This window comes from Meleagris gallopavo, chromosome 2 (genome assembly GCF_905368555.1).
Source record: "Meleagris gallopavo chromosome 2, MGAL_WU_HG_1.1, whole genome shotgun sequence".
NCBI classification, from domain to species: Eukaryota; Metazoa; Chordata; class Aves; order Galliformes; family Phasianidae; genus Meleagris; species Meleagris gallopavo.
The window spans coordinates 41,608,615-41,680,703 of NC_139405.1; the positions used below are offsets into that span (position 1 = coordinate 41,608,615).

The window sequence follows — 72,089 nt, forward strand, 5'->3', positions numbered from 1 at the left end:
TTTGCAGACAGCCATCACAGTAACACTAAGTTACTCAAAAGCACAATTTATCCACAACAGAATATGCCCAATGCATAAAAGAAAGGCAGAAAAGCAAGAAAACTACATTTAGACTTTCTGGTCTTTTCACACTGTTTTTTCTACCTTCAACTTTCTCTCTTCAAACTCTTTGAAAACCAGCTGTCCTTTGCCTCATCATATGGAGCACTGCATAGTTTTGATAGAAATAAGGAATTTAATAAGGAAATTGAAAAATTAAGGGGCAATAAATTTAATCATTACTTTGAAAAGCAGTATGAGACATCTGACATTCTGATACTTCAATTTTTCCCTTGTGGTGAACCTTGATTGCACATCCAGAGAAGTTAAGACAAATGAACACAGAGCAAGATTCTATGGATATTTGAGAATGCAGTGTTACTGATAGGCTGTAAAATTGTTGTAATTCAGATTCCTTATTTCCATTCTAGAGCTGTGAGTCAACCAAACAGAGAAACTTTCTGATCTCCATGAGGTTTTCATGGTCAGGATCAGTCGCTCATCTGGAACGTAACATATGCTCGTCCCCATGGAGTTCCTGTGTTGATATCAAATTTTCTGATTCCTTATGTGAAGCTCAGAGGAACCCAACCCACACACATCTGCTTAAGGTGGCAGGAAAAGGAGAGGGCAAGTGAAGTTTTCAAATGATTTTCTTCTGCTAACCCCTTAGAAATTTCACTGACTTTTAATCCATATGCAAACATAGTAAATGTCAGGTCAGTGAGAGCTGCTTACCATACATGCCCTTTGCAATTTTTAATTCGGGGACCTTTTATTGACATTTTACACATACCTGAATGAAGTCAACATTATTATAACTCCTGCTGGGGAAAATGCTGTGATCAGCAGAGAACATGGTGGGGGGAGATGGAAAGGAGCAGGGTTGTGCAAATCTTAAGCACATTGCCACATATCTTCACATTCATAATAAGCACCAGATGCCTATGGCCTAAGTGGAATGCCTCCCACTGGCTCCATAGGAGATGTGAGAAATATCCCAAGGAGACAACAAAGCCACGTTTCTTTTCCTTCTCCACAATGGGAGAAATGTACTGTTAAAGCCAAACTCATCTTCTGCTAAAGACCTTTTTAACCAATATTGCAGATGCAATGGGCAACATTACTACTGATGAAACAATCCATTCAGCTGAAATGAATTTCAGTTCAGCATCTGTGCCTTCTTCTCAACTGAGAAAATTATACCATTAGTATCAGCAGTGCTGTTTTTTCATACCAGTTTTATGTGGAACCTACGACTGTTTATTTATTTTTTTCCATCCCAGTTTTCAAGACAAAGGGAATAAGAATAGCAAAAACTTGACAGCTTCTACTGCAAGAAGAGCTGTTTTGCTGTAATACAGCACATTACCAGAGAACTACGTAATAGATCTTGAAAGGTTCAGCTTACAAAGCATTTTAAGCCAATTTTTGCAAGCACAGTTATGTAAACCACTGAGCAGGGATTTGGATACGCAATGCTGAGAGTTGTTTAACTTCAGCAGTACTAGCAAAGAAGTAGCAGAGATGAATGTAGGCATAGACAAGGGAAATGTATATGAATGGGATGCTCCTTGGCCATGCTGAGCAACTGGACACATGAGTGCAAAAACTAATGTTCAAACACAAGCAGGATTATTTACATATTTGTAGGATGAAGTCAGAAACTGTGTAGCTTTTTTACCTATGAATCTTTTAAGCAGGACATTAAACACTCTGCTCTTGTTTAGATTATATGGCCACTCATCCTAAGTAAAACACTTACTTACCTGTCTTGAGCTAAAATCTCTTTGATGTTCAATTGCACTGTAAATATTTAGCACTTGCACTCTTCTACTTTGCACTGTGACTACAGCATGTAATGAGAAGTGCTCACGGAGCCTTTGAGATGGAAAGTAATATATCAATACACTCTCATGAAATATAAATTGAAAATACAGCATCATTTTTGGATATAAATACTCTGAGAGCAAGGATGCTCATTCATCACTCATTGCAGTACAGTCTAAGGCAGTGGAACCCTGTCCCAGATGTGGGCTCTTTAGTAATAACATAAACCAAACAGTAAACAAAATGTAATAGAATAATTTTTATGTTATTAGCATCACTCCAAGAGACACAGTATGAAATCAGGTTGCAGCATAAAGATATAAACCTCAGACAATTAGGCTAACCTCCAAAATCAGAACACTGCATTACAGGGAACCAAAATTCACTTGCAGCTCTATAAAACTTCCCCTAATCTCTGTCACGAAGCCTTCTGTATGTCAGGTAAGGTTTCAGTGGGATGTATGAGCCTGTGTTCTGCTACCAAGACCATTACATCACTGATATTTTCATGTCTATTTTACATCATCATATCCATTGCACTTTAGTGATTAGATCTCTGTAGTCAGCCTGACTCCTGAATCAATACCAACGACGATGTGACTGTCCGTGTTGAACCACTATAACCTATTTCCCTATATCCACAGAGCTCAGTTGCATTCTGCAGAGTAATTTTGGGCTTACCAAGACTGAGCGTGAGAGAAAAACACTTGTCCTGCTCTTTTGAGGAAAGTGGTGAGGAGGGTGATTCTTTTCAGCCCAGTGAACACATTGATCTCCTGAAAGCGATTTCTGCACAAGCACACAATTCCCTGGGCAGAGAAAGCACGAAGGAACATGTGGGTGAATGGCTGGGACTGCCCCTTGCCTCCCCTCTCCTGATAATGCATTGTCCCTGTGTAACTCATTAAACCTCTTAATCTGCTCGTAACACATTTTTTTTTTTCTTTTTCCCTGGATCATTAAGTGTGGCTCTGCTACTAGGATTAGACACCTGTATCCTACCCCAGGTAGTGTATTGCCATGGGGTGAGGGACAGAAAGGCTTGGCAGGCCTCTGCTGAGACTTCTCTCCCCTTCCCTCTTCAGTACTGCTTCAGAGGTATGGAACAAAGCAGGAAGCAAAATTAAACTGTTGTGGCAAAGGATTATGTATAGCATTTACCATCCCCTGAAATGAGAATACCAAAGAGAGGATATGAGTGGGAAGGCTGACATTAAAGCCAACACTCGGCTTAATCAAAGCAAGCCGCAAAACAACAAGGCAATGGCTCAAGACAAAGAACCCACAACAAATAAGCCAGCAAAAAAAAAGAAAAAGAAAAAGAAAAAAAAAGGCGGTCAATTTTTCTGCATGTGCAGGATATGTTGGCAGCCTCTGCATGGCTTAGGCAGGATGACAGAGGATTCAAACAGGAGAACACCAGCAACAGCTGTTCTGGTTGCTGCTTCAGTATTGCCCGTCTGCCATCAATTTGCCACTAATTTCCTTCAGATGTAGTGAGTGTGCCTCACTGCTTTTCAAAAGATGGTTTCTGGATGCATGCTGCATGCCACTGGGCTATCAGTCATCCCATCAGACGCATGGCTGTGCCAAGCTGGAGACTGGCAGTGATGGACATTAATGGAGGCATCACCAGCATTATTAATGTGTGCTCACTTTTCTGCTTCCCTCACCCCTGCCTGCTCTGCTTGCAAATCTGTGCAGTTGCTTGCAGTGAAATGACCCAGTGCAAAATCATACAGGAAAGAGAAAGCGTAGTTTTATCTGAGTCCTATGTATAAATTATCTTGCATAATATGGTGCTGTATTGCCATGCATTGTATCCTCTTTATATGCATCAGGAAAAGACAATATTCAATTCCCTGTGTATGGAAATATATTTTATATTGCTGAGTTACAGTACTTGGAAATTGCCCAATATTATGTTGTGCTCTGGTGGCTTTCAGGATCGCAACGGTTTCAGTCTCTGCTTTTTTTTCCTGTCCTAGCTCCTACTTTGTTTAAACTCCCTGGGGCAAGTTAATGCAGGAGTGCTGCCAGTCAGCTCAACACAGTGACCCCAGGGTGGGTGTGCCCTGTGCCTCCAGCTCTGCTGTGACATAGCTCAGTGGCTCTGGCACCTTCACCCAGCTGCAGAGCATCCTGACTCAGAAAACTCCTCTGTATGAAACAGAAACACGTGTAGCATCTTTCATATAAAAGAGTGGTGTACTGATTTGATTCGTTTTCATTATTAACCATGGTGTTTTACATTCACGTAGTGAATTAGAGCTCATCCTGAAAAAGACTACACTATATTTAGGAATAGCCTATGCAGTCAGTTTTGCTAATGCTGGTACAGTGAGCACACGCTGGTTTTTAGCACAAGTCTTTCAGTACCAGCTCTTGTCTGTGGTGGATGAGGAGCTTTTACATTCTCATAGTAGCAACAGCTACCAGCAACAGGGTTTGTTTTGCAGCTGCCTTCAATGAGTGTGCATGTTGCCAGCAGTACCGATTCCCAGAAACAAAGTCTCCTTTTTTTTTTAGTTTTCAAATATTAATGTCCTGCTGTAAGTGCCAACATACTTCACCTATTGTAACAGAGCTGGGGCCTCTGCGGGGGGAGCAGGGAGGAGAGGAGAAGGGAGGCTTGCCAAAGGGACAGTAACCATCTTTCTGCTGGAAGTCTGCTGGTTTGGGAACAAAGGACAGTGTGCTTGGAGACATATAAACACAGCCTTTAGGTTCTTATGAGAATACCTCATCCTGGCAACTTGCCCTTTCTCTCCCATGTTTATTTCCTGGTCTATCATTCAGTGCGTGAAATACTGGTACTGGGGCAGAGACTTGAAAACAGAATTGCCCTCTGCTGTAGAAAGTAGCAAAGCTTTGCCTAGTGCTTCTAAACTGATGTCAGAGCTTAAAAGCCCCATTTTGTGTAAGGAGAGTCTCAGCTTAGGCAAATGCTATGATCATTACATTGGCAGAGGAACAAGCTCTGATTCTTAGGTTCATGCTAAAATCACACTTTTTTTTTTTTTTTTTTTTTTTTGTCCTGAAGGATCAGGTAATTTTCCTCTGGTTAATTTAGGGGCCACAAAAGCTGCAACTGAATGAAGGTATCTGAGTGTGCTTCTGGAGCATGTCTCAGCCACTGAGGAATCTGGGTGAGATGCTGCTTTGCACCTGCCCTGCTCCTCGTCTGCATTTGGTTTCAAGGAAACCAAGCTTCAGAGAAGGGCCACCAGAAGACAACAGCAAGTTGATGAGCAGGATCCTGACTAAGCAAACAGCATGCTTATCTCCCCAAATAGATACTACCTGAGTGCCCCCATTGGCTGAGAAAGCTGGAAAAGAAGTCCTCCCCAGTGAGGGAGAGGACTGGGAGAAAAACAAGCTGAAGGCAGCTGAGGGTTGCTGTGGAGAAATACCAGCCTTCCCAGGTTTCAGGCCATGGTAAGGTGGTGAACTAGTCCCTTAAAACAGGCTTTTCACATATGGTTGCCAACAGAAATGGTGACTAATGCAACTTTTTTGTTCAAGCTTAACAATGACTGTCTTTTTTTAATAGATTTAAAACAATATTTCAGCTTGAAATCTAAAAAAAAAATTAGACCTTTAAGATAATAAAAATAGCAACAAAGTGATTTTTGCATTCAAAATCAACAGTGCAGCAAAAACAATGCAAATTTGCTGAAGAATGTTCTTGTTCTGAAAGTGAATTATTCAAAGGGAAAAGTCGAGTAGGCACCCTGTCTCCTTCCCAAAAAACCTTGCTCTGACATGGTTACTTACTGTTTGCTCTCCATTTTCTGATTCCTGCCTGAAAACCCTTCAGTTTGACTGGCAGAAGTGCTGAACACTTAAAGCTGCAATTGCAGGGGAAACACGCCTTCGCTCTAACCTCTTTTTGCCTCATATCCCCCGAGTGTAAAAAGGGGCTAAACTGCCTTTCACTTTTAAGGGTTATTGTGAGAGGGTATTCTAGATGCCTGTGAAACAATTCCCTCTGCTTATAAGACCTTAGCAAGGCTCATGAAGAAACAAACAGTGCAGTAAGACACAGTACTGCACCCTGAACCATGTCAAGCCAGCACCGTGTGGCACAGCTTCTTCCGAAGTGGGAACCATCTGTCCTCTCCTCTGCAGGCACTGTGGCAGGGTGAGTGCAACTGGCTGCGTGGGACTGGGCTGTGGGGGGCTCCCGCAAAACGTGGCCTTCGAATAGGGTGAGCTGTTGCTGCATACATGATTTTAATTAGGGCATTTCCTAATATGAATTCCTAATGTGTGGCTTTGCAGCCTTAAAAAAATGTATTTTAATAGATGGAGTTTGTATGTGCTAAAGAATGCAGAGTAAGTGAAAATCCCTGCCTTAACAAGCTATTACAGCACACCGCCTCTTCTGAAGAAGGAATATTCAAAAAATAAATGGGCAAATCTGAGGCAGCCTCCCTGTCTCCTCACTGTGACCTCTTCCAATTTGTTAATACTTCCCATTTTTCTTCTTTTGACCAACTAAACCAAAAAGCTGGGACAAGCCATCTTACAAAGCCTGTTCTTACAAGGTTTTTAGGCTCTGGTCACTTGGATACATTTCAGATAAGCAGACAAACTTGTGCATGATTGTCCAAATCAAACCTCTTATGATGTTTGCTCCCTGCTATTAAATTTCTATACTGTTAGCAGAATTTCTTTAGAGTTTATGGGATGCCGATGCTGTATTTTTCTTGGGCATGAGTGACCTGCTCTGGAGGAGGCGGATCATAATGTTAATTGAGGGCTCCAAGTGTATATTATCATTATCAATCTCTATCTCCCCTAATTCGAAAGGGCTTAATTATACTGTTGATAGCTTTTGATCTTTATAAAATAACTTACAGAATTACGAAGATTCCTCTCAAGAACTAGAGCATACCTCCACCTCTGGAGCCAAGAACCTGTTCAGTGAAAAAAAAAAAAGAAAAAAAAAGCATTTTTACAGAGCCTAATTGTATTTAAGGGATTCCAAAAGTTGCATCTGTTAATTTAAGTGTTATGAAACACAGCTGACATAAAACAGGGTATTTCCATTGACTCCAACTAAAGAAAAAAGAAAAGAAAGGATGCATGAGTCACTCTGGCTGAGTTACATGAATGAATATAGTTAAGTGGAACCCAAATCATATGACAGGTTTGAGATGCATACACTCTAACGCATCAAGGTTTATATACTGGTTTAATACAAGGTTTATATACTGCAGCTGGGAGATGACACAGTGCCATTCTCCCCACTTTATGGGTGAGGAGTTTAGACATAGAATAAGACCAGGTAGGGCACAGAAGAGAGGCCCCAGATGGGTTGCCACTACTTGTGATGGATTTCCTACCTTTCTGCTTGCACCATAGCACCAAGGCAAGCAAGTGGCTCCATGGGATGGGAGCCTCCTTTCTGCCTTCCTCAATCTCCGGCCTCTTGTTTTACTATGGCATGAGTGAGGGAATGGTGATAACATATTCTATATTTGACATGCTCATTGTATCTCCTCCTCACACTTCATATTTCCTTGGCAAGCTGCTTGAATCCAAACTCTCACATTCTGGATACTGAGCGTATCAGTAGTCAGTAGAAGGTTCTGAGGACTGGGAACCACCCCTCACACCATGGTGGCTGCCATCAAGTAAAGTTCTGCTCAGCACTCGAAGGGCAGGAGTTGGGGAGGGTCAAAAAGATCTGCATTCATATTGCTACGTTCCTTGAGGTTGCAAGTTTGTGGGTTTTTTTTTATCAACTGTGAGACATCAAAAAAATTAACATTTCAAATATGTGTGCTGGCACGCACAGTTATGTCCATAATTCATGAGGGTTTTTAAAGCATTCAAGAGGATCCAACAGTGCTGAAGTCACGGGACAAATCCCTAATCACTCTGAGTTTATCCTCTTATACTTGGATCCAATCTGCTCAGTGTTAAAGCACCCAAGACGTGGCAGCAGAAGAGAGAGCCCAAGGTCACTGTGCCATGAAGTCTGGTCTTTTTCATTCTCTGATTGACTTTTAAGATGAAACCTCCAAGGGTAATAAAAACAGAACTTCAATGAACAAAATTCTATTAAATTTCACTAAGTTGGTCACCTCTATGGACAAAATTTTCCTAGGTCTCTGTGTGAATGGTGCCTGGTGGACTCCCTCTGACGTGACATCTGGGCTCTAGGTGTGCTGAAACATACCAGCTTAGCAGTGCTGAAGGACTCTATTCTCAGTCATATGGCACAAGCCTAACACATTAGTTCCTCTGAGTTATTTTTGGAAGAGAAATGCCTATATAACAAAACCTGTGCTAGATGAAAGCTAATTTAATCAAGTGCATTTATATAATTACTTTCATATGAACAACAATTGCTGAGATGACTTACAGAGTAGGGGAGAAAATGAATAGTGTAAGATGACATAACACTAGAGCTCAGAAATTTGCAGTCAAGGGGGAAATATGCCAGATGTTCTGCAGTACTTAAAGCTAATGGGATGCCACATTAATCACTCTTTAAGGCATCCTTTCATGCTTATGTATTGGAAACTGTTATCTTCCCTTTAAGTTGCACGTCCCTGATTTCATCACATTAGTTCTCAACTTGAGGTCATCACATCACCATTGTGCCTTTGTGTATGTCAAACAGTCTGAGATTTTTATGTGCAATGGGTCCAGGGGTGTTCCTTACAGATTTATTGTTAACTCCTGCCAGAGGTGCAGAATGGATTGTGCCTTCTAAACTGGAACAATCCAAAGCTCTGCCAGGTATAGAAATTAACTTCCAAGAGTAGTGTGCTTAATGATTCCTATTACATTCCCTAATCACCTGAAATTGTTATAGCTGGTGCCCAGAGAGACAAAGAAGTGGTCCAACTAGGAGCTCGCAGAATCACCATAATTGCTCTCTGCATCAAAATAAATAGACTTGCCATACTGACATGGGAAAGAGAAACAAAAGGAGTGGAAACAGAAATCTTACTGTTATCTGTTCTATGCCTTGTCTTATATCACATCATTCACCCTGGCAAAGCAAGGAACAGAGAATGAGCCAGAGTCAGCAAAGTGTTTAGATTACCAGTTTGAAGAATTGTACATGCTAAGGAACATGCTAAATAACAGCCAGCTCTGTTAATCCTTATCTTTTGAGAAGGAGCATTCATGAAAGATGTTAATCAGGAGTTACTAGTCCTCAAAAATCATTCCTGATTCTGCATCATTTGGGCCTGGATTGATGATGAGGTTAGGTTGTCTGCAAGTCTACTAATAGATTTTCTAGGACAATTTCCTGAGAATTTTTTTTTTTAATATCTCTTTCTTTTAATCAGCAATCAAGCCAAAACTTTCAGGAAAAATGAAAGCAAGGTCTAAGATCCAAATGCCAAAGGAGGCAAAGATATATACCTAGAGAAAAAGGCTGTGCATGGAAGGTTCTTAGAATTGGAAAGAGAGGCAGATGAGATCTATCTGGGAGAGAATAATCCGGGAAAGTTCTGAGAACTGCTGAAGTATTTAACTCTACAGACCAATCTGGCAAAAAATGGTTGTAAATCTAATGCTTGCTAAGCTGTATCTATTAAAGTGATGTCATAGTGAGCGCAGTGAACAAATTGTAGCACATTAGTATTACAATCTGAATTGTCTCCCACACTGACCAATTATTTGTATAAGTTTTAGAAGCCTGGCAGATATTCTGGAAGGGGAAGAATCTGTCCTAAGGAGATTTTAAAATTCAAAAGCATTTCCTGGGTCTTTCCATTACCACTTGAAGAGTCAGCTATTCATCCTGATAGCAATTAGATTAGACCTAGCAGAAAAAGCAATTGGAGAACTAAATTGAAATCTTCACATGGATGTATCCAGTGCACAGAGTACACGAGCAGAGTGGCCTGTACCAGCTAACACAGTCAAAAGAGAAAGATAACAGGAAGCTTTTGCCAGCTATTTTATGTGAGGGATTTTGAGAGCCTGATTGTTGTAATGAATGAGGGCAGAGTATTCCCCTGAATGCTTGCACTAGACATGACACTGACCCACTTGTATGGAAAATTCATCTGGCAAGGATATTAGCATGCATCCTCTGCTGCTTCCGATGCTTGCCAGAAATAGTTATTTGTCAATCGGGGAGAATAAAGGAGTGAAGTGTATGATGGAGGAGGGAGCAGAGTGGTACTAGGGGCCCAGGAGTGCAGGAAGATGTTAAAGCAAAGGAGGAACATCTGGGCAGAGATCTGGCCTCTGCTGAAGTCAGTGGCAAAGTGTTTAACTGACTCTTACCAGAATTTCAGCCCTGACGAAGGAGTGTTTCCAAAGAAGGATGAAAAGTACATCTGTGTGGAAGAAATGGCTGGACTGTCTGAAGATCTTGAGTAGTCGTAGCCAAGGATCCTTTATCTTGCAAATGGTTGTAGAAATAGACTGAACATAAGCAGAGAGACCTTTGCATTTTTTGAAGTGCTCTGTCTGGGTGTGGAGATCTACAGAAAGAATAGCTACACCCATTAAAACTCTACAAGATGTGGACATGTCTCTTCATGGCACATAAATGTAAGCTATGGAAAATTCAAGAGCAGTAATTAAGGAAGAAAAAATTAATCACAAAGGGTGGAGACAGAGGGATGAAGATACTTTAGAAGGGTCTTAAGTTAGGTTTTGCCTGCTCTAAGTACTGATAAAATAGCAATAGGCAGATGAAAGGCAGACTTCTGAGAGTACTGTAGGAACACCATTAATATCAGAGGAGTAGATGTGTAAATGAGAGTAGAATTTGGTGCAAGTGCCTGAGAACATTGTAATCAAGCAATATTTTCTCTAGAGGTTATAAGATATGCTATTTCTGAAGCATACTTTAACTCCAGACTTCTGATGAAACAGCACAGGAAGGGCTGACATCAATCCCTTTCAGGTGCTGAAGGCAGGAATCTCCCTTGGGTGTGCGCACAACAATTATGTTTCTGTCCCACAGTGAAGGTCAGGTGAAATGTAGAAACTAAGTGAGAGATACTGCCTCTCAGAAACATAAGGAGCTGTTGGTCAGGACAAGAGACAGTTGCTTTCTGTGCGGTGTACTCCCTGTGCTCAACCAGCCCATGACCCACAGGTCACTGTGCTAGCGCAAGAAGTAAATCATACCTTCAGATATTGATAACTTGCTGTGCTGTTCTCAGGTTAGTCAATGATTACTCAGGTCTTGGACTCAATTTCATTACCAGTTTCAGAAATTTACCTTCCGTGTACTGCAACTCTTCAGGAAAAATAGAGTGGAATTTGACTGCTTTAATTCCAGAAAGGCTAACTCTTCATTGCTGTGACAGTACAAAAGGCATTAAAACTAGCTATTAATTATACTTCCATGTAACTTAGGTGGCCATGGCTTAAGTAGTAATCTATTTCAAAGTCTGTACTTTCTAGATGGCAAATTCGTTGGGCTCAAGAATTTCCATCATTTAGAAGCTGACAAAAGGCGAAGAAATCTAGAAATAACTGCAGAAGATGAAATTACATCGTGGTTTAAGTTACATAATAGTCAACTATCTGCGATCACTATAAAAATAACACCATTAGGACCTACAGGCTTTGAATACATCCATTGACCTCTTTGGAAGGAAGAGATGAAGTAAGTTTACAGAACAATCAATCAGCTGTGAAACACCTAATTTTTTCCATTCTAAATTCATGCCATGTTAAGTATTTTATTTCAACATTCATCAGGACTTAACTTATATTCCTGCAGCTAAAAGGGCAAAATCGTTTAAAGAGTTTATTTTGAACTCCACTGACTACTGATTGCACACCACATTTATAAAACCAGAGAGTGCATAAATCTGTCTTTCAGCACCTGAGTCTTTTAAGATGCTGAAAAAGTTCTACTGCTTCAATAAAATTTATCCCAGAGGAAGTGGTATAAAGTCTGATGTGATAAAACACATTTGTTTCAGTATGCACATTCATTAGTCCGTGCAGAAGCAGAAGCACCCCTCATGGGTCAATATTGAGGACATGTTTACGGGCTGTCTCAAACATCATCTTGTACCAGTTAGTGATTTTTACAAGCAAGAGGACTACCTAGAGGATCATGAAGACAAGTGAGTGGTGGGTAGCTTTGTTGAATATGTAACTGGCTGATCGACATAAACGAATTAAGAGCAGGGAAGAAAGAGCAAGAAAGCAAGTCCAAGCAGAAAACAATTATGGGATGGCAAAGGTTGTGCTGGCAGTATGCAAGAGCTGTACAAGAAATGTTGCTGCAGATGATAGAGGGATTGTTCCTGAGATATTCCACTCAAGGCAAGGAAAGACTCATGCCCTGCACAGTAGCGCATCTTTCATGCTGATAACAGGTCCACAGAAAAAGCTGGCAGCCTTGGAAAGACACTTTGAGAAGAAGCGCCCTATGGCATATCTTGAGAAGAAAATCAGAAATCACACTTCTCTATTCTGGGACTAATAAGTAATTATCTCCTAGGTGGTATGAGGTATGTGTAGACAGGCAATGGGAATGTATTTCTTACACAGCTTTTGCTATTTACAACTGCATAACAAGATAGAAAAAAATCTGCCTTAAGAAAATAGGAAGATATGAGCTTGGAACTCAGATAACCTCATATATTTTTGCCTGAGAATATCTGAGTTTTTTGCTGAGCTGAAGCAGGACCACACACAGACTTTTCTGGGGAATGGCCATCCATTAAGTACTGGCTGTGCTAGTCTAATTTGATGAGAGACAAGAGAAATCAGGTATTTCTTATCCCAAACACAGACGGGGGTGTGCTCAGGGCCTAAGGGACTAGCAATAAAACCTTTGGAAATGAGATGAATTATACATTCTGTGGGTTAATTTATCTTCCATTGCATCACAGTCTCTTCCAATTAAAATCTCAATGAAATTGACCCCTGTAAATAAAAATAGGATTCCATGACATCCGAGCTATAAGCAAGGTCACTGTGATAGTTACTTTTTTTTCAGCTTCTCTTCATCTGCAGAGAAGTATTGAGGCTGCGGAAATCCACTGCAGCTGCTCATGGCCATTGTTCCAAGGCTTCTTGGCACTTTCCTGGATGCAGCATTGGCCTTTGGAGGCCCTCTGGGATAGTTTTTGTGCTGTGCTCTGCTGATTACAGTATTGAGCCAACTCTATAAACCTTATTCTAAAATAAAACAGGAACATGCAACAGTTGTGAGAAGGGAAGCAAAGGGGGTTGGACTAAGAAATCCCTGGTACACTTTTCATTGTCTGTGATTTTCATCTGTTCCTCGGCAAGTTGCAAAATAAAATATGTATGAAAGTAAAGAAGAATAATCCACCTGGTTTGCCTAGTAGAAAAGGTGTGGAGGATACCAGTCCCATCCTGGCCCCATGGAGGATTACCCAAGCTGTCCTCTCCCACCTTCCCTCCAAGTGGACCACAGTTTGTCCTTCTTTCTTTCTGCTCCTTCCCATTTCTAGTCTGCCTGCTCCACCATCTTTGGGACAGTCACTTAACATGACACTGCATGAAGTATGTCTTCACAAACACAACCTTTCTTTAGGAAACTACCTGCAGGCCAACCATATCTCCATGAAGCCTCACACTCACAAATGCAACCTTACAGTGGGTCTCTGGACCCGTTAGTACCATTCCCTGCTAGAGCAGCTCCAAAAGGCTACTCTGGCCAGGGTATAGTGGTCAGGATTTTGCTCCAGGCATGGTTATTGGGCTGACATATATTTCTGGGTTTTTTAAGTTTTTTGAGATTCTAAGTTCTATTGGGGACTGCAGGAAAGACCTGCCCATGGGAATGGCCCTAAACAATATTCCACCACCCTATCACAAATGCCTGCAGTGATTCAGCTCTTGTTTCAAGCAACTTAGTTCTTGCTATACTAAGGTAACTTCTCCTTCTGTAGTTATCCTTCATGCATCTGTCAAGGACTCATTTGTTGTGAAACTTTAAAAGGTAAGCGGCTCTCTGTTTCAGCATTTTTGTTTTGGTTTGGTTTTTATATTTTTTAATGTAGTATTTGCCAATAAAAACACATATTAAAATTCTCTGTATGTCCCAATGTCATTGCAAATGATTGTTTGTTTAGGCTGCAGTTTCTTTCCAATTAGTGACAGCTGAGCAACAGTGACAGAAAAAAAGAAAATAGTATCTGTAAATAACTTTTCTAAAGCTGCTATTATTATCATAAAAGAAACCAACAGTCAGGAAATACAGTAAGTAGTATCTAATGCACTTTTCTTGTAAAATACAAAATGCCCGGTATTTCAGAACATCATTGCATATACTCAGCAATCTATTAGATGAGCAATGCCATAACTATATACTGGTAAGTGCTGTCTTGACTTTTAGAACTAGATATAAGATTTTACTCTGACAAAAAGTTTCAGGGGAAAAAAAATGTTTTTAAAAGACACCCTTTGGAAGGTTCTGAAGGCCAGTACAAAGAGAAATAAAGGATATAACCCAAAGTTTGTGGGTCTGACTTTAGCTACAAGAGATTTTTAGGGGAAAACTTTGTTATTTATGTCTGTAGCTGGTGCAAATTGCATGCAAGATGCATTTCAAATGACAAATATCAGGTATCAAAAATGTGAGACAAATCCTTTGTCTTCTGTACAGTGAAACCTATTTGTGAAGTTTATGCAGTTTCTGTTTTCTACTGTATGTTAGCCACACATACCCCAAACTCACTTGGTTATTGAAATAATTGCCTACATCAAGATCAGTATAGAAAAAACATACATGTGTCTTTCTCTCATTCTCTCTCTTGTCAAAAATAATCTCTTCTCCTATTTCCCAATGAAAGCAATAAAAAATTTTCCTTGCATGCTTCCCCTGTGGTCACTTGTGGCTGGGCATAAATTAAGTGATTATGCTGCTACATAAGTCTCTTGAGGGAGGGATTAAGTCAGACTTGAAATGCAGGGAAGGTCAAGGAAAGGAATATGTAGCACCTGTACCTTAACTAGAAGTGCATGCTGACCTCCTAGTTGCCTCATGTAACGTGTCAAACACCAGCTGCACTTTGCAGGCAAAAACTCTTCTTCTCCAGCACTACTTAGCAAATGCTTACAATGGGATTTTTCTTCCAGTTACTTTTTGCCTCATTGTGCAACACAGTACTTACTCCTATAGCCTCACAGTCAGCTGTTTTCGAATTCTGTAATTCAAGGTAAGTGGTTGCTGGAGAGGAAAATCATCACAAATAGGTGTTCTGTTTCAACATGCATATGTGGGCAGTGGTTTTCAAGAGGAAGGGTGTGAATAATTAAAGCAAACCCACAAATTAATCAAAATTCAGGTATTAGGATTCAGCTTTCTGTGAAAGTTCTCCTTTACACAGGAACAAAGCAAGATCTCTGCAATCAATCCCCCTCTGAGTCTCAGACACAGTGTGAACATTTGAGTCAGTTGTGACCTTTCCAGCTCCTAGTGGAAACCTATTGTTACCAGCCTATTTATAAACCTATTACTGCTTCTACATCTCAATGTAGCTAGAAATCATGCAATTGTAGGCTGGCTTAGGTTGGAGGGGATCTTAAAGGTCATCTAACTCCAAGCCTCCATCAATGGGCAGCGTTTCCATCCACCAGCTGAAGTTTCTCAGGGCCCCACCCAACCTGGTCTTGAATGCCTACAGTGATGGACCAACCACAGCTTCTCTGGGCAGCCTGTGCCTCACCACCCTCTGAGTAAAAAAAAAAAAAATTCATCCTAACATCTAGCCTAAATCTCAGCTCTTTTAGCTTAAAGCCATTCCCTCTTTTCCCATCATTATCAAACTGTGTAAAAAGTCAGTAGAAAGCCAGATTCTCTACAGCCTCCCTAGATCACACATGCAATCTTGTGCTGGTCCTTTCTCTTCACCATTGTCAAGATAGGAAGATGTTAAAGGATCACTCTTAGTAGCTAGAACATGATGTTTTGTTATTGATAATTCCATTCCCAGTATAGTAGTGACTGCTGTGTGACAAACTACTTTAATATCCCCAAGCCTCATTCTGCAGTGCTTTCCATATTGTACAGAAACTTCTTTTGAGGTTGGTGAAAAGTACCCAGATTACTACCTTTTATACTCGTTACTCTCATAAATTGCATGACTAGGTGTTGAATATGGGATACTCAGGATCTACTGTATGGACATAGTATTTTCTTGATTGTGTTCAGATTGCAAGGTGACACAGTATATACAGATTGTCAGTGACTCAACTTTCTCACACTTTCGAATAAAAATAAAAGAATATACATCCAGGGTGGATCTTACCCTGTTTCTGGACTTTCTCTTCTCCTTCTAACACCATAATCCTGTTGCATTATACCAAATCAGTATACAATTAGCTGGATGAATGGTGCCAGCCTTCTTAATCTCACCTTTCAAAGAGTTACTTTTAGAGAGAGAACACAGCTGGCTTTAAACAACAGCTATGAATTTAAACTAAAAAGGAATGCAAAAGGATCACCTTGTCATCTGACAACTTGAATTGATTCTTATCTGGCTAGCAAAGAGTGCACTGTCTCTGAGACTGCACATGTGTGTTTTAAAGCAGGTAATTCTGCTTTTTAAGGAGAGAGGGGGAGGAAATGCTATTTTCACTCATGGGGTTATCACCTGTCACTTTACAGATGGTCTCAGATCATCTCTGTAAGACCTCTGTGTCAAAACACTTTACTCTTTTCTCTACTGTAAAGGTTTCACTTCTGCATTCAGCAGAGTTAGAGACAGATCTAATCTTTTACATCATTAAAATGCCTGCAGAGCTAAATTTTAATACCCTACAGGACATTACTGCATGTATATTTTATAAGACGATATCCATAAACTTCAGCTCATAAAACTAACTTCATAAAAACATATTTTGAAGAACTATTTTCTTAGACACTAAATCAGGCAAATGTGATTTGATATGGTGTGTGAAACAGATCTCTTTTTTTTTTTTTTGGAAAAGGCTTGAGCCACTTAGCTCCAGGTTGGAATCCAAACAGTCCAAAGTACAAAGCACTTGGGTTTAGTCCAAGTCAAAATTCCTCCAAATTTCTCAGAAGCATGAGTCACTCGCCTCCCCCTTTGCCTTGGTGTGGGCAGTTCAGACTCCCATAGATAGGCCCCTCCACAGAGCACCTTACATGTTCCTCATGTCTCATGCTTGTGGCCACAAGCAGCTGAGTCGTACTTCTTGTTCTGCCTGAAATTTGCACGTAATGCCTGCCTTTCTCACCACAGTCTTGACAGCTCTTCAGCCTTGTCAGGCTGATTGTCCACAAAAAAAAACTTCCCCACCACTCAAGTCCCATTTCTATCTGCAGATTGCTGCAGAGAGGTTCTGTTCCAGGCTACTGTTGAACACACTAGGATTTTCTCTTTGATCCAACCTGTGGAGAAAAATGGGACTTGGAAACTAAAAGGTCCAAATCCCAGTTTCTCTGATTGTGTAACTGAACATCATACTTTCTACAAAAGGAACTTTTGTTACTCTCTCCAGTGCCCAGATGTGTAAATATTTCAGTTACTCAGCATGGTAACAAAATCAGGCAGTGTTAGCTGAAATAAAATGATGCCAATCTATACCTGAGCAGGAAGAAAAGGAAAGCTGCCTTCTGATTCTCTGAGTGATTGATAAGATGTAGTAAAACCTCTCCTTAGTTCACACAATGCTCTGTAGGGGCTTCACCACGCTGCAAGTACACAAAAGCTGATTTTCAGAGTAGACTTGAGTTGTCTCGGTGAAGGAATAAGGCACTACATGCTCATTAGCAACATTTGAATTGCCCTAACTCCTAGCTTGTGCTTAGCAGACACCATAGCTAGTCATTCCACTCAGGATGCAAGAATGAACCCAATAAAATAGGAATTACCAAAACTCTGGTGCAACATTGCAACATGCAACACATCATTATGGATGAGCTCCACAGTAGTACATGAGTACCTAAATGACACTTCTCCTACATAACAACGATTTCCTTCCACCTCTTTCACTCACACTTTTGATTATCCTGCTTGATACTTATCTGATTCTTCATCTTTTCTCCCCTTATCAATTACAAGTCACTTCTGCTTATATTTCCAGCCATTGGCTCATGATCCCCTTCACTCAGCAAGGCTTTTAAAGAGGTGGGAACTAGACTTTCCCCTCTGGCATCAACAAGGGCAGAGTCCAGCAACAAGCCACTCCTGCACTGTCAGCAGTTTACAGAGTATCAGCGGAGCAATTAACATAATGCCAGAAATGATAATATACCCAGCCCTTGCCTGTTCCACCCATGTTTTGCTCCCAATGAAGTGTCATAGAATTCATTGCTAAGTAGTTTGCTGAACCTTCAATTGATCCTTACTGCTAGCTGAGGATACACAGTTGTCTTCATGTCATCTTGGATTCACAGTAGGAGTTAATTATATGAATCAAGATAACAGACTGGGATTAGTGGCTTAATACAGCTGACATCTAAGCCTTCCTGACGTGATACCTCTGTTGCCATTCCAGGTTATAACTGGAACTTCCTTTTTAGATTCCATTACCTAGTTCTCTTTTCACAGTATGTTGCAGACAGCTTTCCTTATGGGCTCTTTCTTCGTATGCAAAAATCTCTGAAGAAGAAAATAAAGAAGAGCAGCAGTCCAGATGTGGATGTCACACAATGACAGGAAGGCAATCCACAGCAGCAGTAATGGCCATTTGGACACATACAAAATGTCTTTGATGTTGTCCAAGGAGTCCAAGCTTCTTTCTGCTTCCTCTGTCCCCACACTCTTTTTGCCCTGAGGAGCATTTCCGAGTGTTCTTAGTGCTTTTCAGGATTGACTACTCAGGGATTGCAAGGTGATGTGCACACACTAAATAACTGCATCTTCCTCCCCAGTCCCAAATGCTATCAAAGAGGCATGGAATCAACGCCATTGCTTTAACCTATGAAAAACTCAAGAAGACCAAACAGTCCATCCAAATGAATGAGGGTACTTCAACTCCAAGTGACTGATAGAAATCTGAATCTAGCTAAGAAAAATATGTGACGATGCCATTTAATAGAAAAGTAAAATACGCCCAACGAGAACATTTTAAAAGTGTCCCACAAATATCCTTTCCAGCAATAAGTATGAAATTCTGAAGTGACAACTCAGGAGGAAATGAACATTCACAAAGCTGAGATGGAAAACTTATGTCTGTTTATTACAGGCAAGAGTTCAGACACTTTTTGCTTTTTACTTAGCATCAATGAGAAGATCACAGAATAAATAAAAATAATTATCATGCCACTGGAGAGTTTGCAAGTTAGATTGTAAATAAATGCACCCAAAGCACTGATATGGGAAATCCATATGTAATTTCCATAGACAGTGCCTTCGTAATGGATGCAACTTTTAAGTTCCAGCACCTCCTAATGCACATGACATTAATTGTCACTACTGGAAGGGTTTTCCCTGTGCCTCAACAGGACATTTTTCTACTGATGTAAGAACACCTCTTGGAAATGTAGAAGGATTCTGAACACGTAGGCCCCATAGGGAAAGACATATTTGCATTCCATTATTTCAAATGGAGTTGTGAATATAACTGTATTATCAGATGACTGGTTAGACAAAAAATGAAGTTATTCATTTTACTTCTTAGAAAACTTAAGATTAGGTAAAACTCTGAACAAAGAACCATTTCGATTGGAAAGCAAGAACATGTTGAAACTAGGCAAAATAAGTATATGAACTTCATTTTGAAAAGTTCCTCTCTATCCCCAAATACACCAAACCAAAGCAAAACAAAAACTACCATCATCGTTTAATATGTTTTATCATCTAGCTTTGGTCACGTTGAATGTGACTATTTTTCTGTCTGAAAAATTAAATTTCTTTTTTTCTGGTTCTTGGCTAATTTTTCTAAGTTTTGCTTGTTTATGTTTGCTTATTCATTTGTGTTTTTTTTTTTTCCCATTTGTTTGTCTAGACTCATTTTGAATAAGCTTTTAAAGTATTAGACTCTCCTAATCCCTTCTGAGAAAACAGATATTTTTATCCTTGGTTTCAGAGTGTGAAAGAAAAGGAGACCACAAAGACAGGGTTTAAAGCCAGTTTTTCCATTGTCGTTATTCGTTCATCTAAGTAAGTTTTCCTATTTCTAGCTTGTGGCTCTCCCCTCTTATATTACTGCAGAGCAAAACTGAACTTTTCTGCTGTATCTCTTGAGTCTGGAAACGTGCAGAGCAGCTGCCTGCACTCTTGCCATCCTAAAAACCCAACAGTTCCATTCTTGCTATAAACTGAACAAAGACAGCACTGCTTGAAATCAGAGATACTTTCCAACTGCATCTATTTGCCTAGAAGAAAAAAAAATATGAATTATTCTGCGTAATCACGCTCCTGTATTATCGCTCCTGTCAGCTTATATTATATGTGAATAATAAACCAATCTCAGTCCAACAAATTTTAAAAGAGAACAAATCCCATGAAGTATATATCATATTAGCTGAAATATCCAGCAAGGAGAAAACCACACTTGTTCTAGGAAAAGGACTGTAGTCTGCCTGAATGGAAAAGGAAATTTACATAATTTATAATTCCAAATAAAATCAGTATCAGCCCCAGTGCAAAGAGGAAAAAGATAGTACTTCAGAGAAACCTCAGAGGATAAAGTCGTCACTCAAAAAAATTGTGTGAATAGTAGTCCCTGATAACAGTTTTCCACTTGTCACCTTCACACTTTTCACATTTGTTTGATGTTTCTGTGGCTGTCTTTTAGGATACCCTGTATATCAGGGCTCCTTAAAACATCCTGTGGCAAATCTTGGCATAGAAGTTTGAGACACTGCCACCTCCAGCTGTCTGGCCACCACCTCTTCTGCACGCGCAACCCAGCAGCAGTCATGCCCTCACCAACAGGCTCCCTGCTAGGTGTATAACTGTATCATCATATTACATGCATGATGAGTTCTCTTAGCTAGCTCAGCCACTGAGAGAGCAAATAAAATGGAACTGGCTGTAAACTTTTTCTCCCTGGGTTTGTCTTCATGTGAATATGCTCTCCAGATGGACATGTAAGCAGATCTGCATGGAGAAGTAGCCAAGCTCTATGAGACAGAGAAACTATTAATTCTCTCTTCAAAGCCTATACATTGAGTGGAAACTCATAACGCACAGCCTTTGCAAAGGTATCTAACAAAATTTCACTGAATTTTAGACAATACAATAGTAACCAAGACTCAGACACAGCATCCTTATGCTTTCTTCTGTTCTAGTCTAGATGTCATTCTGATCCATTCTCTAAGGATAGGTCAGATCTTCCTGTAGGGCCATTCTGTTCTCTTCCTTGCTGCATACAGTTTCACTTCTGCCTATTTTGTACTTATTCTTAGCCTTCTGTCCTCCTTTCTTAAAAAGTAGCCAAGAAGATGCTTTTTTTTCCCCCATAATCATTTTTGCTCTCAAAGGAAGGAACAATTTGAAGGTTCAATAGCTTAAATACAACTCGTTACTAAGATTCAAGTGCAACAAAAACAAATATCTTCAAAAAACAGACCACTACCATCATTTCTGGACTCCTTGACCTGAAAAACAATGACTAGACTTACAAGTCAATTACAAGTTAAAGCATTTCTATCCAGCGCTAAGTATGACAAGAAGGTCCAAGGAAGAAGAGTTTATTCTTCATTGAAGCTTAACGCTATCTAATATTACATCTTCCCTTAGAATGAAAAGTGATCCAAAACCATGTCAATCTTTACTAATCAGCTTCCTATGAAAAACCTGAAAACTTGAAATGCAAGACCTCATCAAAATAATTTTGCTTCCTCTTCTCTTCTGCTTTTTCTCCTGCCACCAGTTCTCTAACAGCTCTTTTGTCCCTTCAGCTTGAAGATACCACCTGTGTCAGTGGCATTTCAGTAGCTGCATGGAGCACTAATTTAGTATGGAAGGGAGATGCATCAGCAAATCAGGAACAGTTTACAAGAAGCATGCACAAGATTTCATTCAATAATTTTGTCAGGGTTTCTCACAGCAAGCCTTCTAGTCAGCTCTGAGCAAGATGCACTGATGTCTTCTGAAAAGGACGTGGGCTTTTCTTGGAAAAGAAAAAAAAAAAAAAAAGGCACAGTCATCAGGCTTAAGTTCTTTAACTGGAATTTCTCACTTCCTTGTTTTTATTGCCAGGCATGTTTTTGCTATCAAACAGTCAAGCTTCAGTGGACAAGAAGGTTTTTGTTTTTTCACTAAACTTAAGTCTTCTGTGAACTCCAAATACCTCAGCAATAATCAAGGTTATACAGGATTTTCCACTTTCAAAACGCTGGTAAAGGCTTTCTTTCAAGCTATAACACTACCACTGCAGTAATCAAGCTGACTGAAGGCATACATAGACTGTGCTATAAAGGGAGGGCTGGCACCCACACTTCATTTGTATTAAATTGATATTTGATTTACTATGAATAGTCTTCTGAAAATAAACAAAATGACAAATCCTGTATATCGGTCTCAGAATTGCATGTTTCTTATACAATGTGTTGCCATATTTGTACAGCACATAGAAAAGACAGACACAAATCTGTATCCATATTCCCTCGTCTACTTCAGACAGCACAGTATGAGTGTTCATTAACTTGATCAAAAGCAGAAATCCTTTTTCTTCCTGACCTGTTAGGGAGATACAAATTCAAACTGGCAGAGAACCTGCTCTGTACCTGCTCTAACAGCCCTCTAAATCACATCTTCCTTGGTGGCACTAAGTCACGGAGGCCGACTGCAGTTCCTTTAACATAAGTTTGTTTTCCAGTCATTGCTAAACTCATCCTTCATCCCCTAGGGTGCTTCTCCAGAAGGCTGCAGGGCAGCTGCCTCTGCAACACTACCCAGGCTCACCTCATGCAAGGGGCACGTTAAGAGTTAATCCTCCTGAAGCCTGAAATTCCCGGTGCCTTATCAATCCCTTAGAAAACCTCTATCAGTCCCATTGAAAACCCTGACCTGCTCCTTAGGCCTTCCTGAGAAGTTTCTAAAGAACATGAGGAAAGTAATCTGAAGCATCCAAAACACTGAGGAGTGCCACACCGCTCAAAAGATGCAAATTGGCTGGAGGGACCAGCCAGGACATTCTTCCAGCTGTGGCTGAGTAGAACCACTCAATCCACAACACCCCTGGAGAAGGAAACTGCTCTGTTCTTCTCTAGCTAGCTGAAAGAGTATAGCCCCTTAGTGGGCCCTTTTATTTACCATGGACACACCACAGGAAGGTGCTACATTTTACAAAATGCTTGTGATTGCACAGCAGAACAGAAGCTAGCTCCCCAGAAAATTAACAGCACTGTAAACAAAGATGGCTACAATTGTACTAGCAAACTGAAATGGTCCAGGGTGTGATCTGATCACTGGCTTGTGAGCGTCTGTGCTATTTCACTGTTAGTGTGTTTTCTGACACACTTTTGGCCTGTGCTAATGGTCCCAAACAGTGGCAAGGCACATCAGGGTGTAGCATGGGCCAGAGATTTTTCACAATAGGCAATACTGATGAGACTGCTGTTTGGGGAGAAAAGCCTACCTACATGACTGTAAGTTGTGCCACATGTCATTAGGGCCAGAGGAGCCCTGATCTATCCTATATGCTAGCACAGATACTGAGGGCAGAACTGCCTGCAAAATATCATTATTACTGTTTTTGTATTCTCAATGAAAAGCTATAGCTGCTACTAAGAAAAGCAAATGTAATATACTAAAAACACATTCAGGCATTAATTAAATTGGTGAAAGAATAAAACATATTTCATGCTGTATAGCAGTCTTCATGCTAAAAATACCTGCCAGAGGCTAAATCAGGTAGTTTATAAACCTGTGATTTTCTGACTTTACACGTTTATTTTCTTGTCTGTCAGGCTCTGGAAGGTTGGCTGTTCCCAATATAGGGCAAACAACATTTAACATCATAGCAATCAGCAGTGATCAAAGCTACTTCAGCTGAAAGTTTGTTTTTGTCTAATTTGCCACAGAGCACACTGACTGCACATGATCCTTTCCTCTGAAGAGATAAGTCCTTAGCAAGATACACAGCACGGAACATGGCTTCTTTGTTGTTTATGATGTCTGCTCTGAGAAGTGGCTCTACTGGCAGAAGAAATGCTGCCAGGGGCTAGATGAGTTCTTTAAAACGTCAAAATTATCATTACGCTCCCTTCATCAAAGACCTACTTCAAACAAATCACTAGGAAGCTCACCCTTTCATAAGGATCTTTCCTGTCAGAAGACTCAATTCCTTTCCTCTTCCACACCACAAGTCCCTTCCCATATCTTCACATGACACTCCTGTGACATCCTCCATACTGTGAGCCACCACAGTGCAACAGGAGGAACATCTTAGAAACACTAAGACAACATTTCCTTCCTCTTTAAGTTGCTCCCTGTGAATTTTAATTGCTCTTCAAAGGATCTTCTTGCTGTGATGCTTACAAAAAAAACAACCCAAAACATCATCAGTGCAAAGGTTTGGTGAGCCGAGACAAGCATTTGTCAGGTTACTCTGACTCCACCAGACAGCGTGTTCTTCCAAAGGCCTCCCTCAGGGCAATCTCCTCAGTGCCTTAAGTTTAGTTTTCAGAGTGCTCATAAAAATGCTCCCCACCCCTATCAGCAGAGTCCAGTGAGATGAATCTCAGAGCTTCTCCTAGGGAGTTCTTCTCTGTTCCTCCCTTTCCCCCATTTCCTCTCACCTAATAGTATTTGAATTCCTCATCAGGCTGCAAATAGAAATCAACAGGAAGGGCAGACAGGGTTGATCAGCTCTGCACACAGCAAGAGGTGCTACTGCAGTCATCAAGAGTTATCAGGTGAGTTTCAGCCCTCAGTCAGAGGCAGCAAGGATGATACACTACACAGTCAAGTACACAAAGAAAGTTTCATTTCAGCATCTGGGAACAGGTAGCACATGGCCTTCAAATCAACCATTTCAGATTTACACCTGTGCTACCCTATGCATTCTTTCTTCTAGAGGAAGCATTCTAGCCTTGGATAAATGATTCCCATTAAGAAAAATAGAGTGATATTGACAGATCACAATCACCTGCAAATCATTTAGAAAAGAGCACCTTAACACCTTATGTAAAATCATGAAATAAATTTAACATGTTAATTATTCTCTACAAAGATAAGCAACTCGTGTATTCACTTGAGGGTATTCTGTGATATCAGAAGCCACTTTTCTGCATTTTTGGTGACAACATTACAGGCCAGGAAGGCTTTTTATTGACTTGCTTGCTTTCATTTGTCCCAAATAGTCAAAGAATAGTTGAAAACAATGCAGCACAGCAGTGACAGAGAGGAGTAATTCTGAAGGCAGATTTTACAGATATTAACATCGATAAGGGTTGTTTGGTAATTTTTCTTCCATGCACTTTACAAACTTTCTTCCATCAAGTGTTTCCAAAAGCAAGCTCTTGGGGCTTGTGTTGGATGTCTTGACTGTAAGTTTAGCAAACGTGTGGAAATCTCATAGGTTATTTATAAAGGCCTCCTATGTAAATATTGATGAGCCAACTGTTCAGCTAATTTACTCAGCATAGATTTACTGTACGTGTGAGCCAGAAACATAAAAAACTTGCCAATAATTGAAGTGTCTGGATATGGACAGACACTCTGAATTCTGCAAGATTTGTAGTTGTAGTATCCTAACAGGAGTAGTTATCAGTGTGTCAAGACAGCTAATATCAGTGCTTAGTTCCTTCTTTCCACAAGTCTATTTCAAACCTTCCTAAAGTGGGGTTGGTCTCTTCTCACTGGTGATAGGACGAGGGGAAATGGCCTCCGGTTGTGCCAGGGGAAGTTTAGGTTGGATATCATGAAACACTTCGTTACAGAAAGGGTTGTTAAGCACTGGAATCGGCTCCCCAGGGAGGTGGTTGAGTCACCTTTCCTGGATGTGTTTAAAAGCTGTTTGGATGTGGTGCTCAGGGACACGATTTAGTGGAGGGTTGTTAAAGTTAGGGTAGTATGGTTAGGTTGTGGTTGGACTTGATGATCTTGAAGGCCTTTTCCAACCTGAGCAATTCCATGATTCAATGATTCCTTACATAAGTTTTATATTACAAAACATAAAATATAAACATATTTGATTGTTTACATTATTTACTTTCTCCTAGAAGATCTTCACCTGCTATGATCTAGGAATGCTTTTTCAAGTTTGCATGCCACTGAACCTTACTTTGTCTCCTAAGCCCACCTGCAAGTGGATCAGAGTCCACTTACTTGTATCCTGTCCATAGAAACTAAATATAAGCAAGTAATACCCAGAACATGTAGTGCAAAAACCTCTTATTTTAGTCATGGTTCTTATATCATGATCATGAGGCAAATAGAATAGAGAAAGAAAAAAAAGAGTTTGTGACCTAAGGAGAAAGCTGAAGAGTTCAACAGAAATGTTCCTTTCATTCAAATTGTCTTACCTGGTTTCTGGCCAGTCACTTTTTCCACTGATGTAGCCTCCAACACACATTTCTTTCTTTTCTGAAGCAGAATCCTTTTCACTTTCCTTTGTCCTTTTCTTCTGTTTATTTTTTGTTTGTTTATAGTTATTTGTCTGTTTGTTTTCCAGAGTAGAAGTCATACTCCAGGATTTCTACCATACATGCTCCTAATGTTTACTTCCTTCTTTTTTCATGAAAGTTTAAAAGCAAAACAATTCCTCATCTGCTATCATTCCATGATGCTTCTGACCTTACTCAATTTTCTCAGCATTGTATTGCAGCAAGGTCAAGTGGTTTCATGATAGAATAGGCATTTGGTTCTAGTTTCATAACAGCCTGGTGTTAGGACCTATGAAGAACTACTGGAATGCCTCAAACACTTTGTGTTTCCTCTTCTCTGTTACCACATTTCGTAACATACCACATTTCAGAAACCGTATATCTAAAGTTAGTATGAATTGCCTACAGGCCTTTCTGGGTTTGTAGGCAATTGGAGGGCCATACCATGCCCTGCCCTTATTGGGCCTGGCACTTCATCTTCAGCCCTTCAGTGATGCTCTGCATAACAAAGCATAGAGGAAGACCTGCATCTACCCCACTTTTTTTTCCTATGTTATCTTTGCCTTTCCTCTACAGTGGCTTGAATGATCCAACTGTCACACACCAGCTCATTCTCCCTTCTTCTTTCATATGCACATAACAATTTTATCCTTTCTCTATGCACTCTGAACACCTGTCTGCCTTGAGAGCGGCTGCCTTCTGATTTTCCTTAGGTGGCAGCTGCTTCCTTATTAGCTTCACCTGGGATAGCAAAGACCTACTCAACAGGCTGGCTATTTTGTAGCATGCAGAAAACTTCCATACCTTATTTGTGTAGTACTATACTGAGCAATTTCCCATTGTATTATTTTAATTAGCCTCTTTAACACAACTGCACTAAAGATATTGCAATAACTTTTGTCCAGAGATTCAGGAAATGCATTACATTTACTTTGATGGAGACTTCAGCTTATCACAACAAAGTCAAATCCTTTGGGTCTTCATTGCATTAGTCCTGCTAGTGAGAGTTGAGCATTAAAACCTCAAACAAATAACAGTTTAATATATTACACAACAGGCAAGCAAGCAATGCCAAGATATAAAAGGCAGAACTTTTGCAATTTTATTACTGAGCAAGACTTTCTCTTTTTTAACTGAATTCTGATGATTGCTCCATTAAAAAAAATAATACAACCAGCTAGACCAAAGGGTATATTTCGTCTGAGTTAGAAGATTAAATGTAAATGCTGAATGGCAAAACCCTAAAACCTAAATATGAGATTGTCAGAAGACTTAGTTGTTGTTGTGCTCTTACTTGTTCTGGGCTTAAGAGGCAAAAAGTCACTTATCATGTAAATGAATATAATATGTCCTACTAACCATGTGTTTGAAAATCAGCTTAGTCTCATCCATTTTAAAAGCTCAAGTATTTAATATTTTTTCTGACTGTAAATTTATTCTTCTGCTTGTTCCCAATTGCCAAAATTTTCTGCTGAGAAGTGTAATAAACCTTGGTATAATTATAGCAACAAAAGGGGAAGATTCATCCAAATTAACTGAGATTTTATTGGCTTAGAAATTTGGGGCTTAAAACACAGCTAAAATTCACTATACTGCAACCAAATAATAAATTTGCTATCAGCAATTGGTATCTCCAGAGTACATTAGTAGTATTTAAGAAGAGCTTAAGACTTGCTTTACTAGAAGAAAAGGTATTGTTAGTAGGAAATAATTAGTCACATCTTCATCAGTTAAAATGTGTATAGATCCTAGGCATCTGTAGATCTTACTCTTAGGCAGGTAATTAAAGTAAGCATTGTATCTCAAACAGGTAGTTTATACTAGACACCTAACTGATCTTGAGAAAACAAGTGAGTTAATGTACAGTAAAATTAACACCTTCCTGCTTTGAAAACAAATCCTAAGTATGAGACAGTGGTAATAGGATAAAAAATTCTCAGCTTTGCTTGGGGAACCCCTCTGGATTCACATTGGCTGACATGAGCTGATTCACCTAGACTGCAGAGAAAGTTTTTTTCCCACTCTTCCTTGAGCTCACCCTTGTCAGAGACCTACTCTTGAATGGTTCCCAACCTCACAGTGGAGCAGTATTGCCCCTGGCCTTGACCATGGGTGGAGGGCTCACAGTAGCAGAATACAAAGGTAGAACTGAACCAATTGTATTTATTTTATTGATAAATAGTGGATAGTGTCTCAGAAAAGGTGTTAAGTTGTATAGATTTCATTTCTATAATGGCAAACTCCTTCTGTTTTGATCCATACATATCTGACATTGATCTCAGAAATTAAGCAAGGATGCTGGTTTGGTAGATGGGATGACATCATGTTTTCAGACTAAAATCTTGTTTCCTCTTGGTCCTCTCCCAGACAGGGCATACACTGAGCCTCTGCGTTGTTAAGCTATGCTTGGCACTCTGGCAAGCAAGCCAGCCAGAGACCAGGAGAAATTCCTATTTTTAGTTTGCCTTCTTAAAAAGAGACAGCCACACTGACATAAATAAGCACAAATATTTCCAGAAGGCTGCATTTCCAGGATTTCTTTCCGTAATGCAAACAGCAGCAAGCTATTATTCAGTCAATGAGCAAACAAAAACACCCACAACCATTTGGATGAAGCAGCTCCCCGCCACCATCATGCAGCACATGCTCAAAATGACGGCTGTGCTCAGTGACGTACATGCATAATGAAAGAGAAGAAAGAGATCAGACTGCACCTCCCCTCTTAGTGATCAGTCAGGAGGGCTGTGGCTATCTCCCTCCTGACACTTTGCTAATTCGAGCAGATTTGCTAATTGGAGTTTTGCTTGCTGGAAGAGACATAGGAAGGAAGAGTTAGAAAATTTTTCTGAATCTCCAGTGAGCCAGAAATTTTCCTAGAAGACTTTATGTCACATACTCTGCTTTATAGCGGATATTTAAAAAAGAAACAACAACAACAACAAAAACAACAAACACCCTATGTAACAAGTACAATCAAATCCAGTACAGTAAAAGTACATGTGGAGAAACAATTCCACAGATGCAAACTAACATGCATTCTTTGGCACACTTTAAGTTTTGTGAGAAGGGAGGAAAATTAATTCCAGAAATGTGAAACTATATTTGTTGTGATCACCAAATATGTTGTAATCAGCTAGTGTCAATTCAGTCTATCCCAGTGCACATGTTTTGGCAGTGTGGCTTTCGTTCCTCACAGAAGGACAGGATAACAGAAAACTCGTATCTGGGAAATAAAGAGCAGAAGGAGCCAACGCTTGTGTCTGACAGGAATTTCAGCAGCAGCAGAGAGAGCCTCATTAGAATTTTTCCCATGACACACCACAAAAGATGGCTGGAGAAAACAAAGTGAGATGCTGGAGCTCAGTATATTTCTTTGTCCTTGAGAAGCCCAGTCCTGCTGAATCTCACGGGCTAATGCATGCATAATTTGGGGCAGCTGATTAAGTTTATTGTGTCCCTGACTAAATCGGGAAGAGGGAGGGAGGGAAGGAGAGAAGAAACAAAGTTGGCTTTAATTAAAGCTTTGCAATTGTCTTTAATATTTACATAATAAAATATCATAATTGCCCCTGATTGGAGACTTAAGATGACAGAAGAAAATGACACATTTGAAGTCCCCAGCTGAGGAAAAAAAAAAAAAAGAAGGCACTTCCCTTCCCCTACCATCCCCCCAAACCAAATCAAAAGCTCTTGAACGGAACTGCACGGGGGCATGGCAAAATGGCAAGCCCCATAGTGGGCTTGTGTGGGCTCAGCAAACCCTGCTAGGCCACAGGTGGGCAGCTGCCTCCTGGCCTCACACAGGGAGCACACTAGAGGGTACTGCTTTGCCTTGTTCCTTTCAGATCCAAGAGAGTATTTGCCTGGGGAAGGAGACCACGAGCTGCTTGGAAGGAAAAGGAGTGTAATCCTTTCCTCACAGCCACATCACAGATCTGCTGTTGTTTTAGGACACGGGCTTGTAACCATTTGTGTGTGCAGCATGGGCAGCTCCCAAAGAGGTGTTTTAAGCATCTGTGTGAGGTCCCTCTGGATTTGAGATGGTGGATGTTTTGTTGGTAATTACATGCAAAAGCAGGTTCTGTTCTGATCTCAGTGCTGCTGCAATCACTTGCGAGGAAAAACATTCACTGCACTCTCCGCCATGGAAAACTGTTCTGTATTCTCTGAATTTCCTGATAGAAACAATAAATAAACACAATTATGTTCTTTTTGTGAAAAGAAGGATATCAAGGATATATTGCTGCCAATAAAGAGAATTTCATCAACTGGGAGCAATAATAAAGTTTCCATGACACTGGACATGTCCCTTCACTTTGTAACAGGCCACAGAGTCATGTAAACATAAGGTTTTGTCTGCATGTTTTTCTCAGACATATAAGATCTGTATATAACAGAACCACAGCTGGATCAATGTGTGCAGATTGTACAGGTCCAATTTATATGCCCAAGGTCTTTCACAGGTTGCCCGATAAGAAAATGCTGATTTATTTTCGTGGATGGAAAATCATCTTTTCAGAAGCTCAAAAAGTACATAATTCACATTTAATTGCCATAGAAGGCACTGCAATAAGTTTATCTTCTTAATCCACTGTGGAAGGACTCCAAATAGTTCTCTTGTAACTCTCAAGCCACTGCACGCTTTTGCTTTAGCAGTTGCTTGCAGCTGAGCTGCTGCTAACCTAATAAGAGTTTTTCTTTCACTATCTGGAGCCGGGCAATATGAGATGCTTGGTTCTGAATGAAAAGGGGCACACTTCTGTACTCTTTTCAGCTTTCCCACCAGTTTCCTCAAGAGCAGTCAGACGACGTAGGTCAAAAGTATCAGGGTGCTGCATCTTCACATCTGCTTCCTTTGCAGTGACAAGTTCCTGGTGTCTCCATGTTAGCGGTCTTCGGTCATCTTGTGCTGAAGAGCCAACAAGCAAGATGTGGATGCTGAGGAGAGGGTTGATCCATCACTTCAGCCAGCACCTTTGGTCTTCTGGCAGAGAGCCTCCGCAATGCCTTTTTTTGTTGGATTGCTGACTGTAGCAATTTTTCTATAAATGGTATGTAAACAATAGCAATGAAGCAGCCAGAACATACAAAATGCACCTGTGATTATCAACCATTGTTGGAGCACTAGGATTAAAGTACAGTAATCTAATTTACTTTTCAGCACTAACTTAATTTTTCATATGGACATCAGCATAACTACTTACAGACTTTGATTTTATATTTTGTATTGTTTTGGTTTAATTTTCCAAGCAATGCAGCACAGATAAACAAAACAAAACAAAACAAAACAAAACAAAAAGAGGGTATGTCCCTCCCTTCAGAGCACAGCTATGACTCATGAATTTTGTGCATTGACTTGGAAATACGGTGCTGCATCATTCTCACTATGTAATAGCAATAACATACAGAAACCACGCTGATGCTCTAGGCACTAAATAACCTATTTACTGGCAGGGAGTGCTTATATGTTCAGTGTTTCACCAGCTCTTGAATCGGAATACAGTAGGGACTACTAGCAGACTTGGGAACTATTTCCATGTTTATAATGCTGGTCCATTCCATTATGTATATTCTTTTCTCTTCAATATAAAAATGACAATGCTTAAAGTGCATTGCCATCATTAGATACATAATACATCATGAAATGCCTGGGAAACCATTTACAACATCCTTCAAGATCCTGTACTATGATCATTGTGAAAGTATTCAAAAAAGTGCAGTTGCTTGTACCAGCAAGAACTTTCTTTCAATATCCATAGATCTTGTAGAAACAAATGCTGGTAGAAAAGGATACGTTTTCCAAGACACCAATATTGCTAAAATTCAAGAACCAAACAGTGCTTTTTTCTTTTTCCATTATTCCATGTGAACTAGTCAGGCTTAGGCTTTTCTCCACGTGGTCACCTTTTTCCTTCTGACATCATCTGACATTAAGATATCTTAACTGGAATGTGAGAAATATTTCATGATAAAACCTAAGTGGGGCACAAAGAGCAGTGTGGAAAGAGCACTTCTATCTAAGCTACACTATTGATTTTGGAAAAGAAAGCCGTATAATTTCAAGCATCGGCATGGACAGGTGCTTTATTCCAGGCCCAGGTATCAACTCAATTTTGCAAGGAAAAGGATAATGACAGGAAGAAACTATGCTGTAGATAAGAGCCAAACTGTCAGTGGGATGGAATACTTATTACTTCCTTGTTGTCGCAAGTTGTTTCATCCTAGCTGTTTGTATATGGATTGCATTTCAAGCCAAATAAAAGTTATGTAGAAATAAGGCAGCTGAACAGGTATTTTTCTTTAGATCTCTTTTCTACTGAGGTGGTATTTCAAAGTGAAGATGAGTGTGAAGAACTGGTTGAGGTAGAATCTCTTGCTGTAACTCACCATCTGCCACTGCACAGTGCATTACGACACTTTTTGGCTTTACTTAACTGTCAATGAAAAACTACCATCAACAGCTGCCATCACTCCCACTACAGATTGTAATAAATAATAGTCTGTTTGGCTCACATACCTCTTTCTCATGCTCTACAGAAATAAGACCTAGAGAGTTTGTGAAGATTCAGAGGAAGTAGGGTCAAGAAAACATGGTTAGAACTCTGTGATCAGTTTGAGTGATTGGAATCTTGTTTTGCTCAGTCTTGACAACCACTTAAAAATATGCATATGTTGATAAATAGTTAATTAAGAGGATCCCCATTCTGTTTTTCCCCAGGATCTTTTGCATTGATTGCAGTGGGAACAGGGATAAACCATTGGCCTATTACAGAAAATCCACTGGTCTGTTAAAAATTTAACCATTTGTAATTGCCAATGCACTCCATCTCAGACTCCAGATTTTTTTCTTGTTTTGATGGTTATTTTGTTTTGTTTTGTTTTGTTTTCAGAAATCAGCTATGTTTTACCTCTATCTTTTAAGAAATCCTCTGTTTCTTCATCTTGAGGTTTTATTGATTAGACTTTCAAAAGACTTTTCCTTCTCTTCATGCATTTCAAAGAAATCACTAAGACCTCAAGCGTTCTCCAAAATGTCTACTGGAAGTTTGGCTGACCTACATCAATTTGGCTAGACTGAGGAAATCCAACTTTTGAAAATTTGTCTCCAAACATCTGCTTATGGGCACTGTTTTTAATCCTAAACCAGAATCTTTTGTTATTCACACTTAGAAAAGTAACACAAGCATGTGACTGTCAGTGTGTTAAAGTAATAGTGTTTAGTTGTATGTGAAATCATTGTAAGATTAGCAGTACAGACACATTCACAGCTCAACATCTCCTCCATGTGAAAAAATCCACCCATGTTATTCACTGATCAGTGTAAAGATGAAAGACTGGGTAACAGGAACAACCAGTTGCAAAGTAATATGCATGTAAGTATAAATCCCAATAGAGATATAGATGTAGAAAGCAGGGAGCTGTCTGGTACCTTGCAGTAGGAACACACTGTATCTTATTCAGTCTTCACTCAGACCTCCCTTAACTAAGAAACTGTTGAGGGAAGTACACTACAGATTCATCTAGTAAATGGCCAACGTAAGAATAGGTTGAGATATACAGAAAATTAGTTATTCTCAGATCTATTTTGGATCAGATAGCTATTTTGGGACTCATCTTGTTTTCTTTACCTATCAAGCATATTTCTATATCAAATATATTTCCACTTTTTACTTTGAGAAATCCATAGCAAGTATTTCCAAACAATTAGCTATATCTAGAAGTAGAAAAAAAAGGATTTTCTATTTTGATTTTCATATTTTCATGGTTCTTGACACTACAAGAGGAGAGCAATATCTAAACAGAAGAGGAGTGAGCAGATGAACAATTTTATCAGTGTATGCAAGACTGGCAAGACCAATCCTGGAATACCATAGAGAAATCTGTTATCTAAGTTGTGAAAAAGATACTTAAAATTGAAAGATAGGCAGAAAGGAGAGAGAAACATTCTCCATGGCCAGAGAAAATGTGCTACAGTGGGAGAACAAAGGAATTCAGACTGCTTAGAACATGGAAATCAAAATAAAGTGACAAAATATATACACAGAAATGCTTTCAAAGAGATTAAAACAAACAAGCAAACAAACAAAAAAGCACCTAGCAAAACTGTAAACTGAATAGCCAAACACTGAATTTACACCATTTCAAAGGTACAAATAAACATTGTTTCCTCTTCTTCCTCTACTGGGCTCATCCCTATCCCCTCTAGCAAGAGATATTAACTCATGGAATAAACTACCAACAGCAATAGTGACTCATCCTCATTTGACATCCTCAAGCCAGGATCAAACTTGCATTAGGTAAGCAGAAGTTAGTAAAATCAGTACACAAATATCTGGATGAATTTGATGGCCTTTAAGTGGGAGGAAGTCAAAACAAGGATTCATGGTCCTTTTCTAATCCACATTAGACATATTTAAATATAATTAACTTGAAATGTTAAAAATAAAACGTGAAAGTAATGTACAATAAACCTTCTCATAATTTTGACAGATGTAAGCACCAGCTATTCCTTGCACGTCAGAGATATTTATGATCACTGCTTCTCATAATGTAATGCTCTGGTGTTCTTTCCAAATTTCCTCCCCTTGGCACTGTAAGGGATTTCCAATACTTAGTACATGAAACAAGCCTAGATCCCACAATTACAATGCTGTCTCCAGTTCATTTGTTAGTCTTCACCTGCTCAACTGAGCTTGAGACATCCTTGGACACAAAGAACATGGGGATCCTATTCCTACCTCTTCCAGCACTCTCTTCAACCAGGTACAGTGTATCCGTCCTGGCTTTATCCTTCTCATATTTGTGAAAATGGAGGAAGGAACATCTTCTCATCATAGCAATATACTTGCAGAAACTCAAGTGAAGGTTAATATCCAGTCGTCACACACATTTCTTTTTGCAGTATCTGCCCATACAAAGAAAAAATAATAAAAAAATAAGAGAGAGAGAGAGAGAGAGAGGAAGAGAGAGAAGAAATCTGAGTGCTGAATATCTTAAACTTCCTAACTAGGAACAGGAAAATTACTTCTTATTTGGAATTCCTTGGCACAGCTTTGAAACTTGGTTCTCACATGGGTATAAGAATTACATGTCTAATGTTCCTTTAAAAATCCATTTTATTTTCTTGGAGCTGTACTTGGTCACTTCTGAGATGATATGGATATGATTACCACATAAGAATCAGGGCAGACCATTTGGTTGAATAAATGAAATGCTTCATGTAAAGCAGCCCCATATTCACAGCTGGGTCACATTTTCCCAAGCATTAAGGAAATTTCTTATTTCTGTGAAGTTGGTTTGAGTGAAAGCACCCACAAGCTTTCACAACACTATGGCTGACTAGCATCATTCTAGAATCTGCATGCTCCCCCGAATGCTTTTGAGCTCAGATTTTAGATTTGTAAACAGTTGGACCCCAAGTTATCTGACATAAAATGGGCTATTTCAAATAATATATCTGAGGCGTCACTCATTACTAGAAAGGCTATCGACACCTGTCTTTCCTCAGTATTTCAGTCTCATATTTGGCATCAGAACTGCCAGAACATGTCACAGCGATTCAGATGACTAATGCATTAAGGTATTTTTGTGGCAGAGAACTGGAATACATCCCACATTTCCCCTTTTGTCTTCTCAATAGAGACAGGTTATCTCTTCCTTCGTCATTTCCCATTAAGTTCCTAAAATGTATTCTTGATCAAATCACAATGTCCAAAGATGTAAAGGGCTACATAGCACACTCTATCCTCCCTAAACTGGCCACTTCTTCTGGGAGTTTATGAACCAGGATTCCACTTACAGGTATGAGGCTGTTTGATGTCCCAAGACCAGCGCTGATTTTGCTGTTCAGCTGCAAAACAAGAAGCTGAGGCAAGAGAAGTCTCACAGCTCACAAGCTGGTGTGTCAGGACCCTGATGGTATCCCAAGAGCCCTTTGGGCTTGCACTTTGCAGAACAAGTGGCTTCTGAGATTTCTGCACTCCAAGAGAAATGCCCGGATTCCTATGTAGTAGTCACATCCATGTCATCTCAGAAGTGATAAGTACAGCTCCAAGAAAATAAATGGGATTCCCAGAAAGACAACAGAGATGTAATTTTTTACCCATGTAAGAATCAAGTTTCAAAGTTGTGTCTAGGAATTCCAAACAGTCAAAATTCTCTCACTGATGACCTTTAAAGAAAAGGCATGTGTAAGTTGTCCTGTCCCTCAGCCATCTTAAACACAGCACAACCTTTCATTTGGTATTAGCTGTACATGAAGCACCAAAATCAATGACCATTTCAATTACCTGAGGACTTGTCCCTCTCTGCAAGGCAGCTCAGTTCCCACTCCTCTTCTCAAGCTGAATGCCTGCACTAACCTCACAGCAGATCTCCTCCTGCCTAGGGTGCTGCAGCCTCCAAGTTGTGGAGGGGGGCACAGGCATTGTAGGCTGACATATTTTGGGCACAGTGGTATCTCCATTTGATATAAATCTGGAGAAAATCAATTTAAGTTAATACATTTTTCTTTCTCTGCAAAGACATTGGAAATAGTAAGTGGAATAATAAATAGCAGAGTACTAACTAATGCTATTTAACTAAAAAACGTGTGCTTCGTAATACAGTGATTGATGTTTTTATTAGCAACTTCAAACATAAATATTCCCCTCTTACTATGATCAAGAGCTTCAAAATAATAATTATTTCGGATCCTCTCTGTTTTAATTATAATGCTCTTTGCACTTCTCTAGCAGTTTTCATCTGAAATCTTAAATTACTTTGCAAGCACGAATTCATTAAACCTTACAACGCCCCTCCGAGGAAGTTGTTTAATTAATACACCCAGGTTATGTTGGGAAAATTCAGGCACACAGATAGTAAGTACTCTTCCTAAAGCCACAGAGTAAATCACTGAAAAGAAGAACTGAAAGGAAGAACAGAATTTAAGGACCACATGCTGCTAGGCCACATGGAGATGAAGGTGGAACGGAATCTGTAAAGGTAACACAGAGCTTGCAGGTTCCCACCGATCAGAAACCAGTACAGGGTCTCCTACTTCCCTGGAGCCAGACCATGGACTCCTGCATCAGCTCTGATTGCTTCAACCAATTTGGAGTCAAAGATGCTTGGGATAAGTGTAGCACAGCATCACTGAGGAGGTGGCTCTGACCAGAGGAGAATGGGGCTAAGTGACAATAGGAATGAACTGTGACTGCCAGAGCAGACATACTGCCGCTACATGATCAGCTGGTATGGTGATATGTTTCAGGGATATCTTCAGCTCAGAGCTCTTTGCGTTTCAAGAATGGAGCTCTGCAAGCCAGGTAGTAACGCAGGTGGCAATGCCCAACCAGCATCACAAGTGCTGCACATGTGGAGTCAATCTGGTGCATGCAGCTGAGATATCCTGCTCGCACAGCTCTGGTTGAGATGAATGGGTCCTAAAGGTGCCTAATATTATCTCAAACCAAACATTGTCCTCTAAATGCTTCAAGAATAATTGCAGCCATGTTAACAAGGCTCCAAGTGCTTTCAGGGTTGGACTCATTTTCATATTTGAATCCTATTTTGAATAAAAATCATGTATTTACCTCACTCCAACCCTCCCCCTCCTTTTTTTTTTTTTTTTTTTCCCTCCCAATTTTCCTCTTAAATGCTACAGAAATTGCTTTCCTGGGACATGAAAACTAATGTATGCAAATTGTTACACAGCATTACTACTGCTGTGGTGCCACTATATTGCTGAGATAGTTAATTATCAGGATAATGCAGTTTGTCTGTTCTCTATACCCTTGTGCTGCTCCTAACAGGAAACAAAGGAAACGACATCAGACAGACAAAAAGGGAGAGAATTCAGTCCCCTATTAATAACTGCCATAAAGGAAATCAGGATTAAAGGCCACTTGCAGCACACACAGCACACAGCTTTGAACGGCACAGATGCCAAAGAGGGTTTTGGAACTGGGTCTGCACCTGGTCATATTATTCACCAAGAGGTGACCCTTGAGACCCTTCCTTAATATACACTGAATTACTTCTGTGCCAAAAGGAATTTCACAGAAATAAGATCTAAGAGAAAAGCAACGCCAGTGGCAGGAGGGTTGCTTGGATTTGCACTGCTCCTCCAGTCTCGGTTCTGCCACTTCTGTCCAGTCATCACAATAGCAGGTGAGTTACACTGTGTTGCCAGACAGTATTCTGGGATTTAACTTAGAGATGATATTCTACTTCTGTGGTGCCTTCCACCAGGACAATACATTCTCTGCAGCTGTGAGAAACAATGTCCTCACAAGAAGCAAGTGATGCTGTAATCATCAGGCTTTTCATACTCATAGCAATCACTGATGACTTTTCTGAAAGCCTGTGACAGAGGGTGGTCCTGAATTAAAATGACATGATTTGGCCTCAGGAAGCATACAGAGACTTAGCAAAATAAAAAATCAAGAAATCTTATAGATTATAATGATCACATCATGTTCAGGGCTGTTCAGTGGGATTTAATAGCAGTTTTAAAAGAAGGTTAAAATTGCCATATTGAACACACAAGCGTTTATTGTCCTTAAATATTTTATTTTTAAATTGTTTCTATTGATCCCATATAATCTCTTTCTGATTGCATTTGTGCCGCCCCTCCCAGCTTCTATAGGATGCATCCACAAAGGGTGGCTGTCCCTACAGATGACAATTATTAAAAGGGTCAGCTGGTTTGAAAGAAAGAGAAAGAGATAATGAGAAAATCTGGCTCTCACCATGTGGGTAGGCAATAATTCCCCACCTTCAGTTATCTCCAGCCAATAACACTACGTGGCAATGAGGTAATGCTTGCATTTGGTACCCTATGGCAGCGCTCAAGTGGTTTGCAAATCCTGCTAAACCAGACAATACCGTGAGGCTTCTCTGTTGTGCTGTTACAAATGAGCATGTGAATTTAGATCTTCACAGTTATGGGGAAGGAGTGGCAGGGAAGTGTATCAGTGCTCCAGGTCCTCTCCCCCTCCCTCTTTTGTAACACATAAGCAAGTCTGAAGTGTTTTGCGCACACAAGTTAGAGGCGATCTAAATGGGTGTTTTGACTTATGATGCTGGCAAATCCAAGGATGGGCTGGTTCTGGAGGCTTCCAGATTTATTTAGAAAACTGCCCTTAATGTATACTCACATATCACTCTTCTCTCATCATCCTAGTGCAACAAGGGAAAGAAAAAAAGATTTTGTGACTCAGTATTTAAAACACAGCAGTGGGATAAAGGAGCAGAGACATGGCTTTGTTTTCCTCTCCTGGTGTATCCTGCGTGCATTTCTGTCACACCTATATATTGTCTTTGACATAAGGACCAGCTTCTCCTGTCAGGGCCAGTGCTGCTGGGACAGCAGTCAGTAGGTTGGGGCTCCTCCAACAACACATCACTGTCAACTATAGACCTTTAAAACAGACTGTATTTTATTGGCAGCACCTTGAAAGGGAGAGGATGATTCCTTTATCCAATCCCAGATCCAGATTACCTCTGCAGGGTTTACAAGGCAAGAGAAGAGCCTTGTTACTGAGTGCATATGGTGGTAAGTCACAGTGAGGAAAAGAATGGCTGTGCACATCAAGCCTCGTTCAGATATCAAAGAAGTGTTTCTGCCTGCACCCAAAGCACAAGGTAGCCTGCTTGCATTTCCAAGTTGCTCTCCTGACTGCAGGAGCAATTTAAAATGGATTAACTGCCCTCTGTACTTGCACGTCACCGGCCAGATAATTGTCCTCGGCTGGCCGAACATTTTTAAGTGCTTATTTTTCTGCTAGAAAAAGTATATCTCCTTTCAATCAAGCACAATTACCCCAGCCATCTCTTTTAATTGCTGTCTTTCCAGAAGATATACTCCTTAGGGGGTTTCTTGCCAATACCAGCAGACATTTTATTAGGGAATTACATTGAGCTGATGGAGCTGGTGGCCATCTTTCATCAGCAGCAAGCCAGTGTTAAAACTGTAAGGACACAGATACTAGGATAGCTTGTGGACATGGGGGGATGGGACAGAAATGGAAACCTAGGCACACACATGTGAGTAGCAGTCGTGCCTCTTGAATTAGAGCCAAATCTCTGCTGTTGCCCAGCTGGGAGAGTCCAGATGGAGCCTCTAGGGCTGGGAGCCATGAAGATGTGACTTATTTTTGAGATGTCTTCCAATTTTAATTGCTGAAATAGCCCATTTATCTCAACAGGACTTACAGAGGGAGACCAAAGATGCACAGCTTGGCTGTTTTTCTAGTAAAAATTCACCCTGACAAGAGCAGTGGGAAATCAAAATCCACAGCCGTTTACAGAGATCTCAGCTTCAGACCAGCCAGGAAGAAACAAAAGGAGAAACGGGAGCATGTTCTCTATTTGCAGCACATCTGCTTCAGTGGACCAAGAAACACAGATGTAAGTACAGTGAGAAGAATGGAGTGAACATAAAGAAATCCCATCCAAAATGTAGAATCAATGACCGTTCTCCTTAAAAGCAGAAGGTATACTGATTTTGTACAGCACATCAGGAGAAGATTCACAAGAGACATAAGAGCCTTTATAAAGAAAACAATCAAAAAAACAACCCTAGCTCTATTATATTCAATTAACTTTGAAAAATGATTTAGAGCTTTTTTTTTTAATCATACATACATTACAATAGGCATTTTTATATCTGTATTGTCTCTATTATAATAGCCAGTAGAACAAAATGTCATTATTTACACAAGAGTATCTCCTTCTCTTCTTCCCTTTCTCCCTAGCCAATAGAAAAGGCATTTTGAACACACCTCCTCATTTCATTCCACAGCAGTTACAGCATGAATGTAGCACTACTCTTGACGATGCCAACTTGCTGTAACACCACAACACAAAATGGATGTATAAAGATGAGGATGCTCTTCAAGATATTCATGGTTATTTAAGTATTATCATTCCATACTGGTGAGAATACTTGTCCATCTACTCCTTATGGCCCTATTATACTAACAGATTCTGCCTTTATGTGAATACTGTCTCTGCAGATGCTGCCAGTTGGTAGTTGAGGGCTACTGTAGCCTGTTCTTGGTGCATAGCCAAGGCACCACGTGGAGCATCTCACCCCCCGCTGCCTGGTAAACAGGTGGGAGAAGGGAAACGGCACATGGGAGGGGGAACCGGCAGGCTGACGGTGCTGCAGTGAGCCTCCTGTCCTCTCTTCCCCCTTTGAACAATTTGAGAAAGGGGGAGGAGTGGAAACAGGTACCGGCTCAACGAAGTAGGCGTCCCCCATCCCAACCATCCTCGGCTCCCCAAGTAGTTCTGCGCAATAGTTTTGAGGCCCTGGAACTCGAGGGAGAGCTGAGTGGTGGTGTGGAGGGAGGTCAACCCGTGAGGTTGCCTCGGGTAAAGTGGTCAACACCACGCCTCAAGACTGCCTCCACCCGGAAGGACAGAAGGGTGGTTGTTGTAGGAAACTCCCTACTGAGAGGAACAGAAGGCCCTATATGTCAGCTTGACCCTACCTGTAGGGAGGTGTGCTGCCTCCCTGGGGCATGGGTCAGGGACATTTCTAGGAAACTTCCTGGTCTGATTTGCCCTCCTGATTATTATCCATTATTGATAGTCCAGACTGGCAGTGACGAAGTTGCTGAGAAAAATCCCAGGGCTATCAAGAAAGACTTCAGGGGACTGGGGTGGGTAGTTGAGGGAGCGGGCGTGCAGGTGGTGTTTTCTTCTACACCTTCAGTGGCAGGGCAGGATACTGAGAGGTACCAAAAAATCCACCTCATGAATAAATGGCTTAAAAGTTGGTGCAAACACAGAAATTTTGTTTTTTTTTGACCATGAGGCAACTTACTCAGCACCTGGCATGATGGCAGCAAATGGAAATAGCCTGTCTCTGAGGGGGAGGAGGATCTTAGCTGAGGAACTAGCAGGACTCATTGAAAGGCCTTTAAACTAGGTATGAAGGGGAAAGGGGGCAAAATCAGGGCTGCTGGGGTTGAGCGGGTTGTTCAAGGGCTTGTACCAAACTTGATGGGCGATGACGGTGAAGGGATGGACTGGGGCAGGGGAGTGTTGGGGATGCCCTGTTGTGGGGGAACCTAGATCCACTATAAAGGTGGTGAGATGGAAAGCCCAGCTGAAGTGCCTTTATACCAGTACACGCAGCCTGGGAAATAAGCAGGACGAGTTGGAAACCGTGACGTGCTTAGAGAGTTATGACCCTGTTGCTATCATGGAAACATGGTGGGATGACTCCCATAACTGGAATACCACCACTGAGGGACATTGGCTCTTTAGAAGAGATAGGCTAGGTAGGAAGAGTGGGGGAGTTGCCCTCTATGTCAAAGAGTGGATAGACTGTGAGGAGCTCCCTCTGAGAAATGGTCAGGAACAGGTTGAGAGCCTATGGATTAGAATTAGGGATGGGTCTAACAAAGGCCAGCTGGTGATAGGAGTATACTACAGGCCACCTGATCAAGGGGAGACTGTTGACGAGGCCTTCTTGCTTCAGATGCGGGAGGCTTTGTGCTCACAGGCTCTTGTCCTTATGGGGGACTTTAACCATTCAGATATCTCTTGGAAAGACCACACAGCAAGTTGCAAGAGATCTAGGAGGCTCCTGGAACGCACTGATGATAACTTTCTGGTCCAGGTGTTGGACAGATCAACCAGAGGTGAAGTGTTGCTGGACCTGCTGCTCACCAATGCAGAGGAAATCATTAATGGTGTTAAGGTTGGAGGCAGCCTGGGTTGCAGTGATCACGCCCTGGTTGAGTTCATGATCTCGAGGGATGTGGGCCTGGCAAAGAGTGGAGTCAGGACCCTGAACTTTGGAAGAGCAAACTTTAAGCTGTTCAATGGACTGTTGGCCAAGATCCCCTGGGATGCTGTCTTTAAAAACAAAGATGTTGAGGAGAGCTGGCTGCTCTTCAAGGATGCCTTCCTGAGAGCACAAATACTCTCCATTGCTCTGAATAAGAAAGCGGGCAGAGGAGGTAGGAAGCCAGCATGGCTCAGTAAGGACCTGCTGGGCATGCTGAAGGCGAAGAAAGGTGCGTACAAGCTCTGGAAACAAGGGCATGTCACCTGTGAAGAATAGAGGAATGCCGTCCGGACTTGCAGACGTGGGATCAGGAAAGCCAAGGCGCAGGTGGAACTGAACTTGGCGAGGGATGTGAAAAACAATAGGAAGACTTTCTTACAGGCACATTGGCCAGAAGAGACAGGCCAAAGCAAGTATAAATGTAAAAAGAGAACATGCTTCAACAGACGAAGAGAAGGCTGAGGTACTGAATGAGTTCTTTGCCTCGGTCTTCACTGGTGGCCAGGATTCCAGTACTTCTCACGTTACTGAGCCCTGCATCCCTAAACCTCTAGGTGGGGACCGGGATGGTAAATCCCCCCCCCCCAAAATGTGAGGACAGAGCAGGTCCAAGACGGCCTCATGAGACTGAATGAACCGAATGTGTACAAGTCTATGGGGCCAGATGGCATGCATCTCAGGGTTCTGAAGGAACTGGCCAAGGTGGTTGCCAAGCTGCTCTCCATCATATTTGAAAAGTCATGGCTGTAAAGTGAGGTCCCAGATGACTGGAGGAAGGGTCACATCACTCCCATTTACAAGAAAGGGAGCAAGGAGGACCCTGGGAACTACAGGCTGCTGAGTCTCACCTCTGTGCCTGGGAAGATCATGGAACAGATCATCCTGGATAACATGCTTGGTCGCATGAGGAATGGGCGTGTGATCCGAGACAGCCAGCATGGCTTCACCAGGGGAAGGTCATGCTTGACCAATCTGGTGGCCTTCTATGATGAAGTGACGGCATCGGTGGACAAGGGAAAGGTGACCGATGTCGTTTACCTGGACTTGAGCAAGGTCTTTAACACTCCTTATCTCCAAATTGGAGGGATGTGGATTTGATGGGTGGACCACTCGATGGATAAGAAACTGGTTGAAAGGCCACAGACAGAGGGTGGTAATTGCAATCAATGGCTCTATGTCCAGGTGGAGGCCAGTAATGAGAAGCATTCCCCAGAGGTCTGTCTTGGGACCGGTGCTCTTTAACATCTTTATCAATGACATTAATGATGGAATTGAGTGCACCCTCAGCAAGTTTGCTGACAACACCAAGCTGAGTGGTGTGGTTGACATGGTGAAAGGAAGGAAGGGATGCCATTCAGAGGGTAGAAAGGTGGGCCTGGCTGAACCTGATGAGGTTCAACACAGCAAAGTGCAGAGTTTTGCACTTGGGCCGGAAGAATCCCAGGCATCCATACAGACTGGAAGGAGCAGTCCTTGAGAGCAGTCCTGTGGAGAGCCCTGGGGGCCTCGATAGATGAAAAACTTAACATGAGCCAGCAGTGTGCCCTTGCGACTCAGAAGGCAAATGGTATCCTGTGCTCCATGAGAAGAGGGGAGCCAGAAGGAACAGGGAGGTGATTGTCCCCCTCTACTCTGCTCTTGTGAGGCCTCATCTGGAATACAGCATCCAAGTGTGGAACCCCCAGTACAAAAAAGAGAGGGAGCTGTTGGAGAGGGTCTAGAAGAGGGCCACGAAGATGATCAGGGGACTGGAGCATTCCCCCTATGAAGACAGGTTGAGGGAGCTGGTCTTTTTCAGCCTGGAGAAAAGAAGGCTGCAGGGTGACCTCATTGCAGCATTTCAATATCTAAAGGGAGCCTACAAACAGGAGAGGAATCAACTCTTTGAAAGGGTTGATAACTGCAGGACAAGGGGAAACGGTTTTAAGTTGAGGGAGGGGAAATTCAGGTTGGACGTCAGGGAAATTCTTTACAGGGAGAGTGGTGAGGTGCTGGAACAGACTGCCCAGAGAGGTTGTGGATGCCCCATCCCTGGAGGTGTTCAAGGCCAGATTGGATGGGGCCCTGGGCAGCCTGGTCTAGTATTAAATGGGGAGGTTGGTGGCCCTGCATGTGGCAGGGGGGTTGGAGATTCATGATCCTTGAGGTCCCTTCCAACCCTACCCATTCTGTGATTGTTTGAGCTCATGAGGAGCTGCCTGAAAGACAGCAGCTACTAGAGAGTATAAGAGCTACAACTGCCTTGATGAGAAGGAAGGTGGAAAATTTGATATACAGAAGAATATCCTTATGTCCAAAAACACAACTTGATGCTAGGCAGCACAGCTTCTAGAAATGGAACTATAGAGGAGTTGAAGAGCTGTGTGCAGGCAATTTCTATGCAATTTCTTTTGCCACTGTTAAGAATATTTTAGTTTTCTCCTTACCCCTTCAGCCTCCAAGTGCTAATTTAAACAAAACTCTTCAGCATCCGTTCATTAAGTGCTAAACTACATGTGTGCCATTCCCTCAGCAAAACCATCTAATTTTTGAGATCTTTGCTCTGCAGGGTGATTCTTGTATCCTTGAAAGATGAGGAGATAACACTATGAGAAAAACTAACAAGCAGCAAGGGGAAACTTGGTGACCACAGAAACTGGACATTTGTAATGAGGTACAACTGAAAACGAGACAGCACTGACACTGTTCTTCTATACACAGAGCCAACATCATTTACCCTGCCTAATGAGCAGTGCCACAAAAATGGCACAAACTGGGATTCAGCTGCACAGCATGATCTCTAGGGCAAGGTGAACCAATAGATAAACTTCATCTGGAGGAGGGTGAACAATAGATGGAGGGTCAGCAATAATAACAGGAGCCCACAGTTTTATGAGGGGAAAAAAAAACAAAATGCATTTATTTAAAGGGACACAGACAGTCTTTCAAAATTCTTAAAGTAACTGTCTCTTCACTATTCTTACATATCACTTCATGGAAGACAGAGACCAGAGTATGGTTCCTTAATGACATCTCCGCTCCTCACTGCAAAGCTTGCTTCCATTCCACGTTGCTTGCTGGGCTATGTAAGTACTGATCACTTCATGATCAGGCGTTACATTTGTGTTTTGCAGCAGCTGGCAAAATACAACAATTACATGCATCTTCCTACTTTTAGAGTACTGAGCTGCACATCTATGGTAGCTTTCATAACAAACCTCTGAAATGAAACAAGTCTAAGTACAAGAGCTTCAAATCATAGTATCACTCAGGTTGGAAAAGACCTCAAAGATCACCAAGTCCAACCACAACCTAACCATACTACCCTAACAACCTTCTGTTAATTCACATCCCTGAGCACCACATCCAAACAGTTTAACACATTCAGGGATGGTGACTCAGCCACCTCCCCAGGGAGCCTATTCCAGTGCTTAACGACTCCTTCTGTAAAGAAGTGTTTCCTGATATCCAGCCTAAAATTCCCCTGGCACAACTTAAGGCCATTTCCCCTCATCTTGTCACCTGTGAGAAGATACCAACCCCGCTCTTGCTGTAAGCACCTTTCAGGTACTGAAAGAGAGCAATAAGGTCCCCCCTCAGCCTCCTTTTCCCCAGACTGAACAGCCTCAGTTCCTTGTGAAGGGCTTGGAGAATATGCCCTACAAGCCTTGTTGCCCTTCTTTGGACCTCCTCAAGCACCTCCATGTCCTTTCTGTACAGAGGTGCCCAAAACTGAACACAGTACTTGAGGTGAGGCCTCGCCCAGTGCCCAGTACAGGGACAGGATGATCAGCACTGGGTGGAGATCTGTTGGTGTGTCCTTCAACCAGAGGCTGTGATGCAAAGGGCCATGTTTCTCACAGTCACTGCCCACTGTCCCTGTGGGCAAAATGATGGTCAGGTGATGGCCGAGATCCTCTCCCTTATCTCACAGCTCCCATGGGGACAGTTGCTGTCCCTGAGCAGATGGCTCAGGGAGAGTAAACCTTCAACAGGTACCATGCTAACCCTGCCTGATGTCATTCCCTCCAGTGATGGCATGTTGGAAGGCCTACAAAGGATCCTTCAACCTGAGCTATGTAGGAGAGTGGATGCAGGAGAAGAAAAATAGTGTCCTGAGGACCGCCAAGTTGAACACTTCACTTGCATCAAAAAAAAAAAATAAGTAATCAAACCCTACCACATGTCTCACCAAGGGCATTTCAGCAGTAGTTAGATGTATACTTCTGCCCTACTCTGGAGGGAATTTGTGCCATTTTGCCCTGCTAAAGATCAGCAGGAATCCTGGATGTGCAGCAGCATACAAGAAGATCAAACTCCCATTAACGTTCATGAAAAGGCTTTCATTAGCTTCATTAGTTTGGATTGGGTGCTAGCTTATTCACAAAACAGTACTTTAAGCATTTTGGTACAAAGGCTAGTTTATACACAGACTGCTGAACAACTGAAATGCATCCTTGTTAAGAATATGGTTTACAATAGCAGAGTGAAAAGGTGTTTTCAGTGAAAAAAATGATAAGTAGCTGCTCTCATGTTCAATGCCAGGAAACACTCTGTGAATGCATGAGGCTGGGAGATCCTTGAAGCCAGAGCCAGCATCCACAGAACACCTGTGCCATGGAGCATCTTGTGCACTTCAGCTTCTGCAGGAAGAAAGGATGCTGAGTCACAGAAATGCAGGGTGTTATGTTCTGATAATAGTTCCTGCCTGCTGGTATGCCCCCAGAGCACTAGAAGGAAATAAAGGGGAAACAAGCTTAGAAGGCACCCAGATACAAATTTGAGATCACTGAGCCAATGTTAGTAGCCCTTAAAGGATCCTGATATGTAATGCATAATACAAGGAAAGATATTGCCTCCTTCTTAACAAGAACTGCATTACTCTTATGAAGATAAAAATCAATTCTGATAAAAAAAAAAATAAGCTTTCAGCTCCCAATTCCTCAGCTGTAGTGTTGTTCACAAGACCCTTAGCTCCAGCAATGATGTTGCTGAATGACTCCCTCACACCACTGGGTCAGCACTTCTACAAAAGAATGGTGTGCAGCTGGAGAGGGATTTCTGGTTTGTGTCTGGTCTGTGTAGCACTTATACAGCTTTTCTGCTCTCCTGCAGTGTATTTCAGAGAAAAGCAGCAGCAGCAGGACTACATGGAGACCATGCAATATGAGTAAAGAGGCTTGATTTTTCCAGGATACCTTTGAAGGACAAATCAGAGAACAGGAAGAATGGCTTCCAAGTAGAGAATGAGTTCCTAATATCATTTAAATGGAACAAGTTTCTCCTCATTTATGCTGTCAGGATACTAACAGCTTTTAAAACAGGGTAATCTAAGAAGAAACCAAGTGAAAAAGAGAGAACAGACATTGATGATACTCCTTTTGTACCTCTATTTCTGTCTCTCTGACTGCAAGCCATTTCCTCCCAGCTGGAGGAGATGTGACAGCCGGTGCTGGCCCCTGACTCATGCCTGCAATGGGCTGGGCAAGACACTGGTGGCCTCAGAGACCAAGTTAACATTCTTCCATCACAAGAAAGGAAAGGAGCAGGCAGACAGCCCTAACCAAGGCACTGCTCCACCCTTCCCCTGCTGAAATAACAGAAGAGAGAAACCCAAGGGAAATAGAAGAAGCCATGAGGATCCCTCAGCAGAAAACTTGCCTTGGAATTGTTCATTGCAGGAGATGAGGCCTTCTTGTGTGCAATGTGGATAGCTGGCATTAGAAAAGGATTGGCACAAGCATTGGGTAGAAGGGGACGCTGAAGGCCCACAAAGCTCCCCCCTACTCTCAGAAGGGCTCTTCTCAAGCCCACTTACTTGTGGTGCTAGCAAATCTCACAGAAACATGTGGGTATGCAGAGCAGCACAGAGAAAGCAGCTGGCACAGGAGTCACTTAGCAAAAAAGATCATGAATTCACAAACAGCACCCTAACCTAGGAGGTCTTTCGGAAAAGGCTCTCTGCTTTAAGAGCTCAACTGAAGAATAACAAAAACCCAACAATTTTCATCTTATAGCAGATTGAAACCTTGGGAGCAAAATATTTTGCATATGCAAACACAAGTATTTATATATTCATCCTGCAGGTGCCTGCCTTCTTACCCAGCTGTTAATCCTTCCTAGTTAGAAAGCCACTCATTCTCCAGAATGGAAGGTCAGTCTGATGTCTGCTTGCCACATCCGAAACCCCTTTGCTTGCCAGAGGCCCTCAGCCTCGGTTTATTCAAAAATACTTTAATATATTTTTTGGCACTTAAATAGAAAACAGTTCACAACTAAAGTAGCAGTATTTGCACATGCTTATGTGTATCAGCCAACTTGCTTTGCTTCATATTTTTTCCTACTTTCAGAATTTAAATCTCTGGAAAAATATCAGCAACTTTTACTTGAAATTTAAGTTTAAAAAAAAAGAAAAATCCAACACACCCAAGTGACTTTGATAATAGGATGATTATTGTGTGACTCACCCCTCTAAGTACAACAACTGAGAGCTTATAAAGTATGCACTTGGGCTCTGGGCTGCCCACCTACATTCAATTTCCTCTGACTATGGAATGTCCTTTGGCAGCGTTGCAGCTAGCCGATACCCAGGAGTCTAAGGAAAACACTACAACTTGGACGGTATTATTGGTTTAAATGCTGTGTGCTCGTATTTCAACTAGCCAGAGCAAGGTTACTTGTAAAATACAAACATTCTTTCTGAGATGCAAGGATTCACAGACTGGAAATTCTGTATTCTGTTAGTACTGAGATAAATATATTTAAGCAGCTTGAGATGACACCAAAAGGCATCTGCAAATTTCTCCCTTTCTACCACAACCTTTTAGTTCACAAGCCAAGCACTAGTTAAAGAGGAATGGCTATACACTCTGTACACAGCGATTTATGAGTGTTAATGGAAATACTGCTCCTTAACACAGTCACCCATCTGCATTACTCAAGTGCCATGCTTAATGCACATCCGTCACTCCTATACCACACTCTGCAGTGGAGCTGTGACCACCCCTGTAGAAATACATTCGACCACTTCTGTCGCATGGTAAGCTTTCTGTGAGAGCAAGTGGAGGCTGCTATAATGATATTTTCCTTCACTTCTGACATTCATCATTCAATGGTGTACACCATCCTAGAGAAGATACCTGTGTTCAGCCTGCTCTCAATCCTCCTGAGCTTAGAGGTGGATCACAGCTGGCCTGAACCAAGCAGAATCCTGTAAATCCCTAGTGACAACATCTGAGAAAGGACACAGTAATATCAGCATGAAAAAACTAAACTAGGAATATTGAAGAGCCAGAACAAGCAATCTGTAGAAACTGGAGCAGAGTACTTCAACACTGGAGAATTTGGAGCAGCAAGTGCTTTGGTTGCCTTTAAGGAAAGACAAAGGTTCATTTATGAGTCTGAATGTTTTAAAGCACTGAGTGATAACACAGGTAAGAATTGAGAACAATTCTCTCTCAGCCATCAAAAGATAAAACCTTAGTTATTTTAGTTTTCCTTATTAAAAAAAAAAAGGAAAATATGATCCCAATACTGGTTTTGCTCCCAGAATACTTATAACCATAAAGGTCTGTCTGGAAGACATCCTGACTGCGATGGCTCACAAGCAAGCAGTATGATGGGAATGAGCAGGCTTGGTTGACTATTCTGCTGCTGCTCCTTGCTTTTCCCCCTTGTCCTCTGGAGAAGGGCAGGGAGCAAGAGGCATTGCTCTAAGTTCGTAGAGCAACCAGGTTTCTTTTTGCTGAAGAGCTGTGAAGTCTAAGCTAACAACTTCAACTCCCAACCCTCTGCTCTGCAGAGTAAGGATGTTGCATGCATGCTAAGAGAAAACCTGTATAGTGATGGGGTACGTACGGTTAGGGCATGCCTCTGCTCCCATGGTTTAGCTGGCTCAGAAGGAGCCTTGCTCAGCAGAATGCACTGTTCCTGCCTGGGGTCCATTTTCCACAGAGCAGTGTCCCTGCCGCTTCCTCTACACAAATTCCTTTGCTGAAATAGATTCAAAAGTAGCACATGCACATAAACACTAGGCAGCCAGGTGCAATCATTCACTTCACCTTGTTATCATTTGTACTGCAGTTGTGCTGCTGTTGAGTGCTACAACTCTGAGAGGAAACTGGTGCTTCTCCTGTGCAGCCCGCCCCAGGGCACAGCACAGCATACATTGAAAGCAACAGGTAAGGGCTAGCAACATAGGCAATCAGATGGACCTGATCCAGAAATCCTGTGAAAGCCAATATGCTCCCAGCACTGCACACTGCACATTTCCCTTCTCCAGAACTGATGTGACTGCTTGACAAATTCAGTAATGGCCTTGACATGGGACCAATGACACGAGGATGGAGTCACTCAGCAGGAAAACAATGGATCATGTTCTCCTGCCCTGAACACTGTCTGGGCAATGAGCTGCACTGGAGCTAGCCACACTTGTTCCAGAACAAACACCACAATGTTGCACACGAATTTCTTTCTCAGAGGCATTAAATGCTAGGAAAAATAAGTCCTGAAATCACCTGAGAAAAGACCACTCTCATAATCCAAGAGCTGCTCTTCCACTTCATATTAAAAAAAGTTTGTTTTTCAAAATCAGAACAGCACTGAATGCTTGTCATGCAGGTGTCTATGTAAACGTGTATGTGTGCACATATGCACAAGCTGCAGGCACCCCAGGATCACATGCAGGATGATTCAGCAGTGGGGCACACAGTGCAGTGCTGCAGGGTTTGTCATGGCTTGCATGATGGGCAGCCCATCTGACGGGCAGTGATGTGAAAAGCTAAGCAGTTACCAGAAGCCTTTTGCCTCCTGGAAGGCTGTAATAAAACAGGAATTATAGTCTTTTGCCTTAAGATTGTGGTGTTGTGATAAACAGAAAATCTAATTAATCAGGAGCAATCTGATCTGCACAAACTTGTGGCTGTGCAGCTACAAATTATATCACTATATTCAATTACTGGAAACACCATTTCCTGTGTAAACCAACCTCTGCTGTCTGTAGGGAGATCTCGCAATTTCAGATGTATATTTACTAATCACTGCCTTAAATTTTCATTTGGAAGGAAAGAATAGAGTTTGTGCAAAGCAGGAAGTCCAAAAAGTCTCTTAATCTTGAGTGTTAAACCTTTTGAGTATCAAAATATCAAAGTTCAAAATGAGAAACACACAACATAAACGGGAATGTTAAAAGATACCAAACTTATGGTGATAGTTTCAGTTAAACCCATCCCACAGGAACTCTAATAAAGTCAAAACCAAAGTACTTCACCCAGATACTCCAATTTTGATGTTTGTTTTTTTTAACTGAAGCTCTAAGATGGACGCATTTCTTGAGTGACAACCTGAAGTGAAAAATCTCTTCCATTGAAAAATTTTGAAGTTATTCCATAGTAGAATGCAAATAGAATTTAACACTTCAAATGTTATTCCAAAAAAATTGAAATCTTGTAGCTCAATAGTGCGCTGCTGTTCACTGGTGTCAAAATTCACCTTCAGTGTATATTACCACCAGGAATTCACTTAGGATTGCATGTACATAGACACATGCTTATGTCAGTGTGGGAAAACTTAAGCCTAGTTGCAAGAAGCCAAACGGACAATCCTTGCCACTACTTTATAAACTATCTTATTACATATCTGGCCAACAACTGAAGAATGTCATTTCACTACAGGTGAAATGCTATTTAAAAGCAAGAACTGATTGGACTGCAAATTAACACCTCAGTACAATCAGCGCTCCAAAAGGTACTGGCAGATTCAGGAAAATCAAGTACCTGAAAGTTGACACCATCACATACCTCTCTAAATTTGTTATTAATAAAGGCTGATGAGAGCATCTCTGCCTTGAGTCTTGCTGTATGGCACTACATGAGCCTTTGCTTCAACTCTGCTTCTCTCATTCCAGAGCAGTTGAGTCCTCTCTCTCAATTCCAGCACTTAATTGGTATTCACAGCACCACATCAAGGCAAGTGAGACAACACAGGCAATGGACAAGCAGTTATAGCAGAGACTGTGAACAGAAGAGTTCAAAGCCTCTTTCTTGTCTCATAACATTTGCTCTATCTGTAACCCCACTGATTTATATAAACTTAAGTTGGCATGACAACAGTAACTGGCAGTTGATTCTCTTGGTTTAACTCCCAGGAGTTAAAAAACTTACTGCCCTTGCCCACTTTCAATTTATGTTTTTCAAACCTTCCTACCATTGTATGTCCAGCATTGGCAAGAAGAAAAAGTAGGGTAAAGAAGACAATCACTGCTATTATATTACAAAAAGCTACCTTGAACAAAAGTATTGACAGAGGTGGCTGAAAAGCTAGCAGAACTTGTTTTTGTTATTGCTGACTAGAAGAGTCTGACCACTGAAGCTCTCTGCTATAAAATATATTCAAGTTTTCATCTGAAGAAAAACTGCCATAACAGTCTGGGCAGGGAGGTGGAGTTGGCTAACCTGTGCTCACAGAGGCACCCAGACATCTGGCTCTTTACTTCTGAAAGCATTGAGTTAATCTTTAAAAGCAGTAGTTGTGGTACAGACATTAAGATAATATCAAGGTTTACTGCAAAACTATGCTGGAATTGGGAAGTGAAGAAAAAACAACACAGGACAGATTGCTCTCAGCAGTGAGCAAGAAAAGCTCAAATGGAGCCCCCTTGTTCCTCAGGTAGCTCTGGACTTAAGCACTTTTGTACATAGCACTTAGAAGGTGGGACTCAGTAGGTCAGACAACAGCCACCCTTCCTCACAGTGTTTAGGGCAGAGTACCATTGGTAAGGATATAACTTGCTGCAGCTTCTCCTCAGTTTCTAGGGTATTTTCCTGTTATTTTTCATTAGCCCTGCCATGGCTGACATATTCACCCATTTTAAATAAAATACTGGCAGTAAACTGGATAGCTGTGTAAATAAGTTACCCTTCAGCAAACCAAGCAAGATTTCAAATACTGTCAGGCAATGATCACAACAGCAGTGAAGCTATCAATAGGCATTTATTAAAGCCCTCTGACAAATACTTACAGCAGCAGCTAGGGCTGAGTTCAAAGCACCATTTTTTTTTTTTTTTAAGCTCTGTGGTAAGCAATGACACCATATCAAATGCCCATGCAAAATGTATGGGGCCAGGCACATTTCACAGATGATGCTCTTCCTGGCCCAAGCTCTGGGACTGTATGAGATAAAGAAATGAAGTTACTGGGAGATGGAAAGATTTCAGCAGTGCCTTAAGAAAACGCATGAACAATGTATATACAGGGTTGACACATGCAGCTCTGTCTACTGACTCCAGTTGTCTTCAGCAGTCATCTGTTTACTTATTTCCCTGCACACTGATACGAACAACAAAAAGCAAATGTGTCCTGTTAAGTGTTCTTCCATTTGTTAGTCTTCTCATAGCTTGGTACTTACAGCACCCACCTTGCAACTGTCAACTTTGAAGGAAGTCTAGGTAGGAAAGACATTCCCCCTAGTTTCAGCAAAGATCCACCCATCTCTTATTGACCAGGCCTTCCAGGACCAGGTCTCTCAAGCCTCCTGCTTCTTGTCAAGTCTGACATCTTCCTCTCATCTCTCCCTGAGTACCTCATCCTTATCCTTACACAGAGCTTAGATGCCAAGATGGTCTTCTTTCACTATTCTTTGATCATTTCTATTTCTTCTCTGAAGCCCATAGCTATCTGCTATGGAAAAAAAAAAATCTCATTTATGAAGTCTACTCTGCACCAAGTAAGATTTGTGAGCAGATTAGTAGCAGATTAGTTTTAAAATATGAATATATATTCAGCTTTCTACATCAAGCTTCCTTCCGAGTTCAACTGTCAGCAGAAATTCAACCCACTCAACAAAGTAACATATTCATCCATGAATTTTTTTATTTTTATTTATAGCTCATCTGCAGCTTCTCTCACAGTCCACTTTGTTTTGTCCTTCATTCTACTTTCTATGCCCTTTTTGATCCCCACTTCACTTAAATCATAGTTCTGGTGACATGTCTATAGGGAACAAGTCAAAGTGAAGAAGAGCACAAGAAGCTTTTCTGTAGACCTTTCTTTTCCTCACTAGAACTGCTATAGAACCTGGATGCTGCAGCACAGCTTTGAACGAAAACCCATCTAGGGTCTGAAGGAAAAAAAGCTCTCTGAAGAATTTACTATTACTATTTTCTTAATCTAGGCTACAGCATTCTTTTGAATCCACTTTAAGATTCAGGTCAAGGGCAGCTCTAGTCTCTTACTTAAGACTAACCCTAGCCATAAACAGTGACTTTGGTAGAGCCTTAGCTCAAGACATCCACCTAAGAAACACAGAAAAACAGCTCAAAGCAAAAATTTCTGTAGCTTGCACCATCCTTGGACAGTGCCTTTGCAGGCTCACCCCCTGCAGCTCTAGGCTTTCTCTCTTACTCAGTGTTATCCCTAGGCATATGTCTGGGCTTTGGAAGCCCTATCTCAAGGCATTTATCTAGAGCACCCTCTATGGGTTTTTTTTTGTCACCTAAACCATGCTTAGGCAACTCTCTCCAGCCTCACACCTGATCCAACAATAGGTTTTGCTTCTCAATAACACTAGACTTTGCCTAGGCCTCATCTGATAGAGGACGACAGTAGTCAAGGAAGTAAGGAACAGATCAATAACTGGAGTGAAACTAAGTTAGTTTCATCATCTAACACATATTCAGGAAATGAGGCTTTAGCTATACTCAAGCTCAATAAATAACTGAGTTTACAATCCTATCACTTTTTTTTTTTCCTGAAAACTGAGATTTATCCACAGATCTTCAGACAAATGAGCAAGAACCTAGAGGGACTGTAACATCAGATCAACACAGTAGAATGGTGATACAGAAAGTGTAACAACAAAAGGACTAGCACAATGGAAAGGTGTTACAAAGGAAACGTGCTCACCTGTCTCCAAAGATCTAAGCTCACAGGAAAACTCCACAAAGGAGAGATCTCCAACTAGAGATCCATCCCTAGTGGCAGTCAGCCCTTAAATGAGGTCTAAGAGAGGTGCAGCCAGGCTCCACCCCTGCCGGTCACACAGCTGAATTGCCTTCACCTGTGCTTCCAGAGCTGACAGGGTCCTTTCCCCAGATGCTCAATCAGTGGTTCAGCCTGTGACTCAGCAGTTACCATACAGGGAATTTTTATGTGTAATGAGCACTTCACTCTCTGCTGCTGTGCTGTCCTTCCCAGAGAATCCCTGACCAAGCAGACTAGTCTCTGCAATAAAGTACCTGAGTGCTGGAACTCTCCAGTCCTGTCAGTCCCATCCACTTCTTAGAAATAGAGAAAACAATTGACAACACTGTTTACTGTTAGATGAGATGATGCAGTACACCAGGAATGAGGAAATAACCAGGAAGCAGGATGGTTATGCAGATTTCAACTTCCTAGTTGCACTCTTCAGCTGTACTGAGAAGTATTCCCCAGGCAGATGCTTAGAGCAGACTCCTTCCCAGATATTCTTCTTTAAAAGAGCAGCTATTGCACCTGTCTGGTGCTGAAGGTACAGAAGATTTACTGGAATAACTTGTTGATTGTAGCTAGACTGCAATATTATCTTCTTCCAGTCACAGCTGAAGGTCAAGATGACCCTTTCTGGGGCTCCAGCTGACTGTCATGTGGCACCACTGATCATTACACAAATACTCTCTGTTACAAATGAGTGCTTGATGGCTCTTATATAAGGTGTTCTGATATGTGGAAAGAGACAGCTGGAATTAGCCTGTCATGTTGATGACTGCATATGACAAGCCTGACTTTAACTTTAGTACTCTGTTAGACTTCTGTTATTAAGCTCACACAGCCTTACAATTTGGGGATGAAAAGACAGAGGCTATAGTTGCCCTCAGTAGCAGATTTCTTTATGAAGGGAGTACTTGCTACAAGAAGAAAAAAGCCCACAGAAACATGAGAAACAAAGTCCACAGCCTGGACACAAGCCAAGATGGGAAGCTCCATTTTCAGTTGACCTCCAAGACAAAAAAAAAAAAAAAGGACAAAAATGAAAGGTTTTTAAACTATTAGTTAGCATAACTAATAACTGCTATAATTACTTCAATCATTATAATATTTAATTATAAATACTTTAGCCCTTAAGGTGAGAGCCACAACATGGAGCTGGAGCTCTATGGCTTTGATGGGGGCAGCATCTTTTACATCCCATTATAAACTAACCTTCCCACTCTTCAGAAAATGCCAGGCTAGAAGCAGAGGCAATGAATAGGTTTTCTGGTTATTTATGCCTTTTGCTTTAGATATTTGTATTTAGAGCTGCCTGTGATTTGCCTGATGGCTGCTGACAGGTATGACAGAGTGGCTCTGATTACAGGAACGTTATCAGTTGAAGCACTGCCATCAAATGCTGCACAGTAAGTGCCTACGTCCGGCTGCCCTTCTAAGACTCTCTGTCTCTTATTTCTCTCTCTTTCTCTTTCAGTCATTTACCTTTCAAGCTGATTTCAGCATCACAGTTCCTCCTTTTTCTTCCCTGAAAAGGATATTTTGGAATGTATAGCTGATCACTGTCAGCTGTAATTGCTCAAAAATGTAAATGTGCTTCAGAAAAGAGGAAATACGTTATCTGTGACTCATCCACACTTCAGGCAAACTCTAGTTCAAGGGGAAAATGAAAAGACAGTCCCCCTTCCCCCCCCCCCCCCCCCAGAAAAAAAAAAAAAAAAAAAGGGCAGGAGGCAGGAATAACAAAGTTAAACAGGAAGAGATATTGAATACAGTCAACAGGCCTTAGAATTAGCAAACTTTAGATCCACAAGAAAGCAACAATAGGCTGAGAGATTAATTATACCAAATTCTATCCTGCACACCAGTAGAACTCCAGACCCCTTCTCACAGGAACAGAAACTATCTCAGTTTGCATGAGGAGAGGCTGGCTCATGACACAGGCATCACATACAGCTCCTAATCCTGAGCAGCTTCACCGACGCACATGTGAGCCCAGGTACAAGCACCTGGCTCTGCACCAAAAACCTGCTAGCTTGGAAAACAATTGTGTCATGCTCTGGCATTTCCTTTCCCTTCTGTTCTGTCCCTGGTGTTGAGTCACTGAGGTCACAGATGATTGCTTTAAAGGGCCACATGCTGTGTGACAAAGGAATGGGACAAGCCTTTGTCATCCTTCCATTACCGCTCATGACCATGACTTTCGGTCAGATGAAACAATGCGGCTGTGTCTCTGCCAGCCGTGCAGTGACAGTTCGTGCACTTCACTCCCTGTTTCCAGCATCCCAAGGGCAGTAGTTCAAGCAGTACGTTCACCCCAAGCTTCTGGGCAGATGCTGACAGTGCCTGGAGTGGCCACTGTGCTGCGTTATGCAGCATGTAGTGCTGTTCTATGCTGTTCTACACAAAAGAGATCAATTATTAAACTCTGGGTTCAGGTACACGAATCTACCCACTGTTGCATAAACAAACTCTCAAGTGATATAGAGGAATTCATGCCAGATTTTGCTGGCACAAACAAGACTGATGGCAGACAAATCTCAGAGCAATGCAGTACTTGTTTCATGTTTCATGTATCAATGCATTCATCTGCAATCCATGTTTTAACATCTCTGTGATGACCTAATGAAAGCGCAGTTGCTGTTGGGCTGGAAATGTTTCCATGGAAGATTGGCTTTGCAACAAAAAAGCATAATAGGTGGTTGCCTAGGGCAGCAAAATATTAGGAGCTGTAAAATGTCAGTGCAGCGTGTGAACAGCAGCAGGTCCAGAGAATCTGGATGTTTTCCAGTAATGATGCTGACCTCAGTTTTGGATGCTCCACATTTACACACCTCTCCTCGGACCAAAAGGTGCAGGGTCACCAATGAGCCACTGCAGCAAAAATATGATCTGCAAGTACACAGAAGATCCCAGATCACTGAGCTTTGACACACTTCAGGTAGAGCTATTGCTTTAATGGATATGTAAGCAAGACTCATTTTTTTCCAGGCAACTAAAAGTGGCCTGTCCCCAAGGCGTGCTGCCACTGTCCCTTCCAATGAGTGCCTAAGTGGAGTAGTGCATTACTTAAATAAAATTGATTTATTACAGAGAAAATTTCAAGTCACAAAGTTAACATCTCTGTTTAGATGCAAGTTTTCACACTGTATTCTGATCTAATGTTCATTGTGCTCCATTAAGGTAGGTGCCCATTTAAGCATCTCAGATCTTCTCAAATTATTGCCCAGGCCTGGTTTGTTTGTTTTCAGTATAAATCCAGTTTTTGCATTACTACTGAATTTTATATTTTATTTTTCCCTGGGAGAAGTGTAAGCATGATCTCCCAGTATTGTGAATTTTATAGCCAAGTTTCCTGAGTTTGGGGAATTTGGAGAAGAGCTGACACGCTGATATTGTGAAGGAAGAAGCTTCCTCCCAGTGCCTGATCCCAGTGTCCTTCACATCACTGCTGGTAACACATGGAGCACTCCCTGCTGAGTCACGGCCATGGTCTGACAGGGGGGATTACTGTGCTGCAGAAAATCCCCGAACCCAAGGAACATCACTAAGTGTGCTTCCAGACAGGCACAGGGATTCTCTGCACCTCAGCATAGATCCTCCCACATTATTCAAAAAATGCACTGTGTCCTTTGTTCTTCTTTGTTCCTCATATCTCTGTTGGCTGCTCTAGAAGTACTGAAAAAATCTGCATGGTTCACTTGGAAAGACTCCCATTGCCCTCGAAGGGCACCGGGTGGCAGTATTTGTACTAGGCGTAAATGAGCACTGCTTTACTCCTCATCTTCCTTTACATGAAAGGCAAATCAGGCAATTTATGTAGCGGGAATAAAAGACTTGAGGATTTCTACCCTCCATTCCCTACCAGCGCTCTGGAACTGTCAGCAAAACCTCTCCCTCCACAAAACGCAGGCAATGGTGCAAGCTGGGGAAACCCAGTGCCCAGTATAATGCTGCAGCAGTACTACCACAGACAACAGGATCTACACATGGATATACACATACATATCTTACACATTTTACACGGAGATATTTATATGTATATGTATGCATAAGCGTGTGTGTGCACAGTAATAGCACAATATTACTGTAAAACTCAATACTGGTGATGTTTGTATCTATTCCCCTACTGATAGAAAAGGCACTGTTTGCTGCAATACCATCTACTTGAATAGGTAGCTGAGGTAGCAGATTACGCCTACTTTGGCTGATAACTTAATGTAAAGATTTACTCTTTGGGGTGGTGTTTGGGAGTTGGTTAGCATCTCAATTTCCCATCCAGACTCTCAGTATAGTCACTCACACCTTTGCAAACAGGTTGCAAAATCCTTCTGGGAATCAAAAGGTCAGCAATTTTTATCTCCTTTCCCCATGGACTGTTGTAGGTAGATGAAAAGCCTAACTGGAGAAATAGCCCTTTGTGTGAAGTACATGTAAGCTGTCTACATACCAGAAACCTTCACAAAGACAATGTGGCAGTAATTGGACTGCATTTTGCTTTTCAGCACTAGTACCCTGAGAATTCTGATGGTAGAGAAACCAATCACCAATTCTGCTAGATACAGTTGCTATATTTTAAAACAAAACAAAACAAAAGTATAAGAATTCAATCAGCTATGAATATGCAGGCAGACCGCTCACTGGACAAGCAACAGTGCTTGAAGAGGAGATCAGCTGAGGGCTACCAAAGAGCCTCACCATTCTATCAGATTCAGGAAATTAATGTGAATGTGAAAATGACTAGATATTGGAAATATATGTGACAAGTGCATTACATGTTCTTGCCTCAACCTTATTCCTTCCCATGTCTCTGTCTATGACAGTCAGAAACCAAACACTGGGGCAGAGGGACCCTTGGCCTGACCTGATACAGCTGTCCTTATGTCCTTAATTTGGTGCATCAATTGCGCAGTGAACATTCATTTAATAACCCAGCTGGAGCAGGCACTTTTCAGAGATACACAAGGACACATTTCTCAGAATAAAATGGGGATAAAACACCATTCTTCTAATTCACAAAAGCAGAAGTGACGGAGCAGCTTGTGGAGGATTCTGCTCTCACTTTTGGAAATCGGCTGACACTCACAAATTGCAGTGCTAAGAGATCAGAAATGAGGCTGAAGGTACAAGGAATTGGCAGATTAAACCCAGAGGGTTTCTGAATTACTTGTTCTGCTTCATTCCTACACTTTCCTGTTTGGCAAATTCATTCCAGTTTTGAAAGGTCGAGAAGTCTTGCAATGTTATGTTTGACTAATTGACCACATAACTTTGTGCTCAACCTCCTACATTGCTTGGACATGGTCAGGAGTGTCAGGCTGATTTCTTGTAACTAGAACATGATGTCCAGATTTGGGGGAGGGTTGAAGCTACTTTTAGAGCTGGAGTCCATCAGCCTGGCCTAGTTGTTCTCAAGCAGAAATGTTTGTTTCCAGGCTGCACTGGTGGTAGTTGTGCCTCATTTGCTAAAATAGGTATTTAATATCATAGGTGGTTCTTAAAACTTCTTTGCTTCCTGCTGCTTCTTTCAGGGACAAGTTTTCATTATGTGTCTTCAAGGACAGCCTCCTCTCTTTTGTCTGCCCAGGCAGAGTCAGACCTCGGTACCTCCAGGAATGCTAAAGTGCCTTCTGGCCCTACTGCCCTTTCAGGTCTCTGCTCCCACAAGAAGCCAGATTTCTTCTCACATTTCACCGCCATGTTGCTGCTCCTTACCCATTGCTGGGAAGGGTGGATTATAAAAACAGTCATGCCACAACACTTTCTGGAAGGGTTGGTTTGTTCCATATATTTTTTTTTATCTGGAAAAAGAAATGCTCAGCTGACAGAGGCTCATTTCTCTCTAGCTTTCATGCTATTTGGCATTTTTACTGAGTTTCAATTTCCAGAATTTTGTACAAGGATCTCAGCTCTCATTTAAAAAATGACAGTTAGCTGTTATCCTCCTAACTATAAAAAGAGAAGCCTGTAGCTCTAAAACCAGGTGGCAAATGACAACTTACAGTTTTGATTCTTGAAATCTTGAAGACAAAATGATGATGTTATCAGTTACAGCAACTATTCTTATTATAATTCTGAATATTTAGAAATAGTAGGACTGTCTTTTTGATTTCATGAGTACAGGGAATGAAGGACACTGAAAAATCGTTTCAAATAGCTTGGGACTGAAGGCAATACAGCCTCTCCTTCAGCTCATCTATTGCTAGAACAGAATCCTCCTGCATGAATGTGCACTTTCCTGTGAATAGCATACGTTGAACCTAAGTATTTTGTTTTCACCCAAAACAACCACCAGACTTCATATTGCATAATAAACCTCCCAGAAAGTTAACAAGAAAGAACCCTTTTACTGAAAGCCTAAGCAGGACAGGGGACTAAACTGGAAATCCTGAGTTACTGAGTTCAGTCTGGTGGTTGTCACAGCATCATAGAATTTATCTGGGCACTTTCTGAGTCACAGAAAATGACTCAAGTCACTTTCTCTAACAGGCATCCCAGAATGTCCTTCCTCTCAAGGTTTGACAGCCTACTTTCATGCAGCACAATTTAACTGTGGCTACCTCATAGCTATTTGATCTTACACCATCTTTGTCCTTTAACCTATACAAAACTCCTTCTGCAGCATGTTTATTTGTAGATAGCAGGCACATAGCTTCTCATCCTTCGTTTTGCTTTCTTTGTTTCTTCCTGTCTGGCAGATTCCCCTCCCCCACCCTCTAATCTCGCCTCTTTCTTCAGTATGGTTGTCTGTGATTGCATGTGATGTCTCCAAAAGAGGTTTTTATTTTATTTTATTTTATTATTATTATTTGTCCATGACAACATCTGTATTATTCTAATTGAGCACGTTAGGTTTTTTAGGAAGGAAAGAGTAATTCCAGTTCACAACACTAAAATATATGATACTCAGCATTTAAATCTGAAGTAGTCAAGCAAAGTAAAAGAGAAGCAGCTCTCATTTAAGTGGAAATAATCCAGTCTTAAAAGGATGCCAGGAATCTTTAAGACCTTAATGCCATACAATGGCCAATGAGGTTTATGGATAATTGAGCACGGTCTATGTAAACCATGATAGTGTCTGACTCTACCCAGTGCCTTCCAGAACAAGAGAGTCTTATATTGCTTTAAATAGTGTTACTTTCCAGATGGTTGCATTTAGTAGATTACACCTATATTTAGCAAAAAGAGGTTAGAGAATGCTTCCCATAGCATCTATTTCCTCAAAAAGACTGTACCCAAGTATCCTGAGATGCACCTAACACAACTCTGTAGGGCTGGCTACCAGAAACAGCTGGAACTCCCTCTTCTTTCTTCAGGGATTCATGTCTATTTCTCTCACCTTCTGCAAGCAGGAAAGATGTGCCTATCTTTATTTGCAATTCACACAGTCCCAGTAATGTATTTCAGCTTCCAATGGGTGCCAAAATGGGCAGGACAAAAAACAACAATGAAAAAAACACAAAAACACAGATTAATTCCATAATAGCAGTAATGTTCAGCTATTTTGAGAGTAGGCCTAGGCTCATTGACTTTAGTGAAGGTATGCTGGTTTATGTTAGTATAGATCTGACCTTTGAGACTGAAACATTAAATTTTTCTTTTCTGATTACAAACTTGCTGGAATCTAAGATTTCACTCTAACAACAGTGCCTGTGCTTAGACAGTAGGAAATCATCAGCTAGCCATATAGCTTCCCATCAGTTAGCTTTTAAGAGAACAGGGAGGAAGTGCTATGTCTGATTGCACATTCAGTGATGCTCAACCCACTTAATTCAAATTCATTGGATCTACCACATTCCTAATATGTTGTGCAGGTCTGTGCACACGGACTTTTTAGATAATTAGTAACAATTCACACTGGGGTATCTGTGGGAATACAAGAACAGTTCAGAGAAGCAGCTGTGGAGCAAGATAAACAGCATGAGAACCAAGGACACCTCTAGAAGAAGAAAGAATATCTCACGGCTTTGATTGGATAAGCACCCACATGAACGGTTGAAGAGTGTTTATAGAATGCTCTGTTGACATGTAAAGGTGGATGGGAAAGTTATACAGGTAGATGGGAAAGCTAGAAAAAGAAAACTTGTGAAGGTATATAAGTGATGTGAGAAACAATTTGGATTGTTCACATCTGAGTCTGTGCATCAGATGCTGCAGGTATCTGAATAAGCATTAGAGAATTATTCCCAGAAGGCTTTCATAGAATGGTTTATCTTGGACGGGATCTTACAGATCACCTAGATCCAATACCCCCTGCCATGAGCAGGATTGCCACTCACCAGATCTGTCTGCCCAGGGCCCCAGCCAACCTGGCCTTCAATGCCTCCAGGGATGGGCATCCACAGCTACTCTGGGAAATATATAAATATGTTAAATCTATATCTATATTAAAATATGTATGTGTGGGATGAAAATATCATATGTATTTTATTTTCTAATTAAGTAATCCTAGTTATCTGCTTGACTAGATGATTTGGATAGAATAGACATTGAATATGGATGAGCATGATTATTTATAGAGTGACCCATTGTTTTGTAGGCAACCAAGGATACATGGAAGCCATACAATAAGTTATTCTCTTTAGTACTTGACATTAATCATTCCCTTGAGTGTTGAATTTCTCCATTTGAAGGAAACAAACAAATATGTTCACCTTGGTCCAGTGGTGACTTTCCTATGAAACAGTAAAAATTCAAAACTGCCTAGGCAGGCAAGACTGCCCAATGCAGTCTTAGATACAAAGATCCTTCATCTCTTCCTGTAGACAGAACATTTGCATAAGAATGTGTTTGAGACAGCATTACCTTCATTCCCATATCAAATATATCCTGTGTCCTCAATTTCTAAGTGAGAACAGGGTGATGCTGTGCCAAGCCATCATTGTCCCGCTTCAGGACTTAAACCATGTTAAATTTACTCCAGTCAAAGTACCCTTTGCTTTATATGGGGGCTGGGCCTTCAACACTTGGAAATGAATGATGCAGTTGTGAAGTCCTTCTTTTGCTGCAGAAGAACTCCTGAAACTCAGAGCTGCAACTCCCAGCAGCTCTCCTGTAAGGCGGCTACTTCCAGGCTACTCCTGCAGTGGTGAAACTTGAAAGACAACATGGTGCAGAAAACAAAGGACATAAGGATAACCAACATATGCCAAGGAAGAAAAGAAACACGCATTATGTGTTTTAACATTCTTCCTGTCAAAAGCTGTATTGCAGGGAGCCCAAGTGTGTTTTCAGTGAAGACACAGTGAAGATTGCTTTTCTAAGGCTCATCTCAGTGCACAGTCCTAAGAGGATTTGGTGAGAGTTTTCTTAAATTTGATTTTTCTGATGAGAAGAGATAAACTATGCTTAAATAAACAAAAATTAAATCCTATTTTTTCTGGATGAAGTTGTGTTTATCAATAAGAGTAGTAACCTCTGTATGTCTAATTCTTGCACAGCGATCTCATGAGAAGAAGTACTGTTAGTATTTCTTTTTATGATCCAATATATGCGTCTATTGAGTGATATTCTAATAACTTGTATTTCAGACAGTTTATTCTACTAAGCCAGCTCTTTCTATCTATGCATTTAATTAGCTGTCCTTAGATCTGTCCTTAGATTTTCCATCCTTACAAACATAGAAGAGTTATTTAGAAACTGCAAATCAGGAAAAAGAAAAAGTAAATATATGTGTTACAAAACACTTGTTGATATTGATATATGAAGGTAAAATGAAGATATGGAACAGTCAGAATGGATTTGTAAAGGAAAAAAAGTTGTGGCACACCATTATAATTTCTTTCCTGTAATGGGTAACAGGCTTCTGATTTTATTCAAGTTCTGGAGATTGGAATAAAGAAGAAGCTGGTAACATCTGCAAAAGATTTGATATTTGAAGAGACCACAAATAAATGGAATTAGAATTAAAGATGATTTTACAAGAGTTGAACAAGGCATTATAGACAGAGGTATCATCAGAGGATATACAAAGCTATCTATCTGTTCTGCTTGGCACCCATGAAGCCTCAGCAATCAGTTCCTCCAGAATCAAGAATGACTTAAATATTCACAGAACATTATAAAAGATCTGAAACAGATTGTCAAGTGAGGCCTGTACCATCTCTTTCCTTTGATGTCTTTAGTAACAGATTAGGTAAGCATTTAAGAAATGACCTAGGTACAGATGATCTATGGGATAGATGAACTAGAGGAAATCTCAAAGTCATATGCCACATTTCTTTCTCTCTTTCAGCTCTTTCCCTTGACACTCATATTCTCACCCTTTGGGAACAACAGAATCCAAATGTGCTATTTGATTGCCTCATTTCTGAACACAGTGTAATTCTAGCAGCCACACACAAACAAAGAGGTATTTCATGTTACCACATCATCAGATTCCAGCCTTAGTTTTTAAACTCATAGCTTATCTAAGATCAAAATTAGACCACTTGATTGGCCCAGTTCAGTTTATAAAGGTTTTTGCTGTATTAGTTGCTAAAAGAAGTAAATGCCTACAAATACTAAATGCCAGTGCCTACACATTAACCCACTCACATCCTTTTGAAGCTGCTTTGACCCATATGGATCTTCACACTGACTTTGCAACGTTTAATGTGATGTCTGATTTCCATTTTCATGAGGCCTTTGCTGAAACACTCATAGAGGGAGTCTTTGGAGGACAGCTTTGTTTGTCATTTTGTATGCTTCATGATACTAAACAGGTTTTCACAAAATGTTCTTAGGGAAAAGTAGGTAGTCAGAGGCAGAACTCCCTTTGATAATTCACCATGCTTAGGTTTAGTTAAACAGAACTTAATGCTGGACGAACAGGTTTCCAAGTTCAAGTTTACAGGTCACCTCTATCTGCTCTGTTTAGATTCGTTTTTATCAACTCATGGCTCACAGGCTGGAGGGGGAAGATGATATGATAGGCAGAATAAAATAAATTTTGGCCGTGGCATAGGTGAGAATCTCAGACTTTGAATATATGTGGAAGAATCACTGGGGAATATTAGTATGCTGAGTAAGTCTAAGTGGCAAAGGTCAAGTAAGTTCAACACCTGAGAAATGATCTGATGGAAATCATTTGGCCAGACAGGAGTGCATCAAACCTGAGTGCTTCTGAATTCTTAAAGGAAGTTCTTAAGAACCAACAGTGTTTGGAGCATCAGAATGCTCCACTAAAGGAAAAGGCCTAGTGGCAACCATACTGGAAAAAAACTGACAATAGGTTTTCACCGTAACAAATATCCTACTTCTATATCTAGATTCGAATTCTCAGTCCTCCAAACAACAAGCCATTCAAACCCAATGGTTTGTATCAGCCCATTACCTGTAAAAAGATTCAAAGCATAAACTAAAAATGAAGACCAAGGCAAGATTTGTGGCTATAGGCCCAAATTTGCACTACTGACAAGTGCTTATATTATCACCTACTCGTCATTAGTTTCAAAATGGATTTGGTAGACCAGCTATTCCTTTCTCTGTGAAGCCACAGTACTTCATACTGTGTAAAGCTATGTAAGGTACCTAAGAAGTCTATAAAATAACAAGCCCTCTCCATAAAAATCTAGCAGCTAAACATATTGCACATTTGTTTGTTGCTGGAAAAGATTCATCCGTACAACCATCCAAGGAAACTCCCACTGCCCAGCATTATTTCAGTGCAGCTAAATGTTGCAATGGTGCTTGGTATGGGAACCTTAACTTCAATCTATGTTACATTTTTCCAGGCCTCTTATCAGGCTTTTAGCTCATGTTTCATCACTGCTCCAAGCTGTTGCACACAATGAGCAGAAAACATCTTTAAGTTCATCTGATTTCACAGACAAATTTACCATGATGAAATAGCTCACTATTTCGTAGTGGTCACTCTGAATCTCCATCTGAAAATGCCAGTTTCTCCATTAAGAGAGGGCATTTAAGAAGCCTAGATGATTAACTGAGCTGAATAGCTGAGTTGCTCAATGGCTGACATTTCCCCCATTCCTTTGAAGTTTGTACAGGTGAGACTATTTTTCTCCTAAGAGAAAAACATTAATATAAAACTGAAAGCTGAATACTGGAAAGTAGAAACCACAAGTGGTTACTTTTGCATTACACAGAGGAAGATATTTCTCTTCTGGGAGGGTAACGTTGCAAGCATTCTTTTCTAAGTCAAGGTCCTGATATGGGCTTTTAATTAATTATGTTTTAAAATCTTAAACAGCACAGGAATAAGCTAGAAAGGCTGTGTAGTGTTCAAGCTTGGAAGTTTTTCAAGATCCAATCTGAACAAATTCATAGCTGATCTGACCTCTTTCTGCTCATCTTTCTGATGGCAGCAGTGCTTAGAGTGATATTGGAGCAGGTGACATCCAGCAGTCCCTTCCAACCCAATTGTATGTGTTCTTGGACTTCTATCCAGAAAGATCAAGTTCTTTCAGAAAACATACCATATGATGCAGTTTGATTTTTGCTTCCCTCAGATATACATACATTTTCAGCAGTCTCTCAATTATAAAACTCAATTTTGCAGTCAGTAAATGGTTCATTTATTGATTCTCATCTACCAAATCCAGGTAGTTCCACAAACAACAATATTCTGCTGATACACTGAAGGCTTAAAAAAATTACTCACATTTATGGAGAGAAAAAACCACAAAGCTACAAATTGACAGCCTCTCTTCAGTACTGGTGCTATAATTACAAATGTCAAAAACCTTTGATATGCTTCACAGATTACATCTTTAGGAGAGATGTGCTTTTCTTTAAATGCTCAAATAAAAAGACTCTCACTCATTTTGAACTGCAATTTCAGCCAACTATTTAGGCTACAATATTTTATTTGTTCCTCTGAGGTTTAAGTTACTGTGCATGCTGCCAAAAAACACTCTTAGCAAAAGCTGATCCCCATTGGAATTCAGCATATACATTCTAAATTTAAGCAGATAGGGGAAGATTTAAAAGTATGATTAATTGAAAGTCCATATCAGGACTTTGACATGTAAAGCATAGAAGAATGTTTGCAACCCAAAACACAGTCTTAAGCTCCACTCACTGTAAAAGCAACCCCTGGATGCTTTCATCCTCTAAGGTTAAGACTCTAGTGGCTCTCCAGTAATACAAAGGACGAAAATAAATGACTCTTCCTAGTTCAGTTTTCATCTCTGCAGAGGAATTATTGTGTAGCAGACAGCTAGGTTACAGCCTGCACCATTACATACCTGATCGTTTCATTACAGCCCTGGTTCTACTCTGTAGCTACAACAAACCAAATTCATACTGAAGTCCTGGTGCTTTTCACAATTCCTCTTCATGATTGGAGTGCCCACTGGAGAAAAAGCTTGGCCATAGTATAAGAGAGCCTCAAGCTCAACACAGGTTCGGCTCATCTCTTCAGTGGTTCTTTCCTTTTGCCCCATTTACCCATCCAGCCACCATTCTAAGCACTTACACAACCCTGAGATTTCTGTGGTAAACAGCAATTCTCTCAGTGTCTGCTTCCACTGACAGCAGATACTTTGCAGTTTACATACCTTTAAGTTATACGTGAGTTTAAACAGTACTTGAGAAATCTCATCCCTAAACCGTTCTAGGGAAATGCAAATACTGCTACGTGACAAATCTAGTGCCACCGGTTCCCTGCTCTCCAAAAGCACAAAACTGCTAGCTATACCATGTACACCCACACAGATATTCACCAGTGAGTTCCCAGCTCCACAGTGTTCCCTCTGACAGCTTGCTCAACAATTTATTGCAACACTTGTACAATAAACACAGGAGTTTCCTGGCCCTTCCAGTGCTGTCCCATGTGATCAACGTAAGTGGCCTGCAAGAACAGAGCTTCAACCCTTTGCCCCTCCTTTGAGATACATCAGGTAAATGACAGAGCCCTTCACAAGGCTTAAGGAGCCTTCATGTAAAGCATTTACCTAAACTGACCTCCCCTTGTTGGGGATAGGTTCTAATTTTTAATGTTCCAACACCCTTAATATGGCAGAATAGCCAGAGACAGCCCTTAATATGGCAGAATAGCCAGAGACAGTCCAGCTGGGATGTCTAACCTTCCTGGAGGAAGGAGGAAAACTGGTGCTGCTTTATTTGGAGCTTTCTGCAGGCTCCTATCTACCAGCAGAGCTCAGCTTGCATTAGCAACAGTATTTAATCAGTTTAAACAGTGCTGGGGGAGATAAAAGCCAATGGCCTTCAGTCAGACACGTAGGAAACAGCTGCAGTTTCCAAGACGGCTTCAGCCCCACCTTGTATTTTGCAGTAGGTACCCTAGGGGACTACAGCCTTGAGATTTAGCTATGTTTGGATTCAGTGAAAAAGAAAAGACAGATCAGCGGGAACTGGGCATATATAAGCACAAAGCTAGAATCATTTGCACTGAAATTCAAAATTAATTAACATTACTTGTAGGTTTTTTTAGCATGGATTTTATATGTTCATTGAAAGCCTCTTAGTGCATGTTCTCTTCCTTTAAGAGACAGAGCTGTGCATGTCTGTCTTCTACCTCTGATCATTAAAGGAAGATGTGAAGAGTTTGATTGTTTAGTGGTCTGGTAATCAGGAACATCAAAAAAAAAAAAAAAAAAAAAAACAGGTCACCAGTTTGTCTGCTAGTTCCTAGCTGCCTTAAATGCCTCCATGGCACTCCTCCACATGATGTAGCTTTACTCTCTAATTTTGTTCTCCTGTGTTGCAGAGAAGAGATCCCACAATGAAAATGTGCAGAGGTTTTCTGTAGTATACTCTGTACTTCTCTCTAATGGACTAAGAACACTTAAATAGCTATCTCTGAAGAGGATGTTTCAGATAGAACTAAATTAATTCAGTGTTTAATGATAAATAATTCAAGCTGCCATATCTCCAGAGAGGTATAGAAGGAAGGAATAAACATTTAGCATCATTTTCATAATTTCTGACATCTTAACTGTATTGAAAAATCTTCTGAAAGTAGCCACAGACTTACTTAGTCCACTCTCGTCTGCTTGTTGGCCTTAGTCTAGCAGACAGAATAGAGATATTTTTTCTCACAGAGTTTACTGAAACAAGTAGTCTGTTAGAAATTAGGTATTGCTTCTAGATTTCCTGCCCGGTGCTCTGACAGTTTTTCCTACACTTTTCTCCTGAGTCGTTCTACAATGCTTGGAAGTCTTTAACCTTCTTCTTAGACTGACATCATAAAGCTTTAACCTTTGTCACATGGGAAAGCCAGCCACAGGCATACAGAATACTGAAGGTGTTGTCACAAAAGACTTCCAGCCAGCTACTGTGGGTCCTGGAACAGACCAAGTGACTCTTATTCAAAATTAAATTAAAAAAAAAAATAAAAAATGAGGTTTTCCAGAGATACAATCTAGGCTGAAACGATCTGTATACAGTAAGTGTTTGAATGGTATTGATTAAGGAACCAGTGGTAACAGACTGACACTTTTCACCTTTAGGTCTCTGTTAAGCACCCACCATATCATGTAGGGAGCAACTGCTCATTCCCATCATTTTGCAGTAAGGCTTCTGAGATTTGGGCAGAGTGACCCAGATGAGCACTCTCTGCAATTCTCTGGAGGTGAGAGAACTTCAGTGTAATCTTAACAGTTTATGAATATGCAAGCAAGAATGCAAGTGAAATTGTAACTACTCATTTCAGAGGATAAGCAGGAGGTGGAGTTCTACATGCCTTGTCTTCCTAAATAAATTGTTTGCTTCTTAGTTTGAGACTTACATTAGTAGCTGACAAACTGGAGTTTCCAAGCAAGCATAGCATAGGAGCTTTGCAGCCTTCATAGGCTCACTGGGGCTGTTTCTGGGAAGAAAGAAGCAAGACTGGACAGACACAGAAGGCTTGCTGATTTCCATAAGGACACAGGAGGCATGGAGCTTGTTCAGAAGAATGACTATCAAGACGTTTCCAGCTGGATTCCGGTACCTGTTTCCAGAGAGGTCTATCATAGCATCTTAATTTGAATGAACAGGAAGCCATTTGGAAAGGTAATTTGATTTGACTGAACAAAAGTAGCTGCAGACCAGTAAGACTGCAATTAGAGGAACGTGTGGAAGAAAGCAGATGGG

The 72,089-nt window shown here is 41.1% G+C and overlaps 1 protein-coding gene and 1 long non-coding RNA gene across 3 annotated transcripts; one reads left to right on the forward strand and one right to left on the reverse strand.

The window, feature by feature from the left end:
• Positions 1-27,405: 27,405 nt before the first annotated feature.
• On the reverse strand, positions 27,406-56,748 carry LOC116216326 (uncharacterized). Of its 2 annotated transcripts, none has more exons than XR_014882158.1 (3): positions 56,324-56,748; positions 35,065-35,231; positions 27,406-31,368 (listed from the first exon to the last, which is right to left on the reverse strand). It is a non-coding gene; the product is annotated as an uncharacterized LOC116216326 (long non-coding RNA). The 2 variants fall into 2 exon arrangements; XR_014882157.1 differs by lacking the exon at positions 56,324-56,748 and adding an exon at positions 55,992-56,317.
• Positions 40,538-42,318, forward strand: LOC146544950 (uncharacterized). The gene is given in 3 exon segments (XM_085218534.1): positions 40,538-40,717; positions 41,525-42,109; positions 42,111-42,318. Coding segments are annotated over 3 exon segments (900 nt in total). The 3' UTR covers positions 42,246-42,318.
• Positions 56,749-72,089: the final 15,341 nt, after the last annotated feature.